The 71,578-nt window shown below is 37.1% G+C and overlaps 5 protein-coding genes and 1 non-coding gene across 9 annotated transcripts in view; 3 read left to right on the top strand and 3 right to left on the bottom strand.

Moving 5' to 3' along the window:
• The first annotated feature begins 27,538 nt into the window (after nt 1-27,538).
• Nucleotides 27,539-38,612, top strand: LOC132179974 (protein EXECUTER 1, chloroplastic). Of its 2 annotated transcripts, XM_059592801.1 has the most exons (12): nt 27,544-28,026; nt 28,156-28,272; nt 28,382-28,447; nt 28,964-29,070; nt 30,531-30,612; nt 31,298-32,017; nt 32,165-32,288; nt 32,463-32,632; nt 36,350-36,424; nt 36,532-36,624; nt 36,766-36,915; nt 38,174-38,612. In XM_059592801.1, exons 1-11 carry the CDS (start codon nt 27,670-27,672, stop codon nt 36,856-36,858), a joined length of 2,004 nt encoding a protein of 667 aa, XP_059448784.1. In that variant the 5' UTR covers nt 27,544-27,669; the 3' UTR covers nt 36,859-36,915; nt 38,174-38,612. The 2 variants fall into 2 exon arrangements, with proteins under 2 accessions (XP_059448785.1, XP_059448784.1); XM_059592802.1 differs by lacking the exons at nt 36,766-36,915; nt 38,174-38,612 and adding an exon at nt 33,985-34,159 and having other exon boundaries at nt 27,539-28,026; nt 36,532-36,546.
• A 620-nt stretch (nt 38,613-39,232) lies between these two features.
• LOC132179975 (nicotinamidase 1-like) lies at nt 39,233-41,760 on the bottom strand. Its single transcript, XM_059592803.1, has 5 exons — nt 41,508-41,760; nt 41,162-41,345; nt 40,504-40,637; nt 40,220-40,405; nt 39,233-39,596 (listed from the first exon to the last, which is right to left on the bottom strand). Exons 1-5 carry the CDS (start codon nt 41,646-41,648, stop codon nt 39,504-39,506), a joined length of 738 nt encoding a protein of 245 aa, XP_059448786.1. The 5' UTR covers nt 41,649-41,760; the 3' UTR covers nt 39,233-39,503.
• Nucleotides 41,761-49,890: 8,130 nt separating this feature from the next.
• Nucleotides 49,891-50,722, bottom strand: LOC132180008 (protein PELPK2-like). The gene has a single exon (XM_059592843.1). The coding sequence runs from the start codon at nt 50,653-50,655 to the stop codon at nt 50,179-50,181; it is 477 nt and encodes a 158-aa protein (XP_059448826.1). The 5' UTR covers nt 50,656-50,722; the 3' UTR covers nt 49,891-50,178.
• A 5,056-nt stretch (nt 50,723-55,778) lies between these two features.
• LOC132177989 (nicotinamidase 1-like) lies at nt 55,779-58,468 on the bottom strand. Its single transcript, XM_059590460.1, has 5 exons — nt 58,322-58,468; nt 57,857-58,040; nt 56,819-56,952; nt 56,452-56,625; nt 55,779-55,874 (listed from the first exon to the last, which is right to left on the bottom strand). The coding sequence occupies exons 1-5, from the start codon at nt 58,466-58,468 to the stop codon at nt 55,779-55,781; spliced, it is 735 nt and encodes a 244-aa protein (XP_059446443.1).
• Nucleotides 58,469-61,847: 3,379 nt separating this feature from the next.
• On the top strand, nt 61,848-61,960 carry LOC132180134 (U5 spliceosomal RNA). Its single transcript, XR_009440029.1, has one exon. It is a non-coding gene; the product is annotated as a U5 spliceosomal RNA (small nuclear RNA).
• A 3,120-nt stretch (nt 61,961-65,080) lies between these two features.
• LOC132179040 (fructose-1,6-bisphosphatase, chloroplastic-like) overlaps nt 65,081-71,578 on the top strand; it is a 34,147-nt gene continuing 27,649 nt past the window's right edge. The window contains exons 1-4 of one of the 3 annotated variants that reach the window (XM_059591659.1): nt 65,081-66,110; nt 66,988-67,237; nt 70,649-71,016; nt 71,146-71,578. The exon at nt 71,146-71,578 is cut by the window's right edge and continues 399 nt beyond it. In XM_059591659.1, the coding sequence (XP_059447642.1) occupies nt 66,017-66,110; nt 66,988-67,237; nt 70,649-71,016; nt 71,146-71,546 (1,113 nt within the window). In that variant the 5' untranslated portion in view covers nt 65,081-66,016 and the 3' untranslated portion in view covers nt 71,547-71,578. Of the gene's footprint in view, nt 66,111-66,710; nt 67,238-70,619; nt 71,017-71,145 lie in introns of those variants that run through there. The other 2 variants (XM_059591657.1, XM_059591658.1) reach the window with 2 other exon arrangements.

Below are 71,578 nucleotides of genomic sequence, written 5' to 3'. Positions count from 1 at the left end.
GGCCGAAGCATCGAAGCTCTACACACCCGCATAACGACTTTGGAAAAAGATGTGAAGTCTATCAAGGACAGACTTTGGCCCGAATAAGTTTTCCCTCCTGTTTTTGATTTGTTGTTTTTGCTTATTTCTTTTTGGCAAGAATATTTTTTGTGTTGTCTGGTTCTACTCATTTAAAATTTCTTGGGTTGTTGGTTTGTTTGTTTAAAACTCTAGAATTTTTTTCTTTTTTTTTTGTTTCCTTTTGTCCTTCTGAGACAAAAAGGAGGAGTTGATTTGATGTGTCATTTTCATGTAAAAATTGTTTTTGTCCCCAAATGGCTAAAAGGGGGAGTTTGTTGGGTTATGTTTTGGCTCATTCGGTTTGCATGTAAAGTTAGTGAAAATGAAGCATCTCAAAGTGTCCAGAAAAATTGATTCTAGAAGGGCCGGTCCGAACAGCCAGAAGCCAGGTCCGGACCGCATATCCAGCAACCATGTTTTGAAGGGGAGGTCCGGACCGCCAGAAGCTGGGTCCGGACCCCATTTCCAAAAACGTCATTTTGAAGAGGAGGTCTGGACTGCCAGAAGCTGGGTCCGGATCCCATTTCTAGAAACAGTGTTTTTGAAGAGGAGGTCCGGACCGCTAGAAGCTGGGTCCGGACCCCATTTCTAGCAAGCCTCTTTTATATAGGCTGTCCGGACACAAGAGTTGGACGTCCGGACACCACTAGGTTACGCACATACAACCCTAGCCATGTCCGGACACCAACTTGTCCATGTCCAGACATGGCTGCTGATTTAATTTTTAAATCTCTATTTAAACAAACGATTTAGCAAATAGAGGTACCTATTTTGGAGAGAAAAAATTAGAGAGATTAGAGAGAGATATTGTTCTAGTTTATTTGAGAAAAGAAAATACGTGAAGCCAATCGAAGTTCCGGTGAAAGGAAATTATTTAGAAGAATTGTGCCAGATATTCTGGAAAGGGCTACTGAGGTAGAAGTCAAGTGGGTCGCTTGTCATGTACAAGGAAGAGTCAAAAGTTTTGTAATTCTTCTTGTATTCCTTATTCTTCTTATAGTGGATTGATTTCCTGGGTTTGGCTACCCCGGAGAGGTTTTACATTTAGAGAGTTCTCTAAATGGTTTCCTCTTCGTAACCAAATATCCGTGTTCTTGAATGTTTATTTCAAATCTGTATTTGGTTGAATTTTAACTATTAGGTTAGATCTTATTCTGCATAATTTTTGTGAAACACCTAGACATTTGAATAGGTATCGTTTGGAGTCGTTTTAAGAATTTTCAGAAAGAACAATTTATATCTAAACTAATTAAATCCTAATCTAGTTCCAAAAGGTTTTTGATTTTGAATTTGGTTTTGAAATTAAAAGACAAGCATAAACTAAATAAACTAAGAGATAAAAGACTAAGGTTTGAGAATTCACACTCATCGAATCATAACAACATACTTCCATGTTTATCAATATTAATCTGAAGTTCTCACAATTTAAATCTTAGATATGTTTTACTATACTTCAAACAATTAATCAAAACCATCTCATATATCCATTCATTGCACAAATCACAAAAGGAATCCAATATCAATTAAATCATCAGATGTATCGTAAATCACAAAATATATCAAATTTTAATTGAAACACCAAATGTATCCGTAGAACAAATCACAAGGGATATCCAATTATTTAGGCAAATAAAATCAAGCAATCAATTATATGAAATTATCTTAAATCATCAAGTGTATCTTTGAATCACAAAAGATATCCAAGAATCACTCCACACATTGAAAAGAAGTAAAACAATTGAAATATTAAACCCAATACCATTAAGTTGGCTTCCATCCATTTTTCATGCTTCTGTTTGGCTTCGCTATCATTTAGGTCAGCTAGATCGGGCTTCACAGATGTAAGAGTATACTGTGTTTTGTCATGTGTGAGCATATAAGTTATGTGTCGTTTTCACATTCTAAAATTCATTCCATTAAGACTCTCGAGTCTAGAGGAATCATTGCTACTTTTAATAGCCATTTTTAGAAAGTAGATTTAACAACACAATAATAATAATAATATTTATATTTATTATTTTTCAGTACAATTTTTACAATTGTCTGAATAACTATACTAATTATTACAAGCTAAATAAATTGTCTATGATTCTAATTATTATTACAAACCAATATTGTCTGTAAAAATAAAAATAAAAATAATAACAATAAATAATAATAACAACATCAGCTCAATAATCTTCGGGATAAGTCAGACACGCCTTGTATTTGTTCAGATGACCCTTATAATATCCAAGAGCTGGATTTGGTGGACTGACCCGTTCACCCGTCCTTGGAGGAGTGTAGTGGTGCATGCCAGTAGGCCACGGGTCCTTAGGGTTCTGCTCAACAATCCTAACAATCCGTAAAGGATGTGGACCCCTTAGGCACCTGTCAGATGAGATCTCCTTTCTAGCCAAATCTAAAACAATGAATGCAACCTCCTTGTGTTGACTTGGAGCCAACCAACAGGGTTGAATAAACCTTCGGTGCAAACTTCGATGGCTTTGATTAGAAGTCTCACCTCTTTCCCAATAATTTTTAGGATTATAATGCTGAAAATTATTGAAATTATTGTAAATAGAACCTGTACAATTGTAGCCCTTCGAATAAGCTTTCCAATAGTTTTTGAATGGACGAAATTGGGGCCGAAACGAGCTAGAACGGTCGAAATTACTGAAATTCCCTTGAACCGGCCGGGTCTGCTGAAACCGGGTTGCCTGAACTGGGTCTGATGAACCGGGTCTACTGAAACCGTATTGCTTGAACCGCAGGTTGAAACGCGGGTTAAATCCCGAATAGGATGTTGGATACGAGTGGAATGGCGGGTTGGGCTTCAGCGGTTCAAATTGTGATGCAACGGGTCGGGTTTCAGCAGGCCGGGCATCAATGTTGACGGGTTTCTGGGTTTTTGTTAACCTGGGCTTGGGCTCGCAACACGGAATTTCGGGCCGTGTGTTTCCACTTTGGGCCGGAGCGGAACGGTTGGTGAATTGGGTCGGGATCAGGTTTTCGAACGTGATCCAGAATACGTGGAGAGGGTCGGTCAACCCGATCCGATACTGAAACAGTGTCATTCCTATTTATTGGAACGACGTCGTCTGGATAACAGTCACTAGAAGGCGCCTGTTTGAGGAGGCTCGAAATTGCGTCGTTCTGGTTATCCAAAACGGCATCGTTTGAAAGAAAACCGAAACCACTCACCTTCTGCAGCAGGATGACATCGTTTGATGCAGGTGCTTCCTCACTTTGTGAAATGGCGTCGTCTGGGGTTGGGGAATTGACAGTCTTCCTCAACCCGTCGTCTTCTTCCTCCAGATGTCCTTTTTTTTTTTTTGAATATTCTTCCTTTGCTTTAGGATGTGAGTTTTTGTCTTCTGGATTTTCTTGTGGGTCTTCTTTTGGATCTTCTTCCTCTATTTCTTCTTCAGATGAAGACACATACAAAGTTTCTTCTTTTTTCTCATAGTTTCCCGAAGCAAAATTCGCAGATGGAGAGGCATTATTAGAAACGTCATGAGTAAATTTTTGGGGAAAATTTTTCTCAGAATCATGTAAAGGAAGACTGAGAAATTTTCTCCAATATTTTTGTTCTAAAAAATACATTCTCCTCAAAGCATTAATATTACCTGTATAAAGTAATCCACCGACTGTGATGGTAAGGGGTTTTTCCTCTGGCTTTTGCAAGGATTGATGCAAATTGTAGAAAGCCACAGAAGAGGCTAAACCGATGACTTGTCTGTGGATTGTCTGATAAATTTCAGACAAAAGTGTTTGAGGATCTTCAATTGTTTCTTCTGATTCTTCAATCTTCTCTTTTTCTTCCATATTACTATGCTCTGATACCACTGTAGGATTCTAAATTGTAGGATCTTGTAAATTCTTCAGAAAAGATTTCTCCCGTTAGGGTGGAAATCCGGTGGAGAATAAGAGACTTTAGAATGCAGAAAAACCAAGAGAAAACTAGACAAAAGATTTAATGTAAAAAGTAGAATGGATAATCTGCATTCTCATTTATAGAGTCCCAATACAACTCTTGGTCAAGAGTTACCACTCTTGACCTGCTACTTCCACCTGGAAGTAATTTTACCTTCCTCTAAAATCTAGATGATCTGGTGTAGGGATGACCACACTAATAATAGTTTGATCATCTTGTGCAAACCCCGCCCCCCTAGGGAGGTGTTAATGTGGTTAACTCCATTTTACAAGTAATTTGAGTTGATTTAAGATGAAGGCTTATAATTCTTACAATTCTTATAGTATAAAAGTAACTTGTGGTATTAAGGATATTTTATTTTTCATTAAAAAAAAAAGAAAAAGAAAAGAAAAGAAAAGAGTATCTCAAATAATTAAGGTTGAACTTGAAAGGATATATAAATGTTGAAACAAAAAGGAAGCATAAAGGTGTTTGTAACCTAGAGAGTAAACACAGAAAAATGTGTGATAGAAGTCCTGTGAATAATTAAATTTGAAAATTGGGCCTCGTAAAAGATAAACTATTTGGATCTACATGTGTAATTAAAAGCTAATTATAATTAAATAGCGTCAATTCCAACTCCTTTGTCCGCAATCACCCATGAAAGTCATTGCAATATTAGTATTTTGAGTAATGTTATTTAAGTAGACCAACTGTTATGTAATTTAATGATTGATTTTAATTATTACGTCATCTCAATTGTATAACAGTCGTATATCAGTATACTAAACAATATTACTTTAATATTCTAATCTAAGGTTTTTGGTGGTTTTAAATAAAAAAAATGGCTTTCAAACTTCAAAGAGCTTTTTCAACTACAAATTTGATGGGAAGGAACATTGGTTAGTCCGACTGCTGGGATCCTTCAATATGTTAATTAAAGCACTAAACAAGTTGTTGCTTTGGCAAGTTTAGTTGGTGGAACCTTGAATTTGCAGTTATTTAATAAAATAATTCAACCACAATGCAAACTCTTTGTATTCAATCGATTGGGAATATCTATATTTAATTGTTCAATTTGTGCATAAGTTGATTCATGCACAAAGCTGAATTTATTAAGCATGAAATATCATTCATACTTTGAAATATTCCACTGTCTATAACATGCATGACATGCAACAAGGACATGCAGAAACCCAGGCTTGGGCCATGACCTTTCGGTTTTGAAATTTTTTTCTTATATGTTTAGCTTCCCCTTGTTCATGATTTGGCCTTCCAATAATTCTAAGAAATCATGATTTTGTTTGTTGTGCATGGAATTAAAATACAGGATCCCAAAAAAGCAGAAAATAGTAGAATAGAAAATAGTTCAATCACACAGGACACCAAGATTTAAGTGGTTCGGCTTAACAAGCTTACATCCACTAGCGGAGACAATTCGGAAGAAATTCACTAACAAAAGATGAAGTACAAAAGAGTAGGGAGAATAATCACTCAAAGCCCAAAGCCCTAATACACCCAAATTTCACTCTCACACAAAAGAGAGAAAAATTGACAAAGAAAACTCTCTTATTTTTTAAGTATCGTAAGACACAAACACACTGTGAGAAAACTAAGTAAGATGATTGAAACTCTCTTTCACTCGATCGGTACTCTCATCATGCTATGCAACACTCCTTTTATAAGGAGTTGATAGTCGGTCAAAAGGTTCTTCATGTAGGAGAAGTAAAAGCTATCATCCAAAACCAATTAGTAGAACAAATGACACTACGACGAGAAAACCAATCCCACTAAGGAAAGAGATATACTGGCGGCTACACAAATTGAAGATAAAGTTGGAGAAGTAAACCTAATTGTGGGGCTCACACTATACTTGGTGAGTGAAAGTCATACCCACGTGACCAAGTCAACACCGTCCATGCACAACATGGTTGCATAATTTGTGCATGTTACTTGTACAAGTCTCTTCTCTAATTCCAAATCCACACCATAATTTGTCATTTGCAAGATGATTGTCCACATTGGACTTTGATGCAATCATGCTCATGATTAATTTAGAAAATATTTTCTCTAAACAAAAAAATAGAAAATATTTAGCGTGAACTTGGATTAATACACGTGCGTGCATATTGTCATCAGTGACGATAGTTCAGTGGCTGTGACCTTAAAGAAATCTTTAAGTGGTTAGGCATGTAATAGGGTGAGAATTCAACTCTCAAAATGGGAATTCTCAATCCTATTAATATTAGCCATCCTACTGATGCTTTGTGAGGCTGTGTCAAGTTATGATTCAATCAAACTTAAGGAATTGCTTACAGTACCCACCATTTAGGTCCCTCATGTGCAGCTCTAAGCAAATAGGTGTTATTATGGTCATGCTTAAATAAAAAAGCTACAATTAGTCTTCTCTACCTATCTTTTTAATTAGAAAAAGAAATACACGTGCATGTTTATTTATGATGTTTTGTTGATTCGAAGCACAAGATGTCAAGCACTAGCTCGAAGCTCCCTAGGGAACTTTTCATGTATGAGTAATTGAGATATACAAAGGCAAATGTGCCAATACAAATATTACAAAAGACAAATGGAAGCCAAGCCCCTGTCAGTCTTGCTGCATAGAAGATGGACTATAAAAGACAAACAGAGCTGGAGAGGTAGATATATACAAAGATTGGCCAACAAAGCATCAGTTCGATCTAGGAGTTTGTGTCCAATACGTTAACAAATACAAAACAAAATCTTCAATTGGAATGATTAGCTGTTGCTTTGAGAATTCTAAATTGAAATTCATGTCTTGCCAAAAAACAATATATATATATATATATATATATATATATATATAGACACACACACTTACAGCCCCGTTCTCTAAGTGGTTGGGATGTTGGCAATCCGCCCAAAAAAAAATAATATTTTTATAAAAATATTATTTTTGCATTATGGCTATATCAATGATAACTTTTTTAACGGTTAATTAATGAAATAGGAATTTCTAACAGAGTAGTTTATATTGTAAAGAAATTGTTAAAGATTTCACTAGAGAAATGATAATTGATGAATTTTATTTAATGAAAGACTGAGCAAAATTCTTTTTTGGATTTTCCTTTTTTATATGCATATTTATAACATATTAGAAAACTTTTGGATTTGGTATAAAGTTTCTTTTTAAAGATAATTTTATATATATAAGAGAAAAATACACTTTACTCCCAAAAGTTTGAGAATGGAGCTACTGTGATTAAGCAGCACCCATTCATTAAAGGCCTAAATTGGGCATTGATACGTTGCACCATTCCCCAGAGCTACCTTTGTGACTTTGGATTTCCAACCACGGGTTCCCAGGAAACAAAGAGCAAGTTTTTGGAGTGTAAAACTACAGGAGAGGTGGACCTCGGTGAGGGTGGTACAGGTCACGTATTCCGGCGATAGTAATGAAGAAGATGGGGATGGGGGCATTTTGGGAAATGAATTAGCATAAGTGATCACGTAACTCGTGCACAAGTGATCACATACGAGTCACGTGAACACTTTTCCGTCAGTCAAAATGACTTTGAGTGACGAATAGGTCGAATTGTAAAAATTTTAAACTTTGGAGAATGCATTACAAAAATTAAAATATTGATGTTCGAATTGAAAATTGGCTCAAACTTTAAAGGGTAAAGTATATTTTTTCCTATCTATAAACTTATGACAGAATATGAAGTTTAAGATTTACCGAATTTTATTTTACTTAAAAACACGCGTGCATATGTAAAATAAAAGGACTATACATATTTATGTATTTAGATACGTAGGTTTGAACCTCACACAAAAAATCATAGTTCTGTCCTGATTGTAATGTTTATAATATTTAAACATTCCCCTCCGGAGTAAAGGTATAATTATTAATTAAAACCAAATTATATTTTCAAAATTATAGTTAATGTCAGACCTATTTTTCTCATTTTAGCATCTTAGCTCTCTGACGACTACAACAAGTGACTTTCCTAACAGCTCATTCTTTGGTCTGTTTCAAAAATCTAACTGTTCCTTTCTTGACTTTCAAGTCAATAAGACATACTGGGGGTGTTTGTTAAACTCCCTCACATTCCCCCACATTCACCACACTATTCACTTCATTTTTTCCCCAAAAAAATATTATTACTTTTATATCAAATCACTCACTTTTTATATCTAATCATTTACTTTTTATTACTATTCAAATAAAAAAATCACTACAAAACAAAATTTTTTACTTCCCAATACCACTTTTTCATTTTTCCATACCAATTATTATTATTATTATTATTATTATTTTTTTTTTTTTTTTTTTTTTATTCATGAACAGTGTCCTGAAAAAATGAACAGTGCTGGAGTGTTTAACAAACACCCCCACTGAACCGGTCCAATTTTTTAGCTCATTTTCAGTCTTTTTTTTTTTTTTTTTTTAACAGTATTCTCATTGAGTTTTGTATTGATTTTATTGGAGTACTTGTGAGAGTTCTTCTTCCTTCCTCTGGTATCTTTTTTAACTTTAATAAATGTGAAAAATATAAAAAAGTTTCTCAAACTATCAGTAGTTTGTAATAGAGTTTTACAATGTTCAAAATGTATCAAAAATATCACTTATTTTTTATATTCCTATAATACTACTATTCTTTTAAAAATAAAATAATTATAAAAACTAATTTTTAAAAAAGAAAAAAAAAACCAATGGGTGAATAAATACAAAAAAAAAAATGTTTTTGAAATAAATAAATAATTAGTCACTGTAGTTGGCCTAAATTACAAATCACTTTATGTCATATGAAAGTAAAATCGAAGGTTTCTGAGATATTAAAAAAAAAAAAGAAAAAAAAAAAGAACAATTTAGTCCCTATAGTCAAATTCCGTTAAGAAATGTGACAAATTCTGTTAAATGTAACGTTAACGCCAATAAAAATGATGACACATATCATTCTTAATATATATATATATTAAACTAAAAAAAATTCCTTTTTCCTTTTTAAATTAAATTTTTTGTTTTTAATTTTATTAATTTTTTATTTTAGTTTTTAAAAGAATAAGGGTATTATTGGAATATAAAAAAAATATGTGGCATTTTTGACACATTTTGATAGTTTGATGGAGTACTACTTTAGTACATTTTGAACATGATGGGACTCTTTAAAAAACGACTGTTAGTTTATGAGTTTTTTATATTTTTCACTTAATAAATCTTATCTTACCCATTAAAAAAAGAAAAGAAAAGAAAACCCTGCTATACATGAGCTATAGAGTTAATGCCACTTGCAACTTGAGCATGATTGCAGAGGCCGCATGATTTTTGCTTGCTCCTAAAGTAATCTGTAAGTTGGAGAACCACTAGGACTCCTTTCAGGTGGCACCTACCTAGTATAGGAGTGATTCGGGAAAGGGCTTTTGCGCGGTGTTGGTAATTAATTCGTATTCACTTGTTGGTTTTAATCGTGTAAAAATATGAGTATAAATTATATAAGTCAATCATAATCCGACCTATTTTATTAAATGAGTTAACCATCTCAGACCCTAACTCGCTATTATCATGTTGGATTCGTGTCAGGTTTCCAGGTTGTATGAAAAGTTGTCATCCTTTTATATATATATATTTGAAGAAAACCTGGTCTCATTCAAAAGAATATCAGAGCCGGAGCTCTACATAACAAGAGCTAAACACTCTAAATTGACTAAATAAAAAATACAATTAGGAGTTTCCTCAAGCCAAATCTTGTCAGAAAAAAATTTTGCTGCCTCTTTTGCTAGTTGTGTGCCACCATATTTGATTCTCTTTTTACATGGCACACCTCCCAGCTCCTGAATCCCTTTAAGACGACTTTGGCATCATCAATGACCTGCCCATAACTATAGCTGCTTGATTCCGTCTTTGACAGGGCTAGCACCACGTGTAGCGAGTCCCCTTCAAAAACCACTTGTCTCAAGCCAGTGTCGCGACTGAATTCCACCGCATGGAGAGCCGCTACTGCCTCAGCTGTAGATGGGTCGAAAACTACTTGTAGTGTCTTACTAAGAGCCGCAAAAACCCACCCCTGGTCGTCCTTGATGATCACCCCGATTCCAATCATCTTCTCCTTTGCGTTAATGGCTGCATCCCAATTAGCTTCGTTGCTGTCATGGGGAGGATTTTACCAACATGGCTGAATGGATGAGCTTTGTACTTCCCCTTGGTTAACCTCTATCTGAATAGCTCTTGAGAATTGAGTTTGATAGTCCTCTGCATCTTGAACTAATCTCTTCAGGTGTAAGAATTCTCCTCCGTACAGAGCTTTATTTCGCCGCTTCCAAATTTGATGGGTAATGAACCCCGCCAACTCAAGTTCCTCAAGCTTACATTTCCCCATTAAATATTCCATCACCTCCATAAAATTATCTCCAGGACAGTAGCTCTTTTGAAAGATCTGCTTGCTTCCACCCCATACATCTTGGGCAAAAGGGCAATCGCACAAGATATGTCGTGCTGTCTCCACTCTCCCTATGCATATGAAGCAGTTCCCATCCTGAATAACATTCATCTGTTTGAGATTATCTCTCGTTGGGACAATATTGCAACATGCCTTCCACACAAACATTTTGATAGCACTGGATATTCTCAGTTTCCATATATTGTCCCAAAAAATTTTCCGATTGTACCGACAAGAACTCTCGCCCTTCAAAGACCCACACCGCTCTACCTCCAAGTGGTAGGCACTGCGCACTAAGAAAACACCTATGTTGGTAGGGTGTCATATGAGTTTATCGGGTTGCTGATATCTACTTATTGGTAAGTTGCAGATAATTTATGCCTCCTCCTCAGAAAATGATCTCTGGATTAGCTCAGTGTTCGAAGACAAAGTGATCGGATCAATCAAACCACTCACCTTAGCATCTCTAGGCAGATTTGTATTTACCGATTGAATAGCAAATGTCGTAGGCTTCGGGATCCACCTGTCCTCCCAAATGGATACCCTCCGCCCGTCCCCAATCCTCCAAAAAGAGCCTACGTGAAGTAACTCTCTAGCCAAGAGGAAACTCCTCCATGCAAAAGATGGCCGACTCCTAACCTTTGCCTCCCAAAAAGACACCCTAGGATAATATTTTGCTTTAATAATTCGTGCAGCTAAGCTCTCTGGATTTTCCATTAACCGCCAACATTGCTTAGCTAGGACAGCTTTATTGAGGCAAACCAGATCTCGGAATCCCAAACCACCTTGAGATTTTGCCCGACTTAGCTTCTCCCAACTCATCCAGTGGATTATCCTCTCCTTGTCCTTTTGCCCCCACCAAAAGTTTTGCATCAACTGATTTATCTCCTTACATAATTCTTTTGGAAAAAGAAAAATGCTCATACTATAAGTGGGAATTGCTTGGACAACAGTTTTCAATAAAACCTCCTTACCCACCTGAGAGAGTAATTTGGACTTCCAATCGGTAATACGTTTTCTTACTCTATCTTTTATGCACAAAAATTCCCGAGTCCAAGACTTACCAACGAGAGCAGGTAGGCCAAGGTACTTATCAAATCTTTGGGAAGTTGGAACTCCTGCTAATTGGGTGATTTGATCACGGATCTCCTACTTTGTATTTCTACTAAAAAATATTGTTGTCTTCTCCTTATTTAATCTCTGACCCGAGGCAAGTTCGTATCTCTCCAACAATTTTGCTAAATTGTGCCAATCTCCTACCTGTGCCTTACAAAAAAGTAAGCTATCGTCTGCGAAGAAGAGATGATTTAATTTAGGCCCCCTCACCGATGTAGGAACACCCTCCAACAGTCCGAATCTCTCTGCATGCTTGAGATGAGAGCTTAACACTTCAGCACAAATGATGAATAAATAAGGCGACAGCGGATCCCCTTGACGTATTCCCCGCGAAGGCGTAATATTTCCTGTCGGCACTCCATTCACAATGATTGAATAGCTCACCTAAGTAATATATTCCATCACCTAATTAATCCATTTCCAAGAGAAACCCATTTTAAGCATTACACCATGCAAGACATCCCATTCTAGCCGGTCATATGCCTTCCTCATGTCGAGTTTCAGGGCCATGTATCACGTCTTGCCCCACATACGGGAGTGCATAGTGTGCAAAGTTTCATAAGCTGCAAGAATATTGTCATAAATCAACCGGCCAGGGATAAATGGCGATTGATTTTGAGAGATAATATGAGGAAGTACATACTTCAACCGGTTGGCTAACACCTTCAAAATAAACTTATAGACTACATTACACAAACTTATCAGTCTATTCTCCGATACTTTTGAAGGATTTTTCTTTTTTGGGATCAATACTATATGAGTAATGTTCACCGAAGCATCCAAAAAACACGTGCTAAAAAAAATTTTAATGGCCATACATACCTCCGGACCAACAAGATCCAAATTTTCTTGAAAAAAAATTGCTGAAAACCCATCCGGCCCAGGGGCTTTAAGAGGGGCCATTTGAATAATGGCAGCTTTGATCTCCTCTGAAGTAACCTCTCTCATCAGTCTTGTATTCATCTCCAGAGTCACTTTCGGGTCTAATTGCTCCAAGCACTCCACAATACCACTTGGCGAAGAGGACGTGAAGATGGACGCGAAATAGCTTATGAAGGCCTCTTCAATTGTTGTTGATGAAGTACAAATCCTCCCATCTTCATCTTCAATAAGCAAAATTTTATTGACTTTGCTTATTTGATTGGCGCATGCATGAAAATATTTGGAGTTTTTATCTCCATGTTTCAGCCAATCCTCTTTAGCACGCTGCCTCCATTTCACTTCATCTTGCTCCAAGATATCATCAATATCCTCTTGTAAACGTCTTATTGCTTCTAAATTGGGAATCCCGTCATCTCCTTGCATCTCCACCAATTGTTTTGTCTTCTGTTTAAGCAGTAATTCCGAAGAGCCTAGTGTATTTTGCCGCCATTTACTTATTTTTTCCTTTTTATCCTCCAACTTCCCCATTAGAGCTTGCCAAGCATCCCTACTCAAAGGCTTTTCCTTCCAGACTTTTTTAATAACATGTTTATGCCCCACATGCTTGCTCCAATCCACCTCATATTTGAATCTCCCACGTGGCCTTCTCACTTGAGCATCTGAATTGTTTCCAACAATGAAGATGGGGGCATGGTCAGAACAACGTGCTGCCAGGACTTCAACTTGCTACCTAGGAAACAAATCTTGCCACTCAATATTTGCAGTAGCTCTATCTAACCGTTCCTTCACAAAATGACATCCTTCCCTCTTATTACACCACGTAAAACTTGGTCCAAAATAACCCAGGTCCATTAAACGGCAGTCCGCCAATGTGGATTGGAAGGCCTCCATTTGACGTTTCGTTTTTAGGCATCTCCCAAACTTCTTAGAATCCTCCATGATCTCATTAAAATCTCCACAACAGAGCCAAGGTTCCGGTGTGAAAGGGTTAAGGTGGCATAAAAGCCTCCATGACTCCTTACGTTTGCCTACATCAGGTTGTCCATAAAAGCCCACGAATTTCCAATTTATTTGCTCGGCCCCCGTAGTCACCACTGCATTGATGTGGCTCCTACTATAGTTCTAGATATTCACCGTACAATCATCACTCCAAAAAAATGCTAAACCTCCACTGCGACCAACGCTATCTACTACAAAAACATTTCCAAAACCCACCCGAGTTTTTAGCGCTTCAATCTGAGGGGCCCTGAGTTTGGTTTCCATTAAGAAAACCATATCGGGTCTCTTTTCCTTCACCAATTGGCAAAAGCCACGAACTGTCCGGGTGTTCCCAAGCCCCTGGCAGTTCCAACTTAAGATTTTCATAATGGTTGGCGGGGCTGTAAAACAGCCATCGCCTTATCCATTTGCACTTTCCCAACTTCCACCCATTTTCCTCTTTTCCTAGAGTTACGATTATTGCCATCGCCCATTACCCTTGCTTTCCTCGTTCCAGACTTCTGTAATTCTGGATGAGTTACACCCTTATCCCCCGTTGCTACCCTTGCTCTGTTTTTCCATGTGGTCACCCGTCCCCCCCTGCTGGCAAACAACTTTTCCTTGGGGATCATCTACACGTCGAGCATCAGCTACCATGTGCATGTGCATTCCTTGCATAGTTGATCCAAGTGCCATATCAGTGATTCCGTTTGCATTGATTATAGGTTCAGCCACCTCATCAGATTCATGTATTAAAGAACCCCCCTCACCTTTTCCTCTTTTCATAACCCCCTCCTTATTAATTCTCCCCCTCATGATGGGAAAGCCTTTTGAATTCAAACTTCTTTCCATAATCTGCACCTCCCCCTCCTTAGTTGAAGCCTTTGTATTTAAAGCTCCTACCTTTCCCCTTTGATTTTTGCTTCCCCATCTCTGCCAATACTTTCCTTCTCAAAAACTGCTCGTCCTCCTTCCATACTGGGAACTTTCGCATTATGAGGGTCCATTGATGTGCTCTCCGAATCTCCTTGACTTCCGTTCGCTGCCCTTTCCATACCTCCTGTCATCAATGTATTGTTTCCTTTTTGAGAGTAAGTATCTGTTACACCCCTTGAATTGGGTGCTGAAGATTCGGACATACCCCCCTGCTTCCCTTTCTCTTCATTCTTTCCATGTAAACTCCCATAGGTATTTGACTTCAAAGGATATACTCCTTGATTTACGCTCTCGGCCCCCTCCATATCTTCTGCCATTATGTTTTCTCGTGATTTTGGTTGGAATTTAGCAGTTTCAATATTAATATGGTCTGCTACAAATCCGGAATTGCCCACATCACCGTGTCTCCCATCTTTCCTAATTGGATGCCCGTTACACTTCCGATGATTCCGCCGTCGCGTTTCGGAAACCGGCAGCCCCCTGCGGTGGTTCTGATTTGTGAAACCAACCATCTTCACCATACCGCCCTCTCCTCATAGTTGGACGCCCTCTGGGTGGACCCGCCCGTAACCATGGCCCATATTCATATACTTTTCCCCTTCCCTACTTCCATCGCAGTTCTTCATTCACACACCCCCATTTACCATGCCGGATGACTCCACAATTGGAACATAAATTTGGGATTTTTTCATACTGGAAATCAACCCACAAGGTTTTGTTTTTCAGCTTCAATATCCGTCCTCTCGGCAATGGCTTTAAAACATTCACTTGCGCTTTGACCCTAAAATATTCTCCCCATCTAACCTCATTCTCATCTGTATCTACTTCGTCCACTGTCCCCACAGTTGCTCCTAGCTTGACTCCTATCTCCCTCCCCATGCAAGACAACGGCAAATGATACATTCTAACCCAGAATGCCGAAGTATCAAAGTTCATCTTGTCTGGAGGTGTATTGCCGTCATATTCTGCTACCGAGAAAAGTTGCCCTTCAAAAATCCACGGCCTACCTTCCATTACTCTAATCTTGTCCCATTCATGCTCGAACTCAATTAGAAACATATTCTACCCCAAAACTTTGAAAGATAGCAATCCTGTTGGTTTCCATCCTCGAATCAGCTTAGATCGAATTATTTCCTTCCCTATGAATCGTTCAGAGATTAGCTTCCCAATCAGGCATTGAGTCCCTTTCACAGAGATCTCTTCCACATCCTCCTCTTCCACGAGAAGACCATCTTGCTCCTCCTCTATCAATGTAAACTTCCCCCAAAGACTGGTTAGATTATCCTCCAAGTCTCCCTTCATCACGTTTCCTGCTCCTCTAGACATCAAAAATACAACAAGAACGTACGTTTGCCTTTCCGCCCACAAACCCTAAGAATTTGTGTTGAAAGAAAGCTGCTTCTCCTCTAGGTCACCGAGAGAGCCCTAGAGAGAAAATGATCAGCAGTAGAATGATGATCATTGAACCTCTATTTGAAAACAAGCTATTATCAACAGTAGCATGTTCTGCAAAGACTTTAGTATAGTTTGAGGTTATTTGACTTAGGTTGGTTACAAAATTGAAATATATATATATCGAGTTTATATTATATTGAGGTATGTGTATAAGTAAGACTATGTAAGTTAATTCTAATTCAACATATTTAATTAAATATGTTAAATCTCTTTATCCTAACTTCTTAATTTTATATAATTAAATTCATATCAAATTTGTGAATCGAATAAAAAATTGATGACCTTATTATGGGTATGCAGTATGGGTGATCACCCTCCATATGGAAAATGCTAGGTGCTCTTCTGTTGTTCTCCTTGTGTCATCGTGGTCCTAGGTGAATATCATTTTATAAAAATTAAGTGAGATAAATAAGAGCAACTTTCTTTTCTTGTTTTTTTTATAAAATAATATTCACCTAAGATTAAAAAAAAAAATAAAAGAAGAATACTAAAAGAACACATATCATTTCCGGTCCATATATATTTTATGCTTATTTTTAATGATATTTCCTTTAGCACGGTCCAGATTAAGACAATGGTGAAAAATGTTTGTAATGATGACGACCATGGCATGCCTCAGGGATCCCTCAGAAATGATCAACAACAAAAATAATTATATTCCATAAAACCCTTGAGAATTAAAATATTTGTTTTGACAAATTATTTTGGGAAGAGTTTGAGATACAAATTTCATCATTTTCTTTTCTTTCCTAATTCACGTTTAATAAAAAAACAACAGAAAAGACAAAGAAACCTTCCACGTATTTTTGCAGTGAGCCTCTTTAGAAAAATCGATTTGCTTTTGCCATTATGATAATAGATGGGGAGAATTTAGATTCCACAATTTAAATTAATTAATCAAATTAACGATTTTTTTTATTTATTTAATGTGGAAGATACCTATCCATATTATTTATAAATTATTTCAATAGTTTTAAATTACAAAGAATGTGTCTACTGTATATAAAAATAAGTAAATAACTATTTTTTTTTCTTTTAATAATAGTTGAGTTCTCATTGATGAAAAAATCAAGTGGGTACAATTTGTTCCATCAAAACAATGTCATGGATAGTCCCTGGAATAGAATTGTTCCAGGTCTTCTCCATGAATCGTTGACAAGTCTTTTGGGCCAAGCCATATATGTGCAGCCGTATTTAAGGGACGACTAACGTGACGACATTCCCATTTGGAAAAAACTTATAGAGCCAGCTTAATATCTTCCACCAGCTGTCCATATTGGTTTGATGAGGATGCTTTGGCATTCACAGAAGCAACTACTAGCTTAGCGTCCCCTTCCAAAATGAGATGAGTGACACCTACCTCCTTGCTGAACATGACAGCGTTAGTTTCCATTGCCTTTGCTGCGGCTGATTCCAATAGTCCCTGCATGTGGATGCATTTGGCTGCTTTTACTTCTCCCACTTGGTCACAAATCACTATGCCCACACCCAGGTGACCGCTAGATTGGTCCAATGCTGCATCCCAATTTGATTTGTACCATCCAGCTATCGGTGCCTTCCACTTTTCTGGTAGGATTGGATCACTTCTCTTTTCCTACTCATGTTCGTCTCCGGTAATACTTAGAAATTCATCTGCTGACTTTTGTACCGCCCTTATTAAATCCGATGGGTGTATGAAAATCCCATTAAATACATGTTCATTTCGCCTAAGCCATAGCTTCCTTGTTGTACGCATAAATAGTATCAGCTCCTCTTCCGTTCCTTTTTCAAAGAATACCTCCGCCACAAGGAAGAAATTCGGACTAGGCACCACAATTTTCTGAAAAATTCTCTTACTCGTACCCCACACGTCCATGGCAGAAGGGCAAGACCACAGAATATGGTATACAGTTTTCTCTGCAATCCCACAGATTAGACAATATGGTTTCGTTGCTACTTTCCGCTTAAGGAGATTGTCCTTCATGGCGAGTAAGTTATGGCATGCACGCCACATAAAAGTTTTTTCTACATTGGGCATATTCATCTTCCACAGACTTCACCACACATTGCTATGGTCCCACTACAAAAAAACTGCTATTTTCTGACGTGGCAAACAGTACATAATTTTTGTCATGTTAGCATTTTTTGACGCGCCAAACTAGTGCGTCAGAAACTTCTGATGCACTAGTATGTACGTCAGAATTTTCTGACGCACCAAAGTGGCGCGTCAAAAATTTCTGACGCACCAAACTGGCGCGTAAGAGAATTCTGACGCGCCAATCTAGTGCGTCAGAATTTTCTGACGCACCAAATTAGTGCATCAGGAAAAAAAAAAAAAAAGTCCGAAATTTTGAAAATTTTCTCTCTTCTTATTTTCCCTCCACTTTTTTCCTCTTTTTATTCTTCCCTTCTCATTTATTTTTCCCATACTCTCTCTCCCTCCTCATTCATTTATTCTTCCCTCCTAATTTCCCACGGCAGATTGAAGAAATTAGGCGGAAGAAGGAGAACAAAAAGAAAAGGAGAAGAGAGGAAGAAAAAGAAAGGGAGAAGAGAAGAAGAAGAGAAGCTGCAGAAGAAAAAGAAATTGAGAAGAGAAGCTGCAGAAGAAAAGAAAGGGAGAAGAAAAGAAGAAGAAAAAAAAAAAAAAGAAGAGAAGAAGAAGATCGAGGAAGAAGATGGTGCAGAGATGGTGCGATCTCTGCACCATGGTGCAGCGCACGGCTGCAGAAAATAGCTGTGTTTCTCAACACAGCTATTTTTTGATCTGTGTTGAGAAACACAGATCTGTACGGCAGCGTGAGGGAGCTGCCGTGTAGAGGAATTCCCAAAAAAAAAAAAAACAAAAAATTTAAATTAATAAATTTTTAATTCAAAAAAAAATGCCAGGAAAAAAAAATTAATTTTTTAATTTTCTGACGCGCGTCAGAAGTACCACGTCAGAAAATTTTCTGACGTGGTAGTTCTCACATGTCAGAAATTTCTGACGTGTCAAATTTGAAACGTCAGAAAATAATTTCTGACGTTTCAAATTTGATACGTCTGAAATTTCTGACGGGTTGAAACTTGACACGTCAGAAATTTTCCATTTCTGACACTTATAATGTTCACGCGTGAAACACGTCAAAAAGGCCCCGTCAGGGACGTTTTCTGACGTGTCAGACTACCTGACACGTCAGAAAAAGTTCGTCAGAAAAAATACAATTTTTTGTAGTGTCCTTCCGTCTTGATCCTTCCGCTTTCTGTATATTCTTCATCTCCTTTACAAGATGGTAGGCACTATGCACAGTGAAAACGCCCTTTTCAGTTTCTCTCCATATTTGCTTGTCCGCTTGGTTGTTGAGGCTCACAGGTATTGACAGAATGACCCTTGCCTCCTCAAGGCTAAACATATTATTAAGTAAAGATGTGTCTCACCACTTGTTTCCTTGGTCAATAATTTGGTTCACTCTAGCCACAGCTGATAGTCCTATTGGTGGAGAGAAAACCTGATACGTATGTGGTAGTGGAACCCATCTATCTCTCCAGATATTGACACTAGCTCCATTCCCGATTCTCCATATCACCCCATCTATTTTTACCAGGTCCCCCGCCCCATGAATACTTCGCCACGCAAAAAAGGGTTTTGACCCCAATTGACCCTCCAAAATTGAGCATCTTGGAAAGTACTTTGCCTTCATATTTTTTGCCATCAAACTATCCGGGCGTTGCCATATTCGCCAGTATTGCTTGGCTAGTAATGCTTTGTTGAAGCATACCAAGTCTCTAAAACTCATTCCCCCGGCCACCTTGGGTAAACCCATTCTCTTCCAACTCATCCAATGAATCTGTTTATCATTTTCCTTATGTCCCCACCAAAACTTTTGCATGAGCGAGTTTATCTCCACACATAAAAAATTTAGGTAGGAGGAAGACACTCATACTATATGTAGGGATTGCTTGGATTACCGCCTTGAGCAAGATTTCTTTCCCAGCCTGCGAGAGAAATTTTAGCTTCCAATCATGTAGCCTCTTCCATACTCTCTCTTTAATACTTGCAAATGCCTTGGTCCGAGACTTGCCAACAAGAGCGGGCAGCCCTAGGTATGTATCGTATCTTTGAGAGGTCGGAATTCTTGAGACTTCCAAAATTTGGGTTCGATGTGCCTCGTCCGTATTTTTGTTAAAAAATATAGAAGTTTTTGCTCGATTCAATTTTTGTCCAGATGAAATCTCATAGATAGCAAGAATTCTTGATAGTTGATGCCAATGATTTAGATCCGCCCTGCAAAATAGCAAACTATCATCTGCAAAGAAGAGGTGGCCAATCCTGGGCCCTCTCTTCGAAGTTGGTATACTCTTGAGGTATCCTTTTTGGTCAGCTCGATCTAGAAGAGAGCTAAGCTCTTCAACACACAACAGGAAAGGATATCGCAAAATAGGATCCCCTTGCCGAATGCCCTGAGTAGGATATATACGTCCCATAGGGCTGCCATTTACCAATATCGAATAGTTGGCAGATCTAACACACATCATAATGAGATTTATTCATTTCCCTACAAAGTCGAGTCATTCCATCACACTCTCCAGAAACCCCCATTCCACTTGGTCATAGGCTTTGCTCATATCCAATTCGACCGCCATAAAATCCTCATTCCCCAACATACGTGACTGCATCATATGTAACGTCTCATAAGTAGCCGATATGCTATCCGTGATCAACCGACCTGGTATGAACGCAGTCTAGGACGGAGATATGATATCAAGTAAAATGATCTTCAGCCAATTTACCAAAACCTTCAACACAATTTTATAAGCCACATTGTAGAGGCTAATGGGCCGAAACTCATTTACACACACCGGATTAGTATTCTTTGGGATAAGGGAAATATAGGTATAATTGAAATAAGCATCCATTATTCCGAATTTAAAATAGCTAATACAGAGTTGCAAACCTTAGTTCCCACAGTGGCCCAATTCTGTTGAAAAAAGCTTGCCGTAAAGCCTTCTGGACCTAGACTTTTGTGTGGTGGCATCTGATGAATTGCTGAGCCTGTCTCCTCTGCAGTGAATTCAGCCAAGAGGGTTTTGTTCATCTCCTCAGAGACTTTGCAAGACATAGCCCATAGGCACCTAGGCGTGTTTCTTGAGCCTTTAGTAGTAAACAACTTGATGTAATATTCTGTGAAAGCCCTTCCAATCCCCTCCTGTGACTCCCACATCCGTCCCTCCTCATCCTGAACTTTTTGTATCTGATTACGACTTCGACGTTGCTTAGCACTAGCATGGAAAAACTTTGTGTTTCAGTCTCCTTCTTTCAGCCAAAGCGCCTTAGATTTTTGTCGCCATATTTGTTCTTCCTTGTCCAGCAAGGCCGTTATCTCCCCTTTGATCTCTGCATTTCTCCCACGTCCATTGCATCCTCCTTTCTTGGATTGCTTTTAGGGACTTTGATTTTTCTTCAATGCTTCTCCCCATGGTACCCACATGCACTTGTTGCCACCGTGATAGACCTTGCTTGCATTCATTCTTTTTTCTACACTTCTACCATGTATCAGGCAGCAGACCTTTTTTCATCCATACCCCTTTGATGATGTCTTGGCACTCTTTCTCCTTCCCCCATGTGGCATCATAAATAAAACCTCTCTTACGGTACATTCTCCCTCCTCTCTTTCGGAGATTCAGGAGAATGGGGTTGTGGTTCGAACAGGCTGCAGCTTCAATGGATATATCAACCCCCGGGAAGTGTGTGCACCACTCCTTATTGGCAACCACTCAGTCTAGCTTTTCCTAGGTAAAGGTTCTATCTTCTCTAAAGTTGCTCCAAGTATACTTAGGTCCTTTGAAACCCAAGTCTGAAAGTTCACAGTCAGTGAGGGCATTTTGGAAAGCCTCCATTTGCCCTCTTAATCTACCACTCCCTCCTTGTTTTTCTATTAAGTCCACAATTTCATTAAAATCACCCAAAACCATCCAAGCCACTGGTTGCAAAGTGCTAAGTAACCTCAACAAACTCCAAGCCTCCTCCCTTTTATTTGCCTCAGGGTGACCGTAAAAGCCCGTCAACTTCCATGGTGCTCCATTTGCCATAGAGATTGTTACATTAATATGGCGACGACTGTAGTTTGGAATAGCTATTTCATGTTCCCCCTTCCACATTAATGCTAGTACGCCACTTCTCCTTACACTGTCCACCCCAAAAGCATTCTTGAAACCTAAACTAGACCAGATAGGTTCTAGTTTCTTATTATTCAATTTGGTTTCCATTAAGAAAACCACGTCGGGATTCTTCTCCTTCACCATCCGGCGAAGCTCGCGAACTGATCGGGGGTTCCCAAGCCCCCGACAATTCCAACTTATTATTTTCATGACGGTCGGCGGGGCTGCTTGCTAGCCCTCGCCACTCTCGATCGCATAGAAAAATTATCATACCCCAACTCCCTCTCATCTTGTTGGATAAAACGGTCACTCGTGTTCCTCTTCCTACATATTTTTGGTCAATCCTGGTCTACCTCCCTCTCTTCGTTATCTCTCTTCCCTTTCTGTTTCAAACTTTGCTGTTGAGGAAAAACTTGGTCAGCCCTAGTCCTTCTCTTCCAAGATGTTCTTGTGGTATGTTTTAGCACACCACCCCCTTGTTCATGGTGGATAGTTTCCCCTATTGGCCCCGATGCCCGCTAGGTTGTACACACATTTTTGCTCCCTTCCTCCTGCACCAAAACTGTGTCCACCAACGTTTGGGTTGGGTTTGGCCCAACAAGAGATGCCACTCCTCCATGTGGCTCTACAGACCGTACCCCATTATTATTCATAATGGTTTACCTAATTCACACATCTGCCTCCACCCCATTAAAAGCTTCCACTGTGGCCTTTCCTTTCACACGTCCTCCTACCAAAATTTCTTCTCTCCCTGAAATAAGACTCTCTCTTTCCATCTCCATATCCATTCCTTCAGCTAGATTTGCGCCAGAAATATCTCCTTGAATTTCGTTAACCATCTCGCCCCAATTACCTCCCAGAATTGTAGCTGACGTATCTCCCTGGATAGGATTGTCCAAAATTATGGGACTTTTCTTACCATAGAACGCCGCCATGCCTAAGCAACCTTTCGTTCCTAAAGTTGCCCCGGTCTCCGTATGCCGCTGCTCCCTTGAGGATGGAGATCTTCTATACTGACTCAATGTTTATTTTTATCATATAATATGAATCAATATCAATATAATAAATGTTTATAAAAAAATAAAAATAAAATAGAGATATAGATTTATGTGTACAGTTTTAAGGAAAAAAAAAAAAAATTAATCTCTTGGTTTCACATGATTTCAATTTAATCTTGAAGTTTATAATTTCGATAATTAGATTCTTAGATTCTAACACCTTCAAAATTAGTTACTAAAAATTAACTCAGAGTGTTACCATTAAACCATATTCGAGATTAAAGTAATCGAAAATGGGTATTTATTTATCTCTCTCTCTCTCCTCTCCTCTAACTATCAACATCAATTAGTACTACCAATGCATCTACTAAGTAGTCATCACAAAATAGAATTAGTTATATTGGAAGGTATTTTTGTCCCCTCAAAAAGTGAAAAAAAAAAAACAAAAATATCCCTCATATATAACTAACGGGATATTATTGGAATACTCCGATAAAACATCTGTTTTAAAAGGTTAATGACTCACTACTAACACGATTAATGATTTTGAAAAACATAGTTTTAAAACAAAGAGACCTAAGCCCTTATGTGTAACCCAATTCCTGGAGCCTTTTGAGGCAAAACCCAAATCCCACCCCTTTCTGATCAAGCGTACGCCAAGGGACCACCCCAAATGTACGCACTTGGCCCTTAATGAGAACATATGCCAGGAGACCACTCGAACGTACGTTGACCAATCCTTGATCCAGTGGGCAATATCCTAGAACGTACACCTGAACCATTTTATCCAACATGTAATAGTACCCGAACATTCGCTGACACCCTGAAAAGTAGTTTTTACCGATTCTCCACTTTTCCAGAGCAAGGCACGCCCTAGGCTCCTATATAAACCATGCCTTTGACCCTCAGCCTCCTTTAACCCCAGAGAAACCCTATCACTAGTGTGAGAAGTGTCTTGGAGAGAGAGGAGAAGAAAGCTTGGTGCCCTTGCCATCTTCTAAGGTAAATCCCTTACCCATTCCATGGTCTTTTAATGTGGTTACTAGTATTTCATGTTTGAAGATATTTTGACAAACTCTCACACCCAATTCTTTACAAGAGCCAAATATGTTTTGAAAGAGTTTTAAATCCTTCTTCCATTGTTTTGAGTTGCATGATAACATGTTATGTATTGTGCATATGCCTACTTAGTAACCCAGGGAGAGAAATATCATCCCTTAGTTTTAGATAGAAGCCTCAAAACACGGTTTGGAACTTTTGGCCAAGAAACCTAACTCACTTGCCGAACGTACGCCCTCGAGGCCGAACATTCGACCAGGGAGCAAAGTCGCCGTCCCTTAGCTCCAAATGTGCAATATTAGAGTTCAGCGACCATTTTTGCTAGATAGGACTTTAGTGCCATAACTCGTAGGAGTTCTCTAGTACTGCGCATAACGACATGTCGTATTTCGTTATAGGAAGGATTTGTGATGTCGGAGGACTCAAGCGATTGGCTGAGTTAAGTAAACACTTACAAACACTTTCCTTAAAAACGTGGGATATGTCAGCTGACTGACCGTGCGTATGATATGAGCATGCCCACTTTTTGTAATAACTTGGTAACTGCTTTAATAACGGGTTGATAACATGCATTGTGTTGTATGACATGGTACACCAGTATGTGCCGTATAATGGCCATTGACTTACTATATATACTTGATTCTGTGGTCAAATGTGTGTGTGCGTTATATGGGCCTTGGATCCAATGGTTATTCGTGATCGGCGCATCCAGTGCTTAATGGTTGGTTACTACAAGACATACATCATTAGTAGCGTAGGCCACCCGAAATCAAACTCAGTCGGGTTGCTAGTGTTATGGACGGTAGCGTACAATGGTCGAGACACCGGCATTGTATTACAGGTTTCTTGGGACAACACCAACCTCGCTGAGAATGGGTAATATCTCGGGTAGACCATATATGATAATTATGACCTATAAAGTTAGTTTTCTACATTAAAATACTTAGGCGATTGTTGTCGGAAGTACACCACCCTTTATCAAACTAAACGATATTTTCAAGGTGTATTAATGGAGAGAACACCTCTTTTCAATGTTTATCAAAACTACACGTTTATTTCTACTTAATAATAACGAGCTAATGTCATACTCAATTGTAAGGTTTACTTACTAATTCGTTAGACTTACGCAGTTAGTACTCTTATAGGAAGCTTGTTCTTAGAACCTAGGAGTGGTATTGTTGCCACCTCAGGCTTTGCTTTAAGATCTTCATGTCGTTATCAGATTTGCCTTATACTATTATTAGTTGCTCAATATCTTTAAATTGAGGATTATACTTGCATCTGTAATGATTATAGGCTTATCAGATTTATTTCACATTCCTGTACATTAACTTTGATGATGCTTAGAGGGGTGGTTCTCCATTTAGCCACCAATTGGTTAAACTGGGGTAATTGCTAGTAACCCTACCACGCTGGCCAATGTCAGTTTTGGAGGCGTTACAATTATCCAGTTCAAATGAACTAGAGAGAATCATGTTCCCCCAAAATACCACAGTCATTACATAGCATTTATCATCGTTAAGTTTAGGTCATATCTTTATTCACAAAAGCATCACTTACAAGTTAAGTCTAATACAACACCGAAGAGAAATTAAATGTTGGGATTACATTGTGTACTAAAAAATAAACATGATCATCAATATCACTTTTAGGCAACTCCTCTATCTCCGGGTCCTCCTGTTTTGCTCCAAAAGATTACTCATTTGCAAAACAAATTGTTTTACATGTGAAAATAAAAAAAAATTAGTCTATGACTTAATAAGTAAACGTTACATAGAAATACTTCATGAGATGAGCCCTTGATATAAACTCAAAAAAAGTAACATTTCATGACATGCCTTTTTAAGGTTAGAGTTTCACGCAAAGTGCTCAAAATGTTTTCTTGAAAATGCAAAGTGACAAATTTATATAAACACAGCATGATTCATGCCATTTTCACTTTAATATGTAAAACTCACGAGGCTAAATCAAAACATTATTACACATGTCATTCACATTATCATTATATCATCATCTTATTACATCGTCATATTTGTGCAATTAACACTCGTATGATAGGGGTTATCATTTTATCATACTTGTACAATTAACCTTCGCACAATGGAGGTTATCATCCCATCATACCTTTATAATTAACCATCATACAATAGATGTTAGCTTATCATACAGAAACTTTACTATATAGGTGGTCCGTAAACATACCGGCCCCCCACCACAAGACACGTACAACATACTGACATGTATATAGCGTTAATCATCCATGATTTAAATCCGATCGAGCTATTAGCTAATAGCTCGATTGGTGTTATATTATAAGTCTATCGGGACAATGTCAACCTTATCGAGAAGGGGTTAAGCGGTTGAATATACCATATGGAGGAAAGTTATGGATTATGTATAAGATTCTTATTAGCATGCTTTTTTGCATTAAAATAACATGTGAATTGTCCTTGGAATTATGAAAGTCCTAGTTTAAAAATAAAATAATTTTTACGATAGTGTATTAATAGAGGCAACACTTACCAATTTTGCAAAACTCACACATTCTCAATTACCAAAGTCAAAGGGTTTTATATGTAAATAAGGCTCATGCATAAATAGTTTTGTGATAATTTACGTACCAAGTCGCGGCCTAATGTAGTTACTTTTCCATACGTGAAACACCTTGGTGTTTTGCAGTTTAGTAAGCTTGAAGGATAGTTGGATTAAAGCATTTCACTGGGCTGAAGATGCTAAATGAAGGGCTCGCATACTCAGATTTGTATAGCATAGTTTGATACTATTGAATTTTGTAGTTAATAATTCATTGGAAGCTCTTGTTGCGTTGATGATAGTGAATAGAATAATTGAAAATATTCTAGTTTCAACTCAACTAATTATGTTTCACTTTCCAATTTCCGCTATATTTTACTCTGATAGATAGTGTTTAAGGTAGTGAATTCAGTTAATAGTATTGAAGCACTAAGAGTAGCACTTCGAGTTAATTATCTTAGTTGATTAATTTTGAGAGCCTTGCGATTTGTGCTAGGAGTGACAATTGGTGTTCGTGTGTTAGGTTTGACCATGTCGAGGTATATGTATAAGACTATATAGGTTAATCCTAACTTGAATCATCTAATCAAATAGATTAGACATTTCAATCCTAACCTGCTAATTTCATGTTAGGTTCATGTGTCCTGTAAAAAATTGTCCGCACAATGAAAGCTGGGAAAGTGGGAAAGAAGATTCGATTTAGTGACCTCCGCTTCATGAAGCGTGATTTCAAGCTAATTGAGCTATCATTTCAGGACCTAACTTGCTAACTTCATGTTAAGTTTATATCGAGTTTGCAAGTCGCGTAAAAAATGACCGGCCTAACTTGTACATTAACATATCAAAGGGGTGACAAGTAGTAGACGAAAGGTCAAAACTAGATGGGGGGCTTATATGAAGTAGGGACTTCATTGTCAAAATCAAAAAACTAAAAAATTAATTAAAATAATTGAAAAAATCTAAGGATTAAATTTGATATTTTCTTACTTTTAATATATAGTATAAATTCAGTCTATTTTGTTACACAGAATGTTCAAAGTTTAGTAATCCCAGCAGTTTTACAGAGAATTTACAAAAAGCTGAAAGTTCAATCCTTATCCCCAACGTGCCCATATAATAACCCCTCCTCTCTCCCACCACTCAACCTGGTTTTCACTTTCTCTCGTCACAACCACAACACGCGAACACATTAACGCAACTCTCTCGCTCTCTGCTTCTCGGTGCCATGGCTTCCATATCTCCTCCGACCCCCCACAACCTGAACTTCTCAATCCCCAAATTCCCATCCAGAAGACCATTCTACCCCTCCCCTTCCCACCCCTTCTCCCTCTGCCGCTGCCGGTGCCACCACCACAACCCCTCCTCCGACAACTCCGTGCGCTGGCGATGGGACTCTGCGCTCCACGACGTCGTCAGCACCGCCTTCAAACGCTTCGATTCTTACTTTAACTCGACCAAGAAAGAGCCCAGGGTCGTTCGCACTGCGGCGGAGGAAGAGGAAGATGACGACTGGGATTGGGATCGCTGGCGCAAGCACTTCGACGCAATCGACGCCCAGGAGCGCCTCGTCTCAATTTTGAAGGTCTATCCGAGCTTTAACTTCTTTCACCCTTGTGGGAATGCTATGAAATTATTTGGGTTTGATTATTTTTTGCCTTTTGTTGTGTGGAAATTATTAGTACGCTGATGTGTTTTCGTTTTGTGGCAACAGTCACAGTTGGGTCGTGCTGTGTATACAGAGGATTATGAGGATGCTGCGAGGCTCAAGGTGGCCATTGCAGCTGCAGCTACGAATGATACCGTTGGCAGAGTGATGTCTCATTGGAATGTATGAAAACAGTGGCTGTCATAGAAAAAAAGGGATTTATTTTGGCTAGCACTTTTTCCTTTTCATCTCTCTTTTAATTTTTAATTTTTTGAAAATCTCTGTATTTCAGAAAGCTATAGAGGAAGAGCGTTTCCAGGATGCAGCGTATATGCGAGATAGTGCTGGTGCTGGATTGGTGAGTTGCATAAAAGACTTTCTGAATCATAGTGTGTATGTCTGTCTCAGCTGTTGTGTAGAAAATGTTCTTTTATGTTGGAGTGCAAAATGTAGGTTGATGAATGATTCTAGTTGTATTTCAATGTGTATTTTGGATCATTTTTTAAAATTGTTTGTTTCTAGGAAAGATTTCTGCACTTGTCCATCATAATCTTTGGTAATTGTTTGCCACAAGAAGCAGCCTGCCAGTGTTCATAAGGAGTGCCATATTTTTCTTAGATGAGCCATACCTTGCTAATACATAGCTATTGGAGTTGTTCCATGTTCTGAAGGAAATTATCAGATTATTTTTTTGACATAAGATCAAATTGGTACTTGTTCTCAGAATTTTTGATTGATCAATATACACTTTCCTGACAGTGCCAATATATTACTTTGGTCCTTTTTAATCACTAATACCTAATAATATATGATGCTGTCCATATCATATGATTACTTGGTGTTATGTAGTTTATTTTGTGGTTCTGGTTTCCAGGTCGGATGGTGGGCTGGCATTTCAAAAAATATCAATGATCCTCATGGTCTAATTATTCGAATAACAGCTGAGCATGGAAGATATGTGGCGAGAAGTTATAGCCCTCGGTGAGCTCCTTTTCTTGACTAGGAAACAGTTTCATCTGGATCTTCAGTGCTTTCATGAAAGTAACACTATTGTTAATAATGGAGATCAAGCTTAGTCAGACTTTCTTAGCTAAGCGTGGAGCTTTCACATTGAAGTTATTTTCTGTTGGGATTGCAAAGGCATTTGTGCTTTTTGTTTTGGTGGTGTTTCTTAATTTATTTCTTTTTCCTCATTTTAAATAATTCCGTTTGGAAATGGATTTGTCTCATGGATTTTGTGAGTTGATAGGTATTTTCTTGTTAATGTTTGAATATATCTGGGAGAAAGTAGGGCTTTTATAGATCTTTAATAGTTAGATTGCCTTGTCTGAAATCTGGGTTCAAATTTTGTGCGAGTTAAGTTATAGTATTCTTCAGGATAAATAAATGGCATAAAATGTTTTTAAATTTTGAACTAAAAAAAAAAGTGACAGAAAACTTGCAAACTTTAGTATATTTGGAAATAAGTTATAAGAAGAATTTATTACATGTTAACATTTAATATAAAAATGACAGTGTACTTGTTAATGATCTCTTGAGACTTGGACACAGGCAGACAATTGAAGGAATTGAAACATGATTGGGGTACCTTTCTAGCTAGGGTTGTATAGCAGACTCATTTTCTATGTAACGTGCAACAAGAAGACATTCTATTGTGTTCTTCGAGAGACCTGCATTACATTTATTTATTTATTTTTTTAATTTCTTGACAAGTGTTTATCATCTTAATCGAATTGCATATGGAGGCCAGCTGGACTGAATGATTGAACAGTTTCATTCATTATTGATCCCGTTTATAGGCTGGAGAGTGACCTGTTTTAGGTAATATTGCTTGTGAGACCTTTGCAACAATAGAAGCAAAACATGTAAATTACTAAATTTGAATTAGAATTTGATAATATGAAGGAAAATATATGTTAACAGTTTTACGTATTGTTAATTAAAAAGGCCTAGTGGCAGGGGTGAGAATGGAACTGGTTAAAAAAGTAGCTCTTTGTCAATTTGGTGCATGTCCAGCATCGGTTTGGCAAACTAGGGACTTCCGCCATTTTCTCTTGGTATTTTAATAAACCATATGCTATTGTTGAATTATCCGCAATCTGACAGATTAGCTTTCGCATCAGCTCTTGGCTACAGTAATTGCATTGGTTTTCTGGCAAAAGCTTACTGGTTTATAATATGGTGAATGCATTTAATTTCCATCTGCTTTCCTCGCCTTGAAGATATCTTATATGAAGGTTTAATATTTATATTTGGTTGATTTGGTTATCTTGGACACCTTTTCATATAGACTTTTAATTTAAAGCACTTTTTTTGGTATATAATAATACTTTTCAATTGGATCCTGCCACATGGCATGCTACTTTTGCTTACTAGTAAATATTCTTTTTAATTTTTTGAAGGCATGTTGTTCACCAATCTTTATTACTTTTTTTCTCTAGGCAACTTGCTACGGCCACAGCTGGTATTCCCTTGTTTGAAATTTTTCTTACAGTAAATAAGAGAGGTGAATACAAACAGCAGGTGTGTTTTCTCTACCCGCATAACTGCTTGAATTAGTTTTTCTACTGGCAAAAATTTGACATAAGACCATATTTTCTGATTCTTACTGCTTATCAAGTTCTGTGAATTTTCCCTCTGACAAACTTTTGGTGTTAATCCCATGGGTCTCTTTTGAAGTTAAACTAGAGTAGTTGTAGGTGAAATGAATGGAAGCATTACTTCTAATGGTGTTGTGACTACAATTAGTGTGCCTGCTTCTGTGATCCGATCTCTTTTGTATTTATTTTGTATGCTTGTTTTGATTGTAGGAGTGATTCTCTATGTCTGATGATAAGAATATAATCATTTCCTCTGATGGTCGGTCTAGTGATAATTGGTCTTGATCAATTTTACTGGAATTGCTACCATGATGCAACTGTAATGTGAAATTCTGTTTGTCTGTGTCTGCATAGATTTTGTACTGGCATGCTTTCAGGCATATGTATATGTAGAGTAGATACCACGTAAATCTATTTGTATATCGGTATGTGCATGCATGCATACTTTTCACTCAACATAGATACACTTGTGTAATTGCATCCATGTCTGCATGCGGAGGTACATATACCCACATATACATGTGAGCATGCATGTGTTTGCCCTGTGTTTCAGGTGTTGTGACAATTACTATACCATATGTTATCTTTGTGCATCATGTCATTTTCAGGCTGTGTACTTAAAGCGAAGAGGAGTTTTTCGAGACTCTCCAACAGTTCGCTCTAAACCATTGGATGCCACTAGCAGCTTGAATCCATTAGACTCAACTGAAGACAAAAGTGATCTACTTGTTGTGAATTCTGAAGATCCCGAAGATGGTGATGATAGGGACGATAGTTCTGATCTAGCTGAGGGTATATCCAGTTTCCAGAACATCTTAAGAGATATGATTCCTGGTGTAAAGGTCAAGGTCTTAAAAGTGACAGCGCCAGGGAAGGTGGACAGGGATTTGATATCTAAGGTGATTGAGCAGATAATTGAGGAAGAAGATGAAGAGAAGGACAATGAGATAGAGAGTGTAGAAGCAGAAGATGAAGTTAATGAGATAAGTGACCTAGAGAGAGATGACATTGAAATGGATGCTGATCCAGGAATTATTGAAAGTGAAGAGCGAAACGAAATTGCAGTTAAAGTTGTTGTTGGTGGACTTGCACAGAAACTCTCCAACAGTGTGCCTACTAAAGATTTACTTCGAGTACCTGCTAATCTAGAGAAGAAGGGACGTTTGTCATTTTCCTTTTCTATAGAGAAAAACATAAATGAGCAGGATTCTGGTGGCAAGGAACAAGCTTCAGTAGATAAATCAGCTAAGCTTCGAGGTCAACGCAGTATTGACCATGTTATGTTTGATCTTGCAAAATTCATTGGTAGGGAGAAGATACCCTTGAAGGTTGGTTTGAAGTTTTTACTCGGCATACTTTGTTCACATTCTGTAGACTGTGGACCCACCTAACATGAGGCAAACTTATAATTTGTTCATGTAGTAAATTTCCAATCCAAATATGCTAAGTTTATAATCTTTGGCTTTAATGGTCAGGTGCTCAAAGATGTTGGTGAATTAATAAATCTGACTCTCAGCCAGGCTCAAAATTATCAACCACTATCTGGATCGACAACCTTCAATCGCATTGAGCTGCCAACTTCTCTAGATCCTCTAAATGGTGATTTTCTACAGAACCTTTTCAGTTTTTAATTAGGTTGAGATTATTTACTAATTAGCTGCTTATGGTACTTGTTTGGTATGTTTCTAAGTTCTGATGGCATTGGTTCATTTTATTTTGGGCCCTTAAACCAACTTACATTCTAAAGAGTTAAGAATGTGTACATTTTATCAGGACTTTACATTGGTGCACATGGGCTGTACTCCTCAGAAGTCATTCATCTGAGACGCAAATTCGGTCAGTGGCAAGAGGATGGTGGTAAAAAGGAGCCTTCAGATCTTGAATTTTATGAATATGTTGAAGCCACAAAACTTACGGGTGATCCTTACGTACCTGCTGGCATGGTAATATCTTAAAGTTGATTATTTTATGCTATCTATATATTGATAGAGATAGATTTAGTGGAACTTATTAAGAGAAATTATGTTTTTGCTTTACAATTTTTCATAAATTCGTTCTATTAAAAAATGGCTTTCGATTAACAGAAATGTTGTTCCTACAAAAGACATACTTTTCATTGCATCTCTGTCTGATATAGCTGGAAGTTTTTAAGAGCTAGTGTTGAGTAAAAGAGCACTGCTGAACATTCTCATTGCTTAGCAAAAAAGAAAAAGGTTAATAGTTCTGAGTGTCTGACATTGGCATGTATATGGTGTGAAATCTGTTTTTAGAAACTTCTGGATGGGACACATGCATCAAGGGGTTATTGTGATCTTGGTTTTGTTCAAGAGGCCGAATAAAATGAGGTGTGTTTTGGGTGGCACAACAGTCCCGTTTGTCTTTAATGAGCTGAACAAATTAGCTCCAGCTCAATTGATACTTCCGCCCCCCCTCCCCAAGAATGGGGTGGAGGATAGGTTATAGGCTTAAGATTCGACTGGGTGCTTGTATTACTTATCAATCAAGGAGAAAATAAAGAATTGATATAATTAATAATAATAAAATTTGAAATTAATCTATTGTTGGTTATTGTCCCTTTTATGAATTGGATAGATAGAGTAGCTTATGGCATGTCCTTGTACAGTTGGAAGTGGGGATATTGTGTATGAAGAGGAACAATCCCATTTTTAATATCTGGAATGCTATATGTAGTTAGTAAATGAAGTCTAATTTTTTCTTATCCCTGTATCTCTTGAGCGAGAATCATAATATATATATATATATAAGTAATTTAAATATCATTAAAAATGCAACCTAGGTACACAAGTAGTATACAAGAGAAATGCCTATCTAGAAGGAGAAAAAAGAACAATAAAATCATTAAAACTAATCACCAAATGAGCTAAAAACTCAACTGTCAAAGTATAAAGAGAATAAAAAAAGGATTTGAGCTCCTGCAACGTCCTCGCTTGGTTCCATAGGAGTAGCTTGATTAAGCTTATTTGGCCTAATAGGGTTGTTATTCCATAGGAGTCACTACTGTCCAAGCTTGGAAGTGAAGATGCTTTATATCTTTAATGGAACTAGACATGTCTGAACTTCAATGTATTTCTGTAATTGGTAAATGACGTCCAAACTGCCCCATACTCGGAGACAATCTCAAACCTTGGCTTGGGAGCCCTTTTTAGGTCATCAGCATGAAAATTATGATAACAGTGGTTATGGCTCAAAGAGAATTTTCCATTTCAGTGATGTCTTATTTTCAATGGTCTTTACCCAAAACATGTCATATTCAATGATCTCTTGAAACTTGCAGTTTGTCCTTTTGATTCAATAAGATGCCAACCATGTAGAACCAAACAAGATAGGATTATGGTGGAGCCGAAGCAGCTCCCATAAACAAAGTCGGAATTGATTCTTTCTCAGTCTTCAGCCATGACCTCTAAACATGTGATTGCACCAACATCAGATTTACCTCAACATGATTATTTGTAAGGATAAAATAACAACACTAATAATATGTTGGATTGCTTCTCTTATTGGTCTCCTTTAACTGGTATTAAGCTGGGGACTTTGGTTTGAATCTTTTGTGCTCATGTATCGGTGCCCAATTTTGCAGACTTAATAAAAATTGTTTTCAGCTATTAAAATGCGGTAATATATGCATGTCTATGATGTTGACTTAATAAAAGTTGTTTCCACTATTTAAGAGTGATATTATATACATATGTGTATCATGTTCCGTTATAAGTATGCCATCTGTACTTGGTATATGTGGAAAAGAGATGCTATAATTATGTTTCTCTAAATATGTGAAGAATCGATATGGATACAGGATATCGATAACGGGCATTGTGTAGCCTTTGAAACAAGCATGAAAGAGCTAGTCTCCCACATGCAAAATATTTGAAGAATATATTAAGCTAGTTTTAGGTAAAAAACAAATAACAAATAACAAACATCAAAAGGCATAAATTATATATAAATAATGAAACTAATTTTAGAAGCTATAAATAATAGAAGAACACATGATCCATATTTCATACTTGATATTTATAAAAGTTTAGGATTTGAAGGTTTTTAGCTTTCTAGGAGATTAGATGTCTTTTGCATCTTAAACCCCACTTTTCCATAAGAAACTATAAAAAAACAGATAAAGAAAAAGAAAACCCAAAGAAGACGTGATCCATGACCTCTATTATGTGCTGAAGTATGGAACATATTTGATGCATATCCTTATCCTCGTATTACAGGGTCCATGACCTCTAATATGTGCCATGTCCCATGGGAAAAAAATAAATTTCTTATTTATGGATACATATTTGATGCATATCTTGTATCCCTACATTGCATATTAGATATGGATATTTATGGTCATTTTGAAGTATCCTTGCTTCCTAGCTCCAAATACAATTGAGAAATTTGTTAGCAGTTGTCCAGTGGTAAAGAGTTTTTAAAAAGGAGGACTTTACTTTGACCACCGTCCTCTCATGGTCTTTAAAACTTATATAATTTCATTCCCTCGAAAGACACCACAAAAGGCAAAATGGAACTATCTTCTACACTGATGCACTTTGAGGACTACCACACAATCCTCTCCAACAAGCGAGAAAGTCTACTACTCTTTTAGGCATAACTAAAGCTAAACCAACATTGTTGAAAATTGCACTCCATAAGGCACTAGTAATATCACAATGTAGAAGATGATCCATAAACTCTCCACTCCTCCTACACATACAACACTAATCACCCACGATGACATGTTTCCTTTGCTTATCCATCGTGAGGATCTTCCCTAGGGCTGCTGTCCAAGAAAAAAAGGCTGCTCTCATGGGGACCTTATTCCATGAAATGCTCTTCCCAAGGAAGGGAGTGCTATCATTAAGTACAAGGACGTTATAGAAAGATTTAACAACAAACATCCTTCTCTTAAAAGGACCCAACGAAGCTCGTCTTTACTTCCTGGTCTCAATCTAAAGTAATACAACAAATTAAAAAATGAAGCAAAGACATCTACTTCCCAATTGTGACCCGCTTTGATAAAGCTTATATTTCACTGATGGGAATCACTAGATAATTCCAAGTAATCTGCCATGGAAGCATCCTTAACACAAGCAATACCATACAAATTCGGAAAAGCTTCCTTAAGGTCCTGATCCCCACGCCACATGTCATGCTAGAATCTATGCATGTTATGCTACATTTAGCATGCCCCAGCCAACGATAATGGTTACTGTTTTCAGTAAGGATGCTATGTTTGGTCAGTTATATTATTTGTGTTTTGGCAGAATGACTGAAGCAGGTATTAATATTGACCTCTTGGCATCAATAAATTTGTTGGCACTGTTTTCATGCAAACAGAATCTACTGGCTCATTTTTCATCTTTGCTTGCATGAATGCTTATTTTCTAGCTTTGTTCACGTATTTAGTGAAAATAAAATATATTTTAATTTTTCATATTCTTTTATTGAAATGAAACCTTGTAACACTTCTGAGAGATCAATGATTGGTATGTTCTTTGAGTTTCAGAAACACTTTAATCTCATAGATTATGGAGAACTGGCTTAACTCGTAATCTTAAATTGGTGCATATCGATGGTTTTGAACCATGTTTACCTTTGTGTTAAATAAACTATTTATCTATTATGACTCAAAATCATGGCATTATTGGTTTCTGCAGGTATCATTCCGTGCGAAGGTTGGGAAACGGTATCAGCTTCCACATAAAGGGATCATTCCTGAAGAATTTGGAGTGGTATATCTTTAGCTTACATAGCTGTCTGATCTGGTCTCCATTTCTGTTATTCATTATTGCACCTTTCTCAAGTGTAAGAGCTTCTTGTGATCTTGTTGGCTACACAGATTGCTCGCTATAAAGGTCAAGGGAGGCTTGCTGAGCCTGGGTTTCGCAATCCTCGATGGGTTGATGGTGAACTTGTCATTCTTGATGGAAAGGTCTACATTTAGCTCTTCTATCTTGTCTAGTTGTTTTACCATATCCACTATGTATTTTTACCCTTTTCTCCATGAAACTGGATTTTCTGTTTCTCTAAAAGCATATTGATTGCAACTTATACTTTCAATGGAATTCTGCAGTACATTAAAGGGGGGCCTGTTGTTGGGTTTGTCTATTGGGCCCCTGAATATCATTTCTTGGTGTTCTTCAATAGGCTGAGGCTTCAAGAGTAGATACTCGGTGTACATACTATGTCCAAGCTTGTAAATTCTTTGTTCAGATTTTGTAAGGTAAGTTCCCTTAACGTGAAAAGGAAACAATGTATATGTGCTCTGATTAGCTGGGATTTCTTTCTTTTTGAATTGAAGTGTGATGTTAGCATCTTCTAAATTGTTATCGTGTATAACTATTATAGACATGGTTATTGTTATGGGTTGTAACGACCCAGGAAAAGTGCTAACTAATTGAAGTTACAATTAGAGCCTCTTGAAATTTCTTATTAAGTCCAAGCTCGCCTAGTAAGGAACCAGATTGACACTTAGTATACCCATGAGCACGTTTATAATACACCCTCCCAAAATGTGGGAGTAACTTTCTGGGGGGTGACAATATTTGTAACAATCCAGGGTAAGCGCCAATTACATTTGTGCCACAATTCCAAAAGGACTAGTCAAAATTACAATTGGAGCATCTTGAAATCACTTATAAAGCTCATTTTCACCTAGTAAGGAACCAATGTGAGACTTAGCACACCTATGCGTACCTTTGTAATCCACCCAGTCAATGTGGGCAATCCACCCACCCAATGTGGGACTTGTTTTCTGGGGTGTCACATGGGTCACCATCTCTCCTTTGAAAATGGGATCTAATGGCACCTCTAGTATAGCTTGCATGCATAATTTTGTGTACAGTTTAGGTGTCCCTCTAAGTTGAGTTTAGAGTCGAGTTTCTAATGGAAAATTGTTTCGTTCAATGGTTGGTACTCTTGAAAAAAAGAAAATTAAACAAAAATTAAAAAAAAAAAAAAAATTGAATTTCACACCAGAAATTGGCTGAAAAATGGCAGAAGAGAGTTATTTGGGATTTGCCTGGTGGTAAAAATTAGAACGTAAGGAGTTGTTTGATATCAGTTGGAAACTCTAGTATCTTGATATTTTCCCTTTTTCAATTCACACATGTATGCACAACAGATAAAATTCCTGAACCGCATATATGAAGGAAGCATTTGTGCATCCTTTGATATTGCAATTGACTAATAGGTACTGTGCTGCTATTTGATTTTTAACCACAATGTATCACTGTCTGATGGCCAAAAACAAGGATGCTGAATGTTTTGATAATATATGCATTGTGGGAAACCTCCATTATTGGCCTTTCTGTTCCTGAACGTTTCTCAGTTGAAAATTATTATTACTGGGTTTCTCTCTGTGCATTTTATTTCTCAAATATAATTTCTTCTGTAGCAACTCAATGTGGAGCCTGGTATAATAGTATGACCGATTTTAAGATCCTCTTACTATGGTTTCCTTTGTCATCTTTGTCGTGCAGTTTTAGGTGTAGTTTTTTTTCCAAGTAAAGCAGCAGAGATAGCCTGGAGATCTTATGCTCACTCAACTGACCAGCGCACTTGTAAGCATTATTGACTCGATCACAATGAAAGGCCCCTCTCAATCTCATTGCTCCTTGTTTGGGGGCAACCCCTTCCACATCAATGTTTTTCAATCTTTGCAGTACTATAATGCTAATATTATCAGGGGTTTGTCTAGTAACTTGGCAGTATATTTCCCATGTTCTAACTCAAATTACTTGATAGTTCCAGCTTCTGGATGGGTCTTTTGAAATACCATAGCTAGAGATGTACATATGTGAGGCCTTTTGATGGCCTTAATTTCGGGGTGCAGTTCAATAAGGATAATATTTAAGTGCGTTGTAATGATATATATATCTTTTCTCAATAATTAATATTAGAAGTACACCATTTACACCATTGAATAACTTTATAGAACCACATTTTAACTATTAGATTTATGGTTTTTCCTTGTTTGTCTCGTTCATCAAATATCAAGTATGACCTTTAATGTGTCTCGGTTGAAGGAATTTCTCATGGATATACTGTCGAAAATGCAAGTTATTTATTTACAAAGAATATATATTCCAAAAGTTTTCTCATTTGAATTTAGTAGCGAGAATTTATCATCGAGAACTATATATATATTTCTAAATAATGGTTTACCCCAAGGGAAGGGAAAGAGGAGATTCAGAGTAGTGACTTTCACTTAATGAAATGTCGTCTTGCCAATTGAGATATTTTTCTTTATGAGAAACATATTTGAAACATTAAGATCATATTCTTTGCTAATTTCCCTTCATGGAAGCAACTTAAAAGTTTAAAAATGATGAAGTGGTAAAGGGCGGGGCAAGGTGGGGTTGTTAAAAAGATGGGAAACGCTATTTCTTCAACTTTTATCCATCTTATATTAATTTTCATTCATATTTTTGTTAAATCTACGATTAGATCTGTAGTAGGTCTTACAAATTTAATGGTGAATTTGAAAAAACAAAAAAAAATTGATGGAAGATGAATGAGAAATTGAGGAATAGCAGGTCTCGAAAAAGACATTGTGAGCATAAGATGAAGTAGCAGATGATTAAAGCCCTCACATTCATATCATCTGCCCTCACATTCATTCACCAATGCATATGTTTCACTATTTTTTCACTTTCTGACATAGTTTCTAAGCTCCACAACTTCTGCTGGTGCATATGTTAGAATATTTTCTGTTTTTCAAACCTGCTTTTGCACACAACTTTATTCAGAAGAGTAAAACACACACGAGGCTGTAATCCCCTCCATATGAGACACGATTTATGCAAGTGCTCATGGCTTCTTTGGTGCTTCAAATGACACTTCACTTGCTATTTTTGCTCCCCTTTCTTTCGCCATGTACAGGCCAACATGATGCATGAACTCCTACAATAACACAAGAACATTTTCAAGAATTAGGATACGTTTGGCACACGGAATAATTATTCCATTAGAAAAAAATGAATTACTTTTATTAGGAATGAAAGAATGTGGAATAGAATAGCCTTGGTGTTAGAGTATATGATAAAGATATAACATTTGGAATAGCCATTTCTATTGCCCATTTTTCTATTTTCAATAAAAACTATTCATTTTTTTAATGGAATAGCCTACCAAAAGCAACTTAGTATTGTAAATTTTGCACATATATAGGCAGAAAATAAATTTTAATCCCTATTTTGAATTCTGTAAAATTAGAGCCTTCTGTCTCCAAGGTAAAGTTTCTAGAATTCTATTGACAAAGATTTTCAAATTCATAACAAATTGTACAGAAAGGACCAAAGTTTATATAGGTCCCAAATTCCCGGTTTAGGTCGTTTGTTAACACATTTTAAGACAATTTTTTTGCCTTTTACATTAACAAACAATTTCAAACACAAAATACTTGCAAACAAACTACTTTCACTTTTATGTCACATCATAACCAAAAAATAAAAAACACCATTGAAAAAACTTTACCAAACGGCCCGTAAATTATGGAGATTATCTTGATTAGTAAAACTAGTTACCTGGGGATGAGCTAAAGCTCCTTTGGTGTTTCTGGCAACGTGGATAGGAACATCAAATGTAGCACACCCACGGGAATACACCACAACATGCTCTAGAGGAGTCAGAAAGCCGAGGTTTCTTGCTGATAATGTAGAGCAAACGAAGTCCAGCACACAAATATCTGTGCATATCCCTACAACCAATATCTTCACCAACACAACCATTAACAAAATCAAAAGAAAAATTAGGAAAAATTTGTTCAAAAATTCAATGAAAAAAAAAAAAAAAGTTGAAAAGTAGTTACAGCTTTGATCTGATTCTTCTTCACCCAGTCCACAAAAACATTTGAACCATCATTCTCAGTTGAACCCAAGTATCCATCAAAGCAGTCTTTGCGTCTGATTGTTACATTTGCTTCATTCTCTAACCATCGCAGAGCTGCAGTGTAGTGGAAGAAACCAGCATCAGAGGCAGCATATTGCACTTGGAAGACCAAGGATTTAGTTTAAGAGAAACGCTTTCAAGTGCTTACTCCATGGTGTGACAGTGAAATCTCCATTAAATTTTGGACGGGTTGACCTGTATATGATATATTGTTGGTGATTTTCCCTACCACAACAGGGAGTAAGCACTTGGAAGCATTTTTGTTAGTTTAATTTCAACAGTGTGCGTAATTTGTATAACACCTTACGAAAGAGGAATATGGACAGTTGAAAAAACCAAAATATGCAATCTGGAAATCTCAAAGTGGATTTTCTAACAAGCATAGACTGATAATCAAAGTCATATTATATGTGCCTCATTGAATACCCAAAAAAATTTGGTCAAATTATATGGAAATCCAAATATACACAGAAACAGATCAACTGATTTGAACACCTAAAAATACCATCAAAATTAATCATTTCAACCGCAAATATTTGTTATGTTCTTGCATATGAACAAAAACAAAAGTAAAATACCAGGAACCAAATTGGACTCATCGGTGCCTGCAATACAATGAGGAGGATATGGTTCCTCAGGCTTGTCAGGATGATGAGAATCAAGAAACGCCATAACAGGCCACTTCTTCTCACAGAACAATCTGGCCAGCCTCTCTGATTCATTGATCATTCCTGAAATCTGGCTGTTGGCTTCTCTTGGCGCCTGGAAACACAAAAACATTCAAAACCCATGAGCCTCTATAAGGAAGAGAAACAAAAAATTAAAAAAAATAAAAAAATCTCTCATCCAACAAAAAAAAAAAAACTAAAAATAAGATCAGGAATTTTGAAGTAGTCTAAAGGTGGGAAAACCAGGATAAATTACCAGGTTTCCAGCACCGACAGTGCAGAAACCATTGATGATGTCCACAAGGACAAGACCAGTGACAACATCTTCGCTTAGAACCACCGACTCCTGCTCAAGAGGAATCTCACTCTTCAGAAGATCAACTGTCGGAGAAACCATTTTGATTTCCAATTACTTGATTGATTGATTCACTTCACAGAGATGTATGCATTCCACCAAGATATCATGCATATATTTAGGAAATGGGGTTCTGCACAAGGTGCAGGTGCATTATTGTATATGCTAAAGTCCAAAGTTGATATATATATATATATATTCTCAATTTCTTGGTAGAAAAGTCAAAAAGAGATGTAATCAGGGATAGAATTAGAAACATGCACATACGTCCAAGTCAATCTTCATCATAGTGATGCAAGTCCAACTCTACTTCAAATTTCTTGGTTCAGATTAGAATAACGTCAGCCATCAAGCGTAGTGGCGTGGCTTGCCATCTGGATGAAAAGTTCAAAACAATATCCATCCAACTTGCCCTGTTTACTATGTACTGTCATGTTCTGATTTCTCTCCTACCCTTATTTTTGGCTAACATTCCTCACAATTTTAAAATTAGGAAACCCAACGGCTTAAAAAATGACACAGAAACCGCTGAAAAGAATTTTCCTTCTAAAATGCTTATTCTTCATTTTCGTAAAGACACCTCTTCTTCAATGTTCGGCGTATTTGGATCATTTTGAAATTGGTGCTGAAGCAAGGGAGATTCCATGTAGGCATAAATTTCGTACCGGCTGTATTATGCAGTGGCTGGAGCTTCATTGTTCTTGTCCAGTTTGCAGGTTTGAGTTGCTTGCTAATGAGACCAAGTGTGATACTGTAAGAATATTATTGAACGATCTATTGATGGAAGGATTTACTCCCGTTAAGGTAGAAATCCGATGGAGGACCAAAGAGAAAGAATGTTGGAACAAATGGCTCACATTCTACTACTAGCCCATTGGGTGTAATTAGTTTATGTGGGCCTGGGGACAAATAAGTTGTGGGGGGTATTTTGGGGTTTTTCAAAGAACTTATAATTAGGGTTTTTGTATAAATATGTTATGTTGTAACCCTAAATCATCGAATAGAAAAATATAGTCGCACTCTCTCCTGTGGACGTAGGCACATTGTCCAACCACGTAAATCTGTATCTCAACTTTCTCTTGATTTTTTTCTTTTCGATTCTATATTATTCATCATTGTTGTGCACAGTAACAACAATTGGTATCATAGCCTAATTATACGATGGCTGAGATTGGCACATCTTTTGCAAGATTCAATGTGATAAAGTTCGATGAATCCGGAAATTTTGGATTATGGCAGAGACTTGTCAAGGATTTGTTGGTGTAACAAGGGATGATGAAGGCGTTATATGGGACGAAACCAGAAGGGTTGGCAGACATAGATTGGAAAGAACTTGAGGCGAAAGCGGTGGCTATTATTTGGCTTTGTCTAGGAGATGATGTGATGTATCATGTCATGGATGAAGAATCTTCGGCAACAGTTTGGTTGAAACTAGAAAGTTGGTATATGTCAAAGTTGTTGACGAACAAGCTCTATCTAAAGCAGCGGTTGTTCGGCTTGAAGATGGCGGAGGGCTCGGATCTGAGCCAACATATCAACTCATTCAATTAAATAATCGGAGATTTGAAGAGGGTTGATGTGAAGTTCGAAGACGAAGGCAAGGCATTGATGCTATTGAATTCACTCCCACCTTCTCCTACGTATGAGAATTTGGTTACAACTTTGACATGGGGGAAAGAGTCCTTGGAGTTAGAGGACGTTACAGAAGCCCTGTTGGCCTTTTATCAGATGAAGAAAATCAATGATGAAAGTTTTCAAGAAGAAGGGCTAGTTGTAAAGGATAACCAAGAGTGTGGAAGAAGCATTAACAAGGGTGATTCGAATGGCAAGAATTCTCGGTCAAAGTTCAGGAGGAGGAAGGACATCATATGTTATAAGTGCAGAAAGAAATGGCACATGAAGCGGGATTGTCTAGACGGGAAGAAGAAAAAGGATGATGAGAATGAAGGTTCCTCAAAATCTGCGAACGTAGTGGAAGACAATTCAGATAATGCTGATGGTGATATGCTTTCTGTTGTATCAAATTCAGAGCATCATGTGGATTCTTGGATTCTAGACTCAGCATGTTCGTTTCACGTGACGTCCAACAGAGATTGGTTTGACACCTACAGGTCAATTAATTCTGGTATAGTTACTATGGGTAATGGTGCCCATTGTAAAATTACTGGCATAGGTAATATCAGGATTAAGATGTTTAATGGTGTGATTAGAACGTTATGTGATGTTAGATGTGTACCAGAAATGGAAAAGAACCTGATTTCATTAGGAACCTTAGACTCAAACGGTTATGATTATACGTCTGAAGGTGGAGTAATGAAAGTGACTAAGAGTGCGATGGTAATGATGAAGGGGCAAAAAAGTCCAAAGAATATCTATAAACTGTTAGGAAGTACAGTTGTAGGTGGAGTCGCCTCTATGGAATCTGAGTCTGATTGTACTGTTTTGTGGCATATGCGGTTGGGTCATATGAGTGAGCGGGGCATGTTGGAGCTTCATAAGAGAAATTTGTTGAAGGGTGTTAAAACGTGCAAGCTTGAATTCTATAAATTCTGTGTTCTAGGAAAGCAGAATCGAGTACAATTCAAGATAGCCACACATAAGACAGAGGGCATTCTTGACTATGTTCATTCTGATGTTTAGGGACCAGTGAGGATAGCGTCACAGGGAGGACATATGTATTTCGTGATCTTTATTAATGATTTTTCCAAAAAGGTTTGGGTGTACTTCATGAGGCACAAATCAGAAACGTTTGCCAAGTTTAAACTGTGGAAAGCTGAAGTGGAGAACCAGACTAGGAAGAAGGTTACGTGCCTCAGGACAGATAATGGAACTGAGAATACAAACGACAAGTTCAGAGATTTCTGTGAGCAGCATGGTATAAAGAGACATTTCACAGTACACAAGACACGACAACAAAATGGTGTGGCGGAAAGGATGAATAGGTCTATTGCAGAGAGAGCACGATGTCTCAGGTTGAATGCTGGACTTCCAAAGATTTTTTGGGCAGATGTAGTAAGTATGGCATGCTACTTGATCAACAGGTCACCGAGGGTAGCACTAGATGGAAAAGTTGCAGAAGAGGTGTGGACAGGTAATGAGGTAGATTACTCTGGTTTGAGAGTATTTGGTTGTCCAGCCTATGTGCACATAGGGCTGTTAAGTGAGCGAAGCGTCTCGCGAACAAGCTCGGGCTCGGCTTACATAAGCTCGGCTCGTGCTCGAGTCGAATATTAAATAAAGCACTTCATGAACACAAATCCTGGCTCGAATATTAAACGAAATAAGCTCGGCTCGACTCGGCTAAGCTCGTGAACAGCTCGTATAAGCTCAAGTGTGTGTATATATATATATAAACTAAGTAATAGATAATTAATTATAAATCTCATAATTATTAAAACCTTAAAATTGCATTTATATTTAAGCGTTAAAGAATGAAAAATTCTAAACCCTTCGTGATGAAAGAGAGAGAGAGAGCAATCATTAAAAAAACCTCGATTCAATTAGAGCAGATCCAAACAAAAGGAAGAAGAATCAAGCAGAAACTATTGAGGGAGATTGCGAAAGGCATAAACTATTGATGAATCAAACAGACCCCAACACTATCACTACATGTTTGGTGAGTGAGAGTGAGAGAGTGGGAAATGAGAGTTCAGGTGGAAGATCCGTTGTGACTGGTGAGGGGGATTGAGAGAGAGAGACGTTAAAAAACTATTTTTTTGTAGGGGGTGTTGTCCCAATGCAATCTAAATGCAACCTGTTAACTTGTCCCACATTGTTAAGAAAACATCAATCTCCAAGTTTGCTTATCTATAAAAGGATGCATATCCTCTATCTTTGAAACCAAATGCCTTGCTGTATTGACTCAGGCTCCATACTCGACTAGCCAGGCTAAGCAAATACTCATATGCAAACTAACTTCTTAAGCCGTTTAAGAGTACTTGAAGTTAAAAAAAAAAATTTAAAACAAAAACATTAAATATAAGAGCCAGCTCGCGAGCTGGCTCGGCTCAACTTATTATTAGCTCGAACTCGATTTTTTTGGCTCGCACTTGAGCTTGACTCGAGCTCGAGCTCGAGTAAAATTTAAACGAGCCAAGCTTGAACAAGGGAAGCTCGCTCAAGCTCGGCTCGTTTACATCCCTATGTGCACATACCTAGTGAAGAACGATCGAAGCTTGATCCAAAGTCTAGATAGTGTGTCTTTCTCGGATATGGGAAAGGGGTTAAGGGTTACAAGTTTTGGGATCAGAAGGCAAACAAGGAGGTGATCAGTAGAGACGTGGTATTTGATGAAAATTCTATGTTGAAGAGTACTCAGGGTAAAGAGAAACAGGTGCCAGAAAGCAGTAGCAGTGATAAGCAGGTGGTGCAGGTGGAGTTAGAGACTCCTGTGCAGGAGAACACTTCTCAGGGTACAAAGACCTCTGCTTCAAGAGTTAAGGAGCATCACACTATAGCCACAGACAGGACTAAACACACTATCAGGCCACCAACCAGGTATGGTTTTGAAGACATCGTTTCTTATGCTCTTGTCATCAGCAGCGGAGATCCTACTACTTTTCAAGAGGTTGTCAATAGCCAAGAGAAGAGCAGATGAGTGGGTACTATGGCGGAAGAGATAGAGTCTCTGCATAAAAACCAGACGTGGGATTTGGTGGAGCTTCCAGAGAGGAAGAGGCGATAGGGTGGAAATAGGTGTTTAAGAAAAAGGAAGCAGTATCAAAAAAAGGGGGAGAAAAGTTCAAGGCTTGCCTAGTAGCAAAGGGTTATTCATAGCAGAAAGGGGTTGATTATGAGGAAATATTTTTCCTAGTGGTCAGACATACTTCCATCAGAGCGGTATTGGCGTTGGTAGCTCATTATGACATGGCATTGGAGCAAATGGATGTGAAGACAGCTTTTCTCCATGGTAATTTGGAGAAGCAGATTTACATAGAGCAGCCAGAAGGGTTCGTCAACTTGGATAGGAGCACTTGGTCTGTAAATTGAAGAAGTCACTTTATGGGCTGAAGTAGTCTCCAAGGCAGTGGTATAAGCGGTTTGACTCCTATATGATCAGAATTGGCTAGAAGAGATGTGAGTATGACTGTTGTGTGTATGTGAGGAGCCTTGATGATAACTCATTTATTTTTCTGTTGCTGTACATGGATGATATGCTTATTGCAGCTAAGAGTATAATGGAGGTTAACAAACTGAAAGTTTTGTTGAGTAGAGAATTTGACATGAAGGATTTGGGCGCAGCCAAGAAGATTCTTGGAATGGAGATTCCCAGAGACGGATGCCAAGAGATTGTGGCTATCTCAAGCAGGCTATGTGAGGAAGGTGTTGGAGAGGTTTAGCATGGAGAATGCGAAACCGGTAAGCACACCTTTGGTGAATCATTTCCGTTTGTCTACCTCACAGTGTCCAAAGACAATTGAAGAAATTGAAGACATGTCTAAGGTCCCATATACCAGTGCAGTGGGGTGTTTGATGTATGCTATGGTATGTACCTGGCTAGATCTGGCTCATGCAGTCAGTGTGGTGAGCAAGTACATGGCGAATTCGGGGAGACTGCACTGGGATGCAGTCAAATGGATTTTCAGATACTTGAAAGGTACTACAGAGTATGGCATCACTTTTGTCAAACAGAAAAGTGATTTGTCAGTTATCGGATATGTGGATGCAGATTATGTAGGGGATTTGGATGACAGGAGGTTGACTATGGGTTATGTGTTCACTCTTGCAGGAGGACCCATACGTTGGAGGTCTATGATCCAATCTACGGTTGTGATGTCCACAACTGAGGCGGAGTACATGGTGGCGGCTGAGGCTGCAAAGGAAGCTTTGTGGCTTACAGGGTTAGTCAGGGAGCTGGGTATTCAGCAAGGCGGAGTTTCGTTGTATTGTGACAGTCAAAGTGCCATTTACTTGGCAAAGAACCAAGTGTATCATGCTAGAACCAAACACATTGATGTGAGGTTTCACAAGATTAGGGAATTGGTTGCAACATGTAGCGGACATGTTGACGAAGCCTGTTACCGCAAACAAGTTCAAGCATTGCTTGCACTTGACAAATGTCTCTAGGTGCTAGAAAGGAGAGGAGAGAAGGCAGCATCCCCAAACCTATTAGTTCCAGGCGTAGGCCCAATACTTGATTATCTTCAAAGAGGTGAATATTCGCCAAGGTGGAGATTGTTGGAACAAGTGGCTCATATTCTACTACTGGCCCATTGTGTGTAATTAATTTATGTGGGCCTGGGGACAAATAAGTTGTGGGGGGTATTTTGGGGTTTTCTAAAGTACTTATAATTAGTGTTTTCTTATAAATATGTTATGTTGTAACCCTAAATCGTCGAATAGAAAAATATAGCTGTACTCTCTCCTGTGGACGTAGGCACATTGTCGAATCACGTAAATCTGTGTCTCAACTCTCTCTTGATCTCTCTCTTTTCGATTCTATATTATTTATCATTGTTGTGCACGGTAACAACAAAGAAGAATCAGAAATGCAAGAATGCAATAATGATGTTAAACTATTCTGATCCCCACTCTATTTATAGAGTGTAATGCAACTCTTAATGAAGAATTACATTGTTTCTATTTTAACTCTAACCCCATGGAAGTTATCACCTTCTATGGGGATGATTAGATGTGGGGATGACCATACCTATTATGGTGTGATCAACCCTACATCTTTAGATACAGATGCTTCTAGGAACCACATTAATTAGAGGGAGAGTAATGAGAGTGAAACAGGGCATGGTGGTGGTAGTAATGAAGAGGGAGATGGGGGGATGGGAGAAGGTTTGCATTTCTATGGCCTTTTAATTAATGGATTATTTTCTTCCTCTTATGGAGGGAATTCTTCCTCAACCTTCTCCCTAATCTTTGTCAGCTAATGCAACTGGAGGTGGAAATGCTTCTTCTCAAACCTTTGAGATGAGTATATATTTTTTTTATATCATCTTCTTCTTCTCATTGAAGAAAAGTTTTGAGTCAAAAACTGTGTTTTGGTTTTCTGAGGAAGAAACGTTTCTACAAAAATGAAGAAATAAGAGCCTTTTGGAAAGGGACTTCTTTCATGCCACCTTTTTAATAGGTGGCATTTTCCAAGGCGTTTGATGCAACAAATGGCTTGGATTCCATAATTTTAGAATCTGTAGGATCGTTATTCATTATTTTTATACTGACGATTAGTGATAGTTGATTTTTTCTAGAGGGTCCATCCTTCAGAAGAGCCTAACTAGCCCCTAAACGATAGAAGGGGTTGGAGCGGTCCACTAGCAACCCCTCGATCTCCTTTTGCAGGCTCTTCTTTGAAAGGTGGTCCGCAGGTCACTGTGGGACTTAGCACCAACGCATATAATATTAGATACTATTTGTCTAAAAGCTAGCTAGTGTTTACGTAGGGAATATAAATTTGATGTTTCTTCATATAAGTTTGGCAACATCACTGTGGTATATTTGTCGTGATCAAAATCAACCGTTAACATTCTTATGTTCATTTTGATGTACGGGCATTGTCTGGGGTGGAAGTTTTGCTCCCCTATAGTTTAGAAAGTGCCTAAAACCTTTCCCAGTCAGAACTTCCATTTGAAATTTTGACCGAATAAGTTAGAGCACCACATCTGCACTAATAATAATATGACATGTATCCCATTATAAGAAGAAAAAAATTATAAATGGGAAAAAAAAAAAAAAAAAAAAATCTATGGTGGTGGCTGAACGGGGAAGTTTGAGTTAGGAAATTATTTGCCATTTATGCTTAACACATGGAGTTTTAAGCCACTTTGTAAATCTTAGAGAGCTTATTGCAATTAAGTGTAACTACATAGCATAACTTTGCATTTTTCCCTTATTTAAATTTGAGTGGATTAAGGTAGCATATTCTAGTCTTCCTTCCCCTTTTTATCCCCTTCCATTTCTTTATTTTATTATTTTTTTTATATGTCTGCACCCGAGGAGAAAAAAGGTGGAAGAGAATTCGAACTAGTGAGAGGCGTGATCTGAACTGATTGAACTACTCCTTAGTGACATCCCCTTCAATTTCTTTTAGCAATGAAAGTAATTAAGTAAGGCTTGTTTGTAGACAATGGAAAATAGAGGCCCATCATTAAAATAAGAAGTAATCATATTCGTAAGGACAACAGCGACAATAACAATAACAATTCGACTGACTGAAATGAGTAAAGAATGACTCTACATTAACAAATACAAGCATATATAGTATAAACCCCACACAAGCTTGTAAGAATATAAATTTCTACAAATAAGGTTGTAAGAATTTCTCAAACACAGTCTATAAAACTGTTGTGTGTCCGTTGAGCATGCGAGAAACATTTTTTTTTTTTTTTTATAAATGCTATTAAAAAAACATGTCTCACATGCTAAGGGACATATGACACTTTTAAAGATTGAATTAGAAGAATTTTCCAACAACCTTGTTTGTAGAAAATTTATGTTCAGCCTGTAATTAAACACTCATATGTCAAGGCTCAGAAAAAAAGAAGAAATAAATAAATAACTATGTAGAGCCAAGGCAGTCACCACACACAACCATCCAATACTGGGAGCAGGAGAAAGTAGCAGTTCAGTTTGATGGGGGTGGGGAGAAGGAAGGAATTGTTGGAATTGTTGTTGGAATAGTAGGAATAGATGGGATTGTAGTTGGGATGGTGGGCACTGGAGTGGCTGCAGGCAGAGGAGGCAGAGTCACCTTGGGAACTGTTGGCAACTGGGTTGTAGGCAATGGTGGCAATGTGGCTTGAGGCAGTGTTGGCTGAGATGGGAGTGTTGGCAATGTAGGCTTTGGCAGAGTGGGTTGAGCCGGCAAAGTTGGCAATGGCATGCTAGGCAGTGGGGGCAATGTGGCTTTTGGCAGCGTCGGCACAGCGGGCAAAGGAGGCAATGAAGCCTTTGGTAGAGATGGAATTGTAGGCAGAGTCAATGCCGGGGGCGGAGCTGCTGCTGTGTCCAAAAGGCGACGAGCTGCTGTGCTCGTATCAATGCTTGACAACAACAATGTTATTATCAAAGACAATAGGAGAAAATGAGTAGAACCAGCCATTGCTTGATAGGGACTAGAGACAGCTAGTTCTTTCTCTCTATATATGGGGAAGTTTTCTAGCTATTTGTGTTTTGGGTCGAAGGCAGGCAAGCCCTAATTGGTATTTATAGAGTGGAATGTTGAAGGCCTCCAAGTGTTTGATGAAATGCAGTTGGAGAAATTATCGTTAGTTCACCTTCTCAACAAAACCTACCAGCCCTCTCAGGGGATAACTTAACAAAAGCAATCTGTTATGGAAGCAAATTTTGAGAGGTGTGGGCTACCTCTCACAATTTGACTACTCAATTAAATAATAGATCTATCTGATTATGGTGATTGCTGATGCCTCTATATTCTTGCAAAAGTAAATAAAATCTACATCCAATCAGCGAATGGTATAATTGGTTTAAGGCCGACACATGTCACCCGATTAAAATTGACAAATTTTTTTTTTTTCTAACCCGATTAAAATTGACAAATTTTTTTTTTGATATTGTTTTAATAGACTAAGTTGAAGGAGTTTTTTCTGACCCAGTTTGAAGAAAGCTTAATATGTCTTTTTCAGATTTATTATTATTATTATTTTTCCAAATTAAACTGCCATGAAGCCACCAATTCATTAGCTAACATGGGACACCTTGGTGCCTCGTGGCTAGTCCATTGCTAATGACTAAATACAACATTAATTTGTACTATAATCTGGAGTCATCACCAATCAACATAGTTAGATAGAACTATTACCTAATTTGTTTTTCTAATCTGAACTATTACCTAATTGATTGGTCAAGATATATAGAAGAGGAAATAATGAAGGAAGAAACATAGGAAAATAGGATGGGGATAGGGATAACGATCGAGATCACTTTGTGTGACCTTTTGACACTATTGTACCCCTTGATATCTTTTCATTTAGTCTTTGTTTTCTCGGACCTACCATTTAATTTCATAACCTTTATATGTTTATTTTGTCACTAAGGCTTTATTTATTTAGGTGTAAAATGATTTCTGAAAAATATTTTTAGTATTTTTGGGTGTTTGGTGCGATGAAAAATAATAGTCGACGGAAAACATGTTTAGTTTGACCAAAAAATCTTCTTTATTTTCGTAAAATGATTCTTCGGGACATGGTTGAGACTTTTTCGGGACTCCGTCAAGAGACTGTGGGGACTTCTTCGGGATCTTGTCGAGACACAATTGGGACACCGTTGGGACTCGCTATGACATCTTCGGGACTCTGTCAAGACCCGGATGGGACATCACTTGGACTCCATCGGAACTCTCTGGGACTTTGTTAGGACTAGGGGTGCAAAGGCGGTTACGGTTAGCGGTTAGTGGCAATAACCGCTAACCGTAACCGCCCTAGCGGTTAGTAAATTTCACTAACCGCAACCGCTAACCGCCTAGCGGTTAGCGGTTAGCTGTTAGTGGCCGGTTAGCGGTTAGTGAAATAGATAACCGCCCGCTAACCGCTTTTTTAAAATTGGGCTTTTTTTTTGGGCTTTTTGGGCTTATTTTTTTGGGCTTTTTTTTACCCTCATTTTTTTTTCTTGTATTTTTAATATCTTCTTGGGCCCAATTGCTATAAATATTTGAATTATCATTAGATCATATGATTAAGTGTTGATCTTATAAACTTACAAACAAACAAAAATACTTCAATTGTAGTTATAAGTAACACATTATTTAATCCAATGTCAATTACTTAATTTGATATTATATGAATCACATTGTCATTGTCATTGTACATGAATAATTGATTAAGTATTGGAATTGTAATTGGATCATATAGTTAAATATTTATCTTATACATTTATATTATTCAATATGCATATAATATAACTATAAGCAATTATATATATATATAAAAAAAATTCAAAATTGTTCAAAATTGTTAATTTTCTTTTTTTTTTTTCTTTCAAAAAATGGTTAAATTTCTTTTTCTAAAAAATGTTCAAAATATACATTAATACTTCAATTGTGATTATAAGTAACACATTGTTGAATCTAATGTCAATTACTTAATTTGATATTATATAATCATATAGTCTCATTAAATTATATCATATGATTCATATGATTAATTATTTAAATTCTTATCATATTTACTTATAATCTTTATTCTTTGAATTGAACTTAATATCTAATGGTAAATGGCAATGTTCAAACTCCTAAATCCTAAATTCTTAAAGTATCTAATAATGCTTTAATTAAATTGTAGACTTGTAGTTATAAGTAACATATTGTTTAATTCAATTGAATCAATTGTGATTATCATTGTACATGAATCATATGATTAACTTGTAGACTTATGACTTATGAGTTATGTCATATTATATATGTATTATTTATTATTATATAATCATATGATTTAATGATCAAGTCATCATGTGATATAATCATATCAATTATAGTGATAATATATAAATTACTAAAATTATAATGATAATACATTAGTACTTAAATTATGTTTATAAGTAACACATTGGTTATTGTTTAATCCAATGTCAATTACTTAATTTGATATTATACGAATCATATCATCATTGTACATTAATAATATGATTCACTTGAAATCTTGAATAAAGTATTTGAATTGTCATTGAATCATATGATTAACTATTGATATTATACATTTATATTATTCATATACATATGTAGACTTATATAGACTTATAAGTTTATAACATACATTGGAAATAAGTCTCTAGATATTTAATTGTTGTATTAGTATGAATTAGTATACTTATGAGTTATGTCATATTATATATGTATAATTTGTTATTATATAATCAAATGATTTAATAATCAATCTCATGTGATATAATCATATAAATTATAGTAATAATATATTAATACTCAAATTGTGATTTAATTATTTTTTAAAAAAAATTGTGATTTAATGATCAAGTGATTATATGATATAATCATATAAATTATAGTGATAATATATTAATACTAAAATTGTGATTTAATGATCAAGTGATTATGTTATATGTATAAATATTTTTATAATTATAATTATAAAAATATATTATATAAAAAGGCGGTTAGCGGTTAGCGGTTACGGTTAGTAGACCCAATAACCGCTAACCGCTAACCGCTAGGCGGTTATGGCGGTTAGGCGGTTAGCGGTTAATGCGGTTAAACGGTTAGGCGGTTAGGCGGGTGGCGGTTATAGCGGTTAGCGGTTAGCGGGCGGTTAAAAACCGCCCGCCTTTGCACCCCTAGTTAGGACACTACTAGAATTTCGCCGAAACTCTGTTAGGGGTTCGTTGGGACACTTTAGGGACCCCATCGGGACATAGTTAGTACCCGCTGAGACACCGTCACTAGAACTCTGTTGGGACATTGCCGTGACCTGGTCAAACCCCACCAAGACTTTGTCGAGCTAGACCAGCAGTGACATCATTATAGTGGGTCCCGACAGTGTCTTGGCGATGTCTTGATGCACTATTACCGAAACTCAAATTTTTAGGGGTTTTTTTTTATTTTTTTTTTATTTTTTTATTTTTATTTTTTATGTTGTGAATAAATATTGATTTTTATAGGTTAATATGATTGAATAAAAATTAAAAGGAAAAAAAAAAATTTGATTTTCTTTACTTCGGCAGAAAAAAATTTCTTGAAAAATAATTTCCCGAAAAATATTTTCGACAGAAAGCACGAAGCCTAAATATTAAAATGATGAAAGATAGGAACTATTTCACTTAATAGTGTTCAAAAATGGACCTTCTCATATTTTCAAGACCTCTTAAATATTTGAGTTTCAGATTAGATAGGAAATGAATCTTAATAATTTGAAATTTGATATACGTGATAAATTAAAGACATTGGATGCTAGTGGTGTTAGGATCTTGGGTTTGTCGTAGTTTCTTTTATTTTTTATCTAATTGAAGAAGGGAAGTGATTATAAGAGAGGGTCTTTCCCACCGGCATATGGGAGTTTATTAGAGTTAACATATTGGGGAGTATCTTTTCAAGGACACCCACACGCACGTCCACGCACATATATTGAGACACCATCTTAACCCAAACTTAAGGATATATATGCTTTTAAGTCTAATAATATTATATCAACACCTCACTTTTATCACACCTAATTGATATGAAACTTGGTCATATAAGCAATTACCTCACTTACACGTAATATTCCAATGGTAAAGTTGACAAAATATTAATTCAAGGGAAACGTTCACATACCTCTCGAATTATCAAGGGGTTTGCAATCATAATCTTGAATTATCAAAATTTGTAATGTTTGCATCTCATGTTTCATTCCCTTTAATTTCACAATTCCGAACAAGCCAGGCCGTTTATGTTTTTATTTTTTTATTCTTAATTAAAAAGAGCTGGAACTTGGAATACCAACTTTGCAAATTTTGATAATTTGATGTTATAATTGCGAAACCCTTTGATAGTTCAAAGGACGACATCTAAATGGATCCTCCTTCGGCTCGATGGTGGTGGGGATTAACGGTTGACACTTTTATCAATGGATGAAACGGTGGGGATGTTGATTTTGGGTGCAAAGCTTGCCACATGGGCAGATTAGATGGGACCACAGACAGTGTCAAATCCGAGGAGGGAGTTGTTGGTGTGTCCAAAAGGTGGCGAGCTGCTAGGCTCACATGGGTGATTGAGAGTGACAATGCAAAAAATCAAAGTCTCAACGAAGATAGTCTTATAGAAAGCCATGCTTATAGGGGCAGAAAGTTCAAAGAAGTAGCTTTTGTAGTTTTCAAACTAGATTTTCCTCTAGTTTCAAATTGATCTTCTATCAATCTACTATTGGATTAATTACTAGTATGCCACATCATTTCAATTAATTAAAGAAATAATGTATACACATGTTTAACTCTTTTTCACTTTCTTCCGTAGTTAAATATATTAAGATTCATACCTTTTATATTTTCTACACAACTTTTTGTTTTTTCAAGCCTATTCCAACCTGTCCATAAAAGGTAGTTCAATCAATTGGAGACCACGCTTTATGAAGCGGAGGTCACTAATTCGAATTATCTACTCTCATCTCCTTGTGTGGACATGTCAAAAAAAAAATATATATATATAATAACCATCCCAACCTACTTTTGCACACAACTTTATTCAGAAGACTAAACACACAAGCTGGCTGTATCATTTAACTAAGCACCCTGGCTTTTGGCATCAAATGACACTTCACTTGCTATTTTTGCTCCCCTTTCTTTCATCATGCACAGGCCAACATGATGCATGAACTCCTACAATAAGTCAATAACACAAGAACATCTTTGAAATTTAGTATTGTAAATTCCACAAACCAACCCCCCCCCCCCACACACACACACACACACCACACACGTATATATAGGCAGAAAAGAAATTTTAATCCCTATGTTAAATTGTGTGACATTATAGCCTTCTATTGAAGAAGAAGTTTTTAAGTCCATAAAAAATTCTTTAGAGAGGGCCAACGTTTATATAAGACCCAAATTCCTCGTTTGTATGAGAGAACATTAATTAATTATGAGTAGGACTAGACATTTTTTACGTACATGATTCTAATACGAAATTAGTAGATTAGTGTTGATGGGTTTGATCTCGTTTAATTAAATGGGTTGAGTTAGAGTTGATCTATATAGTTTATTAACCCAACACAAAATTGACAAGTTAGGGTTAAGGGTTTGACCTGTTTACTTAATTAAACAAATCGGATTATGGTTGACCTATATAGTCTAATATTTATGTTTCGACACAACCCGAACCTGAGACATAAACACGAATTGCCACATTTAAGTATGAGAAAAAGTTTATGTAATCTCCATATGTATAAATTACCTGAGGATGAGCTAAAGCTCCTATGATGTTTCTGGGAACATCAAATGTAGCGCATCCACGGGAATACACCACGACATGCTGTAGAGGGGTGAGAAAACCACGGTTTCTTGCCGATAATGTTGAGGAAACGAAGTCCATCACACATATATCTGTGCATATCCCGACAACTAATATCTTCACCAACACAACCCATTAACAAATGAATTCATCATGTTTAATTAACAATTTTTTTTTTTAATTATTAAAAGTAGATACAAAAAAATGGGATTATGTTTAAAACATTATTTCATAAATCCAATGAAATAAGAATGAACCAACTCAAAATTAACCGATGAAAATGTCGTATGAAAATCTTAGAAGTACTTACAGATTTGATCTGATTCTTCTTCACCCAGTTCACAAAAACATTTGAACCATCATTCTCAATTGAACCTAAGTATGCATCAAAGCAGTCTTTGCGCCTGATTGTTACATTTGCTTCATTCTCTAACCATTGAAGAGCTGCAGTTTAGTCGTATAGAAACCAACGTACATGAGAGAGACCAAATAGCACTTGGAAGTAGGGATATTGTACATGTTGATGCGGTTCTTTACGCGCAATATCCACAACCGCATTCCCAAATGTGGATATCATTTTAGATATCCGCATCCACATCATGTTTTTACTAACCGCATCCGTGTGGTTATTGCAGTTATTATTTACTATCCCCATTTTAGGTAGTGAGCCTATTTTAGTTTCTTGAGACTTCTATGGAGTCTATTACGACCTATTTTAAACGATTTTGAAAATAATTTGGACTGTTTTTTAGTGTTTTGGACTTATTTTAATTTTTTAAAGCCCAAATGTTTTGAAAATATATTGATTCCTCATTACTTTTGCCTTTTTGCCCAAGTGAATGAGTGAATTGTGAAGAAACAAACCTAACACAATGTAAACATAATATATATCTAATCCAAAATGATGTCGATTTGGTGAATTTATTAAATATAATATATATAAAAAATATAAAAATTATGTTATATATAAAGGGTATGCAGATGCTGTTATTGCGAATAGTTGTGGATAGCTGATGTGGATAGTTAATATCTGCCCACATGTACACCCCTACTCAAAAGACAGGATTTCGTTTAATTCCTACGGCATGCTTTTAAACACAAAAGCAGCGTTCAATTAGTTGGATGGGTTTGAAGCAAAGCTCATGTTTTCTCAAAATTTTTTCAAAAATGCCTTTAGAATTTTTTAAAAATTACAATATACCCTCCCAAATATTTTTATTTTATACTTTTGCCCCTTCCCAAACTATAAATAATGCTAGTTCCACTTCTGAGCAAAGTATATATGAACAAATAAGCTGCAAAGATTTTGTCATATTTTTTATGTCCTTGCATATGAATAAATACGTACCAGGAACTAAATTGGACTCATCGGTGTCCTTACTACAATGAAGAGGATATGGTTCCTCAGGCCTGTGAAGATCATGAGAATCAAGAAATGCCATAATAGGCCATTTCTTCTCACAGAACAATCTTGCTAGCCTTTCTGATTCATTAATCATTCCTGAAATCTGGATATCGAGCTCTCTTGGAGCCTGAAAACACAAAACATATTTGGTAAACTCTTCATGTTAAACTTTCACACAAATTTCATATTGAGTAATGTGACATGTTTTTGGCGACTTTTCATGAACGAAATCATGAGTTGATATCTACGTATAAAGAAAGCGAATAAACAACTTTTGGAGACATATTGCCATTAGAAATTGAGCATAGAGAGAGCTAACCCTAAAGATAAATTTCTCTCATTGAACACAAAACAAAAGACCATGAATTTAAACCACTCTAAAGGTCGTAGAAAACCAGCATACATTACCAGATTTCCAGCACCAACAGTGCAGAAACCATTGACGATGTCCACAAGAACAAGACCAGACACAACATCTCCAGACAGAACCATTTTCTCCTGCTCAAATGGAATCTCACTCTTCAAAAGATCAATTGTCGGAGACGCCATTTTCATTTCCAATAACTCAACCAAGAGAAGATAAATTGTACGTGTGACCAAGATATCATACATGCCTATATATATATATAGAAAGTGGGGTGTTGCAGCATCTGGACCCGCATATTATTATTGTCTACGCTAAAGTCCAAATTTGAATTTTTATTTATTTTTTATTTTCCGATCTTGGTGGAAAAAGTCAGAAAAAAGAAGTATTAAGGGGATAGAAAAGTACACATACCTCCAACCAAATCTTCATCGTAGTGATGCAAAGACAACTCTACTTCCAACATTCTTCGTTTAGATTAATTAGAATAAATAACATCATCAATAACATCAAGGATATATAGTATACTTCCCAAATAGGTAGTGTAAAATGCTTGGATATACTTGGCAGTATGCTTTTGTGAGTTGGGTATTGGGCAATGGGCATGATGAATGTGAAACCCTAGAGTGCCTTCTTTGTATTCTCCATCCCTTAACGGGACTTTTTTGCCCTATTTTGGTGATTGATGATATACCCTATGACTAGGAGGCCAAAGGGTGCCATTCAAAGTTATTAATTATGCCATTTCATGTCGGTTAGAAGGACAAAAATATTTACTAATTAAGCTAAGTTTGATCCATTTCGTTAAAAATTTCAGCCTATGTATTTTGCTTTGTTTCCTGTTAATTTCTACATGTTTTGATCGATCGGTTTATATATGTTCAAGTTTCAGCTGGATACAAGTTTGCTTCAATATTCTTGAAAAATGTTCAAAATGCTAAAGTTTAAGTAGTGTCATGTTGTAATTTGCTTTCAGACCCTTATTTTTTTATGTATGATGAGTGATATATAGTTTTTAGGGAAAACTTTACTTATTATCCTCAAAGTCCGTGTTAATGATTTTGCAATTATAACTTCAAATTATTAAACTGTTAATGCGTTGACTACCAAGCATTGAATCAGGGGAGAGGCTTACATGCGGTAGATTAAACTACTGCATATCTGCGGTAGTTTGGTCTACCGCTGAGATTTCTTTTCTAATAACATAAGTAAAAAGAAAAAACACCGTCAAATCTCACGTTTAACTCCCGTCAATTTCTTTTGTTTTTTTCTATCCAAACCTCTTCTCTCTTTTCTCACCATACCCAAAATCAAATATTGCACTGCTTATCCTCTACAACATTCTTCTGAAGTTTATCTCTAGTAAGAAGACTATGAGAGTGTTTTGAAGCTCTTTGAGGATGAAACATCATTTACAATGCAAGTTTTCTTCCTCGGGGGAGTAGAAACCCCAATTCTCTTCTGCAACAAAGCCTCACAAGCTCATTCTAGAAGAGTTGAATCCGAAAATCATGACATCTACTTGATTAAAACCCTCCACTGCAGATCACCCACAACACCTCCAAAGCCACAAGCAAAACAAAAAAATTAAACCAAGATCTGAAAGGGATTTTTTGCACAAAGAAGAAGAAGGGGAATGAGACGGTGGAAGAATGGGAATGAGGCAAAAAAGTTCAAAGCAATTTTACTGGAAAATAGATTTTGAATTTCATCTTCATTCACCCCTTTCTTCTTACATCATCCAACTTACAACCACCTCCAGATTTCAACCAGTGCAGAGGATAACTGCAGCCTCGCACTTGTCGGTAACCCTCTGGGCCCCGGTGGATAAGGCAACCTCCGGTGAATACGAAAAACTATGCCCAATAGGAACAGGAAGGGGATGATGAAGAAGGCCACCATGTGCAAAGGTTGATGTTGAAAGGCTTGCAGGAGAGAATCCATGACTCTCGACTCTCGTGGGTGTCGGTTTTGGGTATGGTGAGAAAAGAGAGAAGACGGCTTGTGGTTTGGGTAGAAAAAAAAAATGGAATTAACGGGAGTTGACGGTGTTTTTTTTTTTTTTTTTTTAAACCTTAAAAGATAAATCCCAGCGGTAGAGCAAAACTACCGCAGATATGCGGTAGTTTTGTCTACCGCATGTAAGCCTCTCCCTTGAATCAGATCACCATAAGTGATAAATTTCTCATACCAGTTATTGATGAGCGAGCTTCTAGATGAATTACATGGGGCCAAAGTCTTCTCCAAATTGGACTGCTATCATTCTATCATCAAATCAGAGTTCAGCCCTCAAATATTGAAAAAGACAGCGTTTCAAACCCATCATTAGAACTATGAATTTCTAGTAATGCCGTTTGGGCTTTCCAATGCTTCGTCCACTTTTTACGCCAGCTAGCCTTAATGATTGACATATTCATAAGGTAATTCAGAAGTTTTTTTTTTTTAGATGATATTTTAATTTATAGCAAAACTTGGGCGGAACACTTGCGCACATCATGTGGGCCAAATTTTTGAAAATTTTTTTTTTTTGACATGTCCACACAAGAGGGGAGGAGATGGATTCGAACTAATGACCTGTGCTTCATAAGGCGTGCTCCCAGTTGATTGAGCTACCTTTTTGGGGACCAAGTTTTTCAAATTTTACTGACCCATCAATTGCTCGTGAGAAGAGATAAATGTCAATTCGGCGAAACTGAAGTGTGCTATTTGGGACGCATAATTTCGCCCCATGGGGTGGCAAAGGGTCCTAAAAATATCGATTCAATTATGGGGTGACCCAAACTAACTACCCTCAAGGAGTTAAGAGGGTTTTTAGGCCTCACCGAATATTATCGCAAGTTCATAAGGGGTACAGTACAATTGCTAAACCTTTAATAGAGCTACTTAATAATAATAATAATAATAATAAAGATTTTGAATGATCAGGCAAAGTAGAGGAATTCTTTAATAAGCTTTTTTTTCCAATCCCTTTCCTTTGTTTTTTTTATGACATGTCCACATAAGAGAAGGGAGAGAAATGATTCAAACTAGTGATCTCCGCTTCATTAGGCGTGGTCCATAGCCAATTAAGCTACCCTTTGGAGACTTTCCAATCCCTTTCTAGTAGTGTGTGATGCCTCTGGGTTTTCCTAAGATTCATATTTTTGAATTTTTTTTTTTAACGGTCATATTTTTCAAGTTTTGTCTTTTTCCTAACCGTCATTTATTTCAATTTTTTTTTTTTTTTTTTCATAAGGGTCATGTACATTCAATATAAATAAGACAATATCTTTTCCAATTTTCATTCACCTCAATCAAAGTTAATTTTGAAAATAAAAGGAAAAATGAAAAAAAAAAATAATAATAATAATAATAATTAGGAAGAGGGAGAATAGTCAAATGTTAATTGTTTTGTTGTGTGAAGGCTGATGAGAATACACGATATTCAAACGACAAGAGATATGTGCTCTGTATTATTATGCGGAGCTCTTCGGAGTTTGGACAAGGCAGTGTCCCACATTGCTAGAAAAGTGGAGTAGTGGACAGAGCTGCTACTATAAATAAGGACTCCATTGCGTCTTCCAATTACGGAGCCGTGCGGTGAGCACAGAGCGAACTATTCTTTCGCCTTTTACTAAAGAATACCGTGTGCGCACCGCAAACAGCGACATACGCCTATTTTTGTAGGGGTTTCTCCAAGTGGTTGAAGCCCCTAAAAGAATATTTAACAATTTCAATGGGGTCTCTGGTTTCATATGGAAAACATTCCAAGTAAAAATTAGGGGAGAGAGTTTGCATACTTTCTTAATTTATAAAATTAAAAATTACAAAATTTTAATTGAAAGTTTGAGGGAAGATTGTCATTTAGATGGCCGTTTAGGGAGGTATTTGTATTTTTTTTTAAGTTCAATGAAACATGCCAAAAGAAAATGCGATGCTCCAATGTTGGTTGGTAATTTTAGGGGGAGCAATTTGGGTCAAACCCTTCAATCTACTTTAATTTGTTTTGTTGGGTTTAAACTGTGTCGAAACTAGAGTATAAGACTTTGTGAGTCAACCATAATCTACTCATTCAATTGAGTGAGTTAGACTTCTAAATCATAATCCATGAATTCACCAATAAATGAGGAACCAACTTTTGAAAGAAATAAAATTTGATAAGCGTAGCATTTATCTTGAATTTAATAAATTCCTCTCTAAAATTTGTTTTGCATACAAAGGATATTGTAATGGGTCTAAAGTAGATAATTGGATGGAACAATATATTGTATTGTAGCCCATGAATTGTAGCGCATTTCTATTAGTAGATTAGTTGTTAGTTAGGCCCATGTAGTTGAAGTTGAGTCTATAGTAGGGGAGTCAATTCGGCCGGTTATAACTAGCTACTAACCGATAATTGGTAATTGGCCAATAGTTGGAAATAATAGGAAACTGGCTTCCAGTTATAGATTTTTGCATTTTAAAACACTCGGTTATAACCCCTTACTCGGTTATATTTATTTTTTAGGGTTAAAAACTTTTTTGGTACCTCGGTTTTAACGTTTTTATTTCTTTCCTCCTAAGTTTTAAAACTAGACAAATCTTGTATTTCACCTATGGGAAAAGACAAAATCAACACCTCCGTTAGTTTCCGTCAGCCCAAATAAACTGAATTCCACATGTCACTCCCATAATACGCCACGTGTCCTAAAAATAATTAAAAATTAAAAAATAATAATAACAAATAATAAAATTAAAAAAATTATTAAAAAAAATAAACCTTAAAAAAAATTAAAAAAATAAATAAATAAAAAGTGAAAATTTTATGGGGTGGCCGACCACCCCATTTTGGCCAATGGGGGTGGCCGGCCACCCCCATTTTGGCCTTGGGGGTTGCTGAGCCACCCCTAAGGCAGGGCCAAAAATGGGGTGGCCAAAACCACCGCCTTCAGCCTTAGGATGGCTTCGGCCACCCCCTACAGCCACAATGCGGGTGGCCGAACCACCACCAAGGCTTTGGGGTGGCTTTGGCGACCCCTGCAACTCCACTTGGGGTCGCCGAACCACCCCCAAGGGCCGGTGGTTCATCCGCCCCTAAACCTAGGGCTGTCAAAATTTACTGGGAAACCAGAAAATTGGAAACCGGGGACCCGGTTCCGGTTCCAGTCCCGGTTTTTGGCACCCGGGAAAACCGGAACTGGGTGCATATATAATTATATATATAAAATAATATATTTTAATATTTTATATTAATAATTTAATATATATATATATATATTGTTTTTAGCCATTTACCACTTAGGGTTTTCACGCCTCTCTTCTTCCTTCCAGCCACCCTCTCTAACATACACACACACTCTGTCTCTTTCTCTCTCTCTCTCTCTCTCTCTGTCTTTTTGTCCATACATAATACATATATGTATTAGCATTGATTTTGTTGAGGGAGAGGAGTTTTGCTGGGTTTTGCCGAGGTAGAGGAGTTTTGGGTGGTTAATTTTGTGTTGTGGGTTTTCTGGGTGTTGCTGGGTTTTGCTGAGGGAGATGAGTTTTGGGTTGTTAATTTTCTGGGTTTTGCTAGGGTGTTCTCTGCCATGGCCGAATGGTGGAGTTTTGGGTTGTTAATTTTTTTATTTGATTTCATAGACGAGTTTGAGTTTTGGATTGGATGTTTTCTTTAGTGTTTGTAACAATGGAAAAACAAGATTGCTCGTGTTTGGAGAAGATGATGTTCTTGGACTAAGATGCAAGGTTTTTGTGGCTGGGTCCGGCAAGAAAGTTACTGGAGAAGGTGATCGTGGGTTTCTTAAAAAACCGGTTACCGGACTGGGACCCCGGTTTCCGATTCCGGTTTCTCAAAACTGAGAACCGGGGTACCCCGATTCTGGTTCCCGGTTTTGGCCAAAAACCGAAAAACCGGACCGGGTTGACACCCCTACCTAGATCGACCTTGGGGGTGGCTAAATGGTGGTGGCCAGCCACCCCCATTGGCCAAAATGGGGTGGCCGGCCACCCCACTGGCCAAAATGGGGTGGTCAGCCACCCCATAAAATTTTCACTTTTTTTTTTTTTTTTTTAGGTTTAGTTTGTTTTATTATTATTTTTTTATTTTTAATTTTTAGGAAACGTGTTGCTATATTAATGGAGATGACGTGAAATTCCGTTAGTTGGGACTGACAGAAACTAATAGAGGTATTGATTTTGTCTTTTTCCATAGGTAATGTACCATATTTGTCTGGTTTTAAAATCTAGAGGAAAAAATAAAAACGTTAAAACCGAGGTACCAAGAAAGTTATTAACCCTATTTTTTAAAAAGGTATATATATATATATAATGTTTTTAAATACTTGTTTTTACTTTTTATTTTTGTTCTTTGGATCTAGAGTTGTTGTAAGGGGTATCTCTTTTGGTTGTTGGTTTGCTTAAATAATTGTTTTTATTGTTTTCTTTGGGTTTGTAGTTGGTGTAAGGAGATATCTCTTTTGGTTGTTGGTTTGTTTACATACTTGTTTTTATTGTCTTCTTTGGGTTTGTAGTAGTAAATATTTAATGTTTAATCTCATAAGAATGAGATTTGTAGTTAATATATGTAGATGTAGTTGTTTAATCTCATGTATTATGAGAGCTTTTAAAATGATTTTTTAGCACATTTTTAACCATTGGATTTTCAGGCCTAAAAATGCAAAAGCACTGATAGACAGATATAGCTTTTTTTTAGGTTTTTTATTTTTTTTGAACCACAACAAAGCCTAGCTTATTGGGCCAAAAAAACCCAATTTTTTTTTTTTTTTTTTAAAAAGGCCAAAAATGGCTAAATTAAGCCAAAAAAAGTAGGCCCAATACCCAAAATAGGCCCAAAATGCCTAATTTTTTAAAGACTCAGTTACCGGTCCAAATAACGTAACCGGTAGTTATTACATAATGGGTTCTGGTTTTCTAAATTGATTAACTGACTACCATGGTTCCGGTTAGCGGTTTTAGCCAATAACCACTAACCGGAACCAGGTTAACACCCCTAGTTTATATAAGACTTCTTAGATAATTGTAGAGGTATCAAAAGAATAGTTAAGTGTTTCTTTGTAAACTAGGACTCCGAGCATCTCCAATAGCTCAATCTTTCAATACACCAATGTTATCATTTCCATAATCCATTTGTATCATTCAACCATCAATCCAACCCATTTCATTTCAATCTGTTTTCATTACAATTCCTTTGTTTTCAGTAATGTTACACATAAATCCACCAAGAAGACCCATGGGCCAAGGATCCGGCATCTCTTGGAAACCTAATACGCTCATATGGGCTTCATGGGTACGGTCCAATATGAAGTCCATAGATACGGCGTCATCTACTGAACGCCCGGGCTACCTGCCCAAATCCGAGAGTACATTGGACCGAATCTTCTATACTTAATGACCATATACATTCGTTACATGGACAACTCACGAGTGTTGAGATCCTCAGAATAGTTACACTTTCCCTTTAAAGGACTCTCAACGGTTACGCGCTATCCTCGAAATCCTATTAATGGTCACAGCGGTTTCATATCAACCATAATGGATAGGAGGCATGAATATTACCTCCTTCAGCCGTTACGCTCGGATCCCAGATTCTTTGCCCGGTCATCATAGCTGCACCAATATGATCAGCTATAAAAGACCTCATCTCCGAAGAGACAAGTACGCACTCTGAATGTCATACTAAGCTTTATACTAAGTTCAAGCAAACACTGATTTAAGCATCGGAGGAGGAATCGCCGGCCACTTGCTGGAGCATCCTCTTGATGTGTGTTCTTGTTTACAGGATCAAAGGAAAGCAACCAAGAAAGAGTCCACCATTTACCCTTGGGTCCACCATATCGGAAACTGTTCCAACAGGTAACTATACTGTTACACATATCTAAATGAGAAATGATTCATGTTAATATTTTCTCCATCGTTTTCTCATTTTATCATACAAATTCAATATATCAACCATTAGATTTGTAGACTCATATGGATCATATATAATTCAATGATAGATTCATTTATTCACTATGGAGATGGTTAAAAATATAATGAATTATATTATTTCTCTATCTAAATTTATTGAATTTGATAGTATGACATGTCAGAGCCAATAGAATTGTGACACATATGTCATTGTGTATCTCACACAAATTTAATGGTGAATTCATCTATTCACTATGGATATAGTTAAAAATATAATGAATTCTATTATTTCTTTATCTAAATTTATTGAATTCGATAGTATAAAATAGTTAAAGCCAATAGAATTGTGACACGTTTCATTTAAGTCAATATCACACTAACATAATATGTTAAATCAATAAACGAAATTTAACTGTAAAAGTCAAATTATATTTTTGGCATACCAACAAAAGCTAATCATAAGTAAACATTTGAACTGATTTTACATTTTTTTTTTTCCTAATTAATATACACCTTTTTACAAGGGGAGGGGGGCTATGATCTTATCCGTTGTGTTTGTTTTCGAAGTCCTACTCCAATCTCTCCTACCTGGCCTGCATCTCAAATGACACGGCCTGTAAATTTCAAACCTTCGAACCGCTTATAACAATAACATGCAAACCCCCACAATTCCTCTATACTCATCTCAAATATTCCCGCTTAAATCCCACTGCATCCTCCCAAAGTTCCATCCTTTACCACCAAAAGCTCATCTTCTTCCTCACAGCTTGTTCTGTAGAAGACGAGGAATGGCTAATCTTGGTGGGTTTGGTTTTGGTGTCAGGTCACAAGTGGGTGGTGGTGCTTCAGGTGGGGTTGATGATGGGTTCTGTACTTTTCTACAGTATGTGGGTAAGGGAGGAATCGATGTGGGAGATGATCTGGTGGTCTTGCTTGATCATATACAGTATGCTTGCAAGAGAATTGCAGCTCTGGTGGCGTCTCCTCTCAGTTCCAGTCTTGGGAAACAGACCAGTCTTGCCGGCAGCAGTGGCTCTGGCAGGGATGCTCCGAAACCGCTCGATCTTGTCTCGGTAAGTTTACTTACTGTTGTTGGTTTTTGGGGTTTTTTTTTTTTAATTTTTTTAATTTATTTGTTTAGTCTAAGGTGGTTGGTCAATTGTTTGGTAGTCTTATAAATGCTTGCATCTTATTTTCGATGTGGGATTTCAGTTGGGAAGGAATGCTTTTTATTAATTTTATAAGGGTCATTAGGTTTGGGTATCTCTTGTAACAAATGAAATACGCGCTCTAATTGGATTTGATGATGTGGTTGTGAAAGAAAAAGAAAATCAAAGTTATATGGTAGTCGAATATTAGTCTACTAAATAGCATTACTCAATTCCGAAAGTACAAGTCTAGGATTGGGAGAGCTATAGCTTCTACTTGAATTGTGTAAGTATATTTAGAATTGTTCCCCACATAGCGAAAAGGAATGCGTATGCCGGGGATCAAACTGTATTAGACACTGATGCCCTTGTGAAAATATTGTAAAGCTTCTGCCTTGGACTCAGCTATGCAAGAAAGTGATCTCTTGATGAGAAAAAAATGACTGATTGCAGTCTTGTGTCACACTTTGCAGTTAGACTTAGAAGAATGATAGGCTTGGGAGGCTTAAAAGTTTCTTGATACATACACATCAAGTATTTAAGATGTTGCATGGTAATGGATTTTGGACCAGATCAGCCAATCATGCCTGCTGTTCTAACGGAAACTCTAATTCTGTACACATCATAACTTGTTAAGCATGGAAAATAATGTCTAAATAAACAAAGAAGTATCATTATCCAGGTTCAGCTATGTGCCTAATAAAAATAATAGAGCTCTTCCAGCAATTGCAAGGACAGCATCTGCTTGTATATATACACACATAAAGAAGCAGCATAAGAGGTTGCCACAACCATATTCTATGACGTAAGTGCACAATACATGACCACAAACTTCTAGGAGTTGATAAACTGTAACACCTCAGTCCTATATTGAGAAAATGAATTACTGACATAGAGTGAGGAAATTATAAAAGGTACTCACGCGTACCAAGTCCCACATTGGTTTCTTATTAAGTGAGGCTGAGCTTTATAAGTGATTATAGGGAGTTTTAAATTGACTAGTCATTTTGGAGTGATAGCGCATTAGTGTTTTTTCTGGGCAATTAGAAATGGTATCAGAGCAACCTAGTAATATCATGTGGTATTGTAGCATTGCATGATGTAGCCATGACAAAGTCATCAAGGATTTAAGGTGGGAAAATTGCACCTCAGTCCCACAATGAGAAGATGAATAACTCACATAAAGTGGGTGGATTATAAAAGGCACTCATAGATACTAAGTCTCACATTGGTTCCTTAAAAAGTGAGATTGAACTTTATAAGTTATTCTAGGGAACTCCAAATTGAATAGGAGGAGTGCTACACATCCCAAATTTTCCTCCCAAAAGTTAGTTCCCAAATGATGTGTCACCATCTCATGAGATTTATTATTTTGGAAAGTGTGTCATCAACTCATGGGATGGTGACACATCATTTGGGAACCAATTTTTGGGAAGAAAATTTGAGATGTGTAGCATTTCTCATTGAATATTCTTTTTGGAGTGATAGCATAGATGTGGTTAACGATTTTTCCAAGTCATTACATAAACTAAAAGGAAGAGGCGCCCTAAGTATGGTGGATCATTTACCTTGAATCGGGGGTACATTCTGGAGAACTGCTTTGTATGGAAATTTCATAGCTCAACAAGCCAATTCCAAAAATATAATGCCAAGGCACCAAAAATCTGATGTAGTGACAATATGGCAACCATGTCATATGGATGCTTAGTCGGATAAAATTGAAGACTAAAAGCTTTCTTTGGCTTGACTAGAAATTACTTTATATATATATTCTCGATTCATGTTTGCAAATTAGTACATTTTATCATCTCCTCGTAGGTTATTTTTTTTGAACTACCTTGGCCTTGATATCTTGGAGTGTATTAAACCATCTAGTAGATTGTACTTTTTGGAAGTTGTAATAAAATTAGCATGAAAAATATTATATATACCCTCTGTGAAGGAAGAGTGGAAAACAACATTGAATCTATTTTGATATAATACAAATTTAGTTGAGCATTGCTCCCTTTTTCCTCTCTTTCTCTTGTTGTGGATCATTGTTATACATTGTCCCTTTCTTCCTCGTAAACCCAATCCTCATCATTTAGTATCAAAGCTTGCAATTACGCTCTTGGGTTATCTTTCCTTTCATCCTCTCTTGGCTACACAAGGAGGTGGAGGAAGACGTGGTAACCAGAAGGGAGACTTGAGAGATAAAAGGGATGTTGAACTTCAAGCACTTTGAAGACAAGTTGAGCAACTTACCTTGCAACTTGAATGCCAAGAACTAGTAGTGAGCGTAGTGAAGCAAGTCGTGGGTCTTCTAGTGATGAATCCGATGTGAATCCCTTTGCCAATCGTGGTGGGAGGACATTCTATTGAGATTCTGACTCTTTGAAGATTGACTTACTGGAGTTACATGGTCTCCTTCAACCTGGAGAGTTTCTTGAGTGTCTTACTGCCATTGAGAAATTCTTTGACTACAAGGTGACGCCAAAGAATCTACTTGTGATGCTAGTAGCAACATGGATTCATGGCTATGCTTCAGCATGGTGGGATAAAGTCCAAGAGATGAGACTTTGCAAAGGCAAGCCAAAGATTTCTTCTTGGGAGAATATGAAGTATAGGCTTAAAGATAAATTCCTTCCAGTGTACTTTGCTCAAATGGCCTATTCTCAATTTAACAACCTTCGCCATGAATCTAAAAGTGTGATAGATTACACCAAAGAATTTTACCAACTCATGGCTCACGATGATATTCTACTCAGCTAAGGTGTATAAAGCCCAATAACTCAATGATCACTCAAATAACATTTGGTCCTGTCAATCTAATTTGTGTCCAACCTGTATTAGCAAACCAAAATTCACAATCAACGAAAGTCAATTAAGAAAATATATTGACAGTGCTTACCTCAGAAAGGGAGGTTTGGTAACATAGAAGCAGTAATATCTGCAAATGTCCAGCTTGCCTTATCTGGATTTGCCAGGAAAGGAATAAGCAGACTTGTCATGGAATTGAGCTTTTCTGGAATAAGCTTAAGCTTATTTTCCTAGAATTCCTGCATGATTTGATGACTGCTATGGGTGGTATTCTTTTCTGTTTTTTTCTTTTCCCTCTTTTTTTGAATCTTTTAAATTTTAGATTGTAACTTCTAGGGGACATGTATATTTCCTGTTTTTCTTGTTATGCCCTTTCACTGCACTGTTTACTTCTCAAAGAAGAAAACTCTTGTTTTACAGCAACTAAGTTTTCTACCACCAGTAGTGGTAAAGAGGGCAGAAACAACTATGCGTGACAGGCCAATATTTCTTGTTGTGCATTGTGCAGAATGAAATCATTTTGTCATCTCTTCGCAGTTCTGGAAAAGTTGCAGTAATGGCTTCAGAAGAGGATGATGCTCCCATCTGGTTAACTGATGATGGTTCATTTGTGGTGGTAACGGATCCCCTCGATGGTTCTCGAAATATTGATGCATCCATTCCAACCGGAACAATTTTCGGAATTTATAACCGCCTTGTGGAACTGGATCATCTCCCCAAGGAGGAGAAGGCTTCACTGAATTCACTCCAAACTGGAGCGAGGCTTGTAGCTGCTGGGTATGTTCTGTATTCATCAGCTACAATACTCTGCATCAGCTTTGGTTCGGGAACACATGCATTTACTTTGGATCATTCAACAGGAGATTTCATTCTCACACATCCAAGCATTAAAATTCCTCCTCGAGGTAATCATGAATCAGTTCATGTGAATTGTATGATAATGATGCATAAATGCTATCAGATTGTTATTAGTATTCATTTGAACTTAAAAGAGGAAAACTAATATTTAAGCTAAGAAGACTTTATTATGTCAGGACAAATCTATTCAGTAAATGATGCACGATATTTTGACTGGCCCGAAGGGTTAAAGAGGTATATTGACACTGTGAGACAAGGAAAAGGCAGATACCCCAAGAAGTACTCGGCCCGTTATATATGTTCTCTTGTAGCTGATCTCCATCGAACTCTAATGTATGGAGGGGTGGCAATGAATCCCAGGGACCATCTTCGTTTAGTTTATGAGGCAAACCCTCTTAGTTTTCTTGTGGAGCAAGCTGGGGGCAGAGGTTCTGATGGTAAAAGAAGGATTCTTTCAATTCAACCAGCTAAGCTGCATCAAAGACTTCCTCTGTTTCTTGGAAGTTTGGAAGACATGGAAGAGTTGGAGAGTTATGGTGATGTTCAACAGAAAGTAAATCCTGGTTATGAAGTTTGACACTATAATAATCTCCAAATTCCATTGGTTAT

This window comes from Corylus avellana, chromosome ca4, assembly GCF_901000735.1.
Source record: "Corylus avellana chromosome ca4, CavTom2PMs-1.0".
NCBI lineage: Eukaryota > Viridiplantae > Streptophyta > Magnoliopsida > Fagales > Betulaceae > Corylus > Corylus avellana.
This window is presented reverse-complemented; position numbering and strand designations above follow the sequence as displayed.

What these genes read in the sequence shown, in the direction of transcription:
- LOC132179974 (XM_059592801.1), top strand. Translation starts at nt 27,670, where the DNA reads ATGGCTTCCATATCTCCTCCGACCCCCCACAACCTGAACTTCTCAATC. An exon ending in GGGAGAAGATACCCTTGAAG is followed by an intron (nt 32,018 to 32,164) that starts GTTGGTTTGAAG and finishes TTTAATGGTCAG; the next exon opens with GTGCTCAAAGATGTTGGTGA. An exon ending in TTGTCATTCTTGATGGAAAG is followed by an intron (nt 36,625 to 36,765) that starts GTCTACATTTAG and finishes GGAATTCTGCAG; the next exon opens with TACATTAAAGGGGGGCCTGT.
- LOC132179975 (XM_059592803.1), bottom strand. Translation starts at nt 41,648, where the DNA reads ATGGTTTCTCCGACAGTTGATCTTCTGAAGAGTGAGATTCCTCTTGAG. An exon ending in CTGTCGGTGCTGGAAACCTG is followed by an intron (nt 41,346 to 41,507) that starts GTAATTTATCCT and finishes TTGTGTTTCCAG; the next exon opens with GCGCCAAGAGAAGCCAACAG. An exon ending in GAGCTTTAGCTCATCCCCAG is followed by an intron (nt 39,597 to 40,219) that starts GTAACTAGTTTT and finishes GTGTTATTGTAG; the next exon opens with GAGTTCATGCATCATGTTGG.
- LOC132180008 (XM_059592843.1), bottom strand. Translation starts at nt 50,655, where the DNA reads ATGGCTGGTTCTACTCATTTTCTCCTATTGTCTTTGATAATAACATTG.
- LOC132177989 (XM_059590460.1), bottom strand. Translation starts at nt 58,468, where the DNA reads ATGAAAATGGCGTCTCCGACAATTGATCTTTTGAAGAGTGAGATTCCA. An exon ending in CTGTTGGTGCTGGAAATCTG is followed by an intron (nt 58,041 to 58,321) that starts GTAATGTATGCT and finishes TTGTGTTTTCAG; the next exon opens with GCTCCAAGAGAGCTCGATAT. An exon ending in TGAGTCCAATTTAGTTCCTG is followed by an intron (nt 56,953 to 57,856) that starts GTACGTATTTAT and finishes ACTAAACTGCAG; the next exon opens with CTCTTCAATGGTTAGAGAAT.